This window comes from Microtus pennsylvanicus, chromosome 4 (assembly GCF_037038515.1).
Source record: "Microtus pennsylvanicus isolate mMicPen1 chromosome 4, mMicPen1.hap1, whole genome shotgun sequence".
Lineage (NCBI taxonomy): Eukaryota > Metazoa > Chordata > Mammalia > Rodentia > Cricetidae > Microtus > Microtus pennsylvanicus.
In genome coordinates, this window is record NC_134582.1 from 37,397,709 (window position 1) to 37,469,797 (window position 72,089).

Sequence of the window (72,089 nt, forward strand, 5' to 3'; positions counted from 1 at the left end):
TGTGAAACATCTCAGTGAAGTTTGCTTTGTATAATGGAAAGCCCTTAAAATTTTATTTTCACCCAGATGCTGTCTTTAAAAGTTTGTCCTTAGTTTATGCTAATGAAACCTCATTGGCTTTTACTCTACCATCTAGTATGCTTTGGTCCAAAGGCCTATTTAGGCACACTAATGTGAATTATTTTAAAAAAGGCCAAGATTAGAAACAAAAGTAGACTTAAAATACTTTTTGAAGGGCTAAACTTTAAAGAAATATATTGGGCATGTGGCGTGGAGTGCAGACATTGTCTGCACTCTTCCCTCCTGCTAAAGATACACTCTCCTGATCCGAGGAAGCTTACAGGGTCTAGCGTGTGCAGCTGCCTAACTGGGTAGGAACAGCTCAGTCATCCCCTCCCCCATAAGACGTGAATCCTCTTCATCTTATTATGTGTAGATTGAGGGTTCCCCATCACAGGGTAGATAGAGTCCCTTGCTGTTCTCAGTTCTATACTGCTGTAGTCATTTAACTCCTGGGTTGGTGAAGAGGCTGCCACTGTCGTAAGGACTGAAGGTAGATGCGGAATTTGCCGCAGAAGACAGTCTTCTTCCAAGCAGGAATTTAAAAGTAGGATGCATTTCAAAACCGAATAGAGATGTCGCTCTGCAGCTCCGTGCTCCCTTGATCAAAGAGTTAGGACACAACTTTTAATCTAATATCGACAGATGAAATTAGCCATCGGGAAAGCAGTGGTGTTAATTACCTAGTAAAATAACCTCAGACAGCGGCAGGCTACCTTGTTTTGTGGGTGCGTAGGAAGCGGATTATATGCGCTCATCTAGACTCTTGCCGGTGCATTCGAGGTGTGGCTGCCAGGCATTTCTGGATACTGTTCTTGGGTCTTTAGATGTGAAAGCGCAGGGTGGTTGTGAGCTGGGTTAGGGCGGGGGCTTTGCCGCAGTCTCTCGACTTCAGTCTTTGGCTAGCATCCAGGGATGGAATCCCTGCTCCTTAGGCTGTCCCCGTGACACTGGGCTCCTTCGTTGCGTGCAGCACCAAGCCCTGGTTGAGTCGAAAACGGAACATATTTTAAGTGTTCAGTGACCAGGGAATGTGACGTCACGAAACAACAAATCTAACGGAGAGTAGGTTAAAGAGCAGCAGCGACGGAGACTAAGGCACCCACCAGGGAACTTTCCCTAGCCTGCCGGGCTAGGGGTGGAGGCAGGAGTGGGCGGGGTCTCGCGCTGGCCTCGGGGAGGGACTCACTTGCCTTGATCCCCACTGTTCAGTGCGTCGGAGCGTCGGAATCTGTGCGTTTTCGCGCGCGTTTTGCGAAAGTCCACAGAACAAGCAAAAAGAACAGAAGCGCCGCAGAGCCAGGGCGCACCCCTTGCGTCCCAGGGCCCCTCTCCTACCTGGCGTCCCAAAGAAAGCAGGAGAGGGGGCGGCTGCGAGCGTCAACCCCGCCCCTCCCTCCCTGACCACGCCTCAACTAGCCCCGCCTCCTTTGTGCGGGTGCGCCGTTGCCCGGGCGACAGCCCCGCCCCTCCCGGCCCCGCCCCATGCCACCGCCCCAGTCTCCGCCTGGCGGCAGGTCCAGCTGCAGTCCGCGCGAGCAGCCGCCGCAGCCGGCAGCGGGCCGAGATTCGCGGCTCCCGGGGCCCTCGCAGGGAGCAACCGCGCTCTCCGTTGCCCGTGCTTTCGCCTGCGCCGGCCCGTCCCTCGCCGCTGGCCGGATCTGGCTGACCAGCTTGCCCTCCGGTCGGACCTCAGACTCCCGGGCCGTCGCGGGGACCCGCCCACTAGACCCCGCTGGGGCCCTCTGTGCCTTGTCGCGGTTCCGCGGTTGATGACACCTGGCGGAGGGCTGCAATGGAGGGGGATGCCTCAGACTCTCAGGTGCGCGACGGCAATGCGGTGTTCCGCTTCTTCTCCGCTGTCTCTCCGGGCCGGTCCCACCGTCCCGCGCCTCTTTCTGTCCTTGAGCGGGTTGGCCTTGGGGTCCCACGGGCGGGAGAGAAGCACGGGTCCGGGTATGGCGCACCTGGCCACTCGGTGGACTCCCTAAGGAGGGCTCTTCCATGGGGTTCAGTCTGCAGAAGTAGTCGCTTTGGGGCGCCTTGTGCGCTAGAGAGGAGGGCGCGTGCACCCTGCACGCCGCCCTTTGTTTGGAGCCCCGAGGGGCGCTCGAGTTCCTCCTGGACCCCGGCGGTGCCTGCCGCCGGTTGGGAGCGGAGTCCTCAGCTCGCTGGGCGGGGCCGGGGCCCCTGCGGCTGTGCGCTCCAAGCCTTTTCTTCGCCGAGGTCGGGTAGGCTCGACTCCTGAAGTTTCCTCTGCTTGAGGGAGCTATCACATCACATTGCTCCTGGTTTTAGCGCAAAGGACGTTAAAAAAAAAACACTGATTTTTCTTTTAAGAAAGAATTACTTTATATCCAGTGAAATCAAATAATTTAGGCGCAAAAAATGGAAATGATTTCTAGATAACCCTCTAGGAGGTGGAGTTTACTGATGGTATTGTTTATATGTAAAGCGGAACAAGAATCGATTTTGAGCAGTCAGGACAGTTTTTTTTCTTTGAATTAGTGTAATATTGGGTGAAGTGAGAATATCCAGTAATCCTTGGTGTGCGTTGTGGGTGTGGCCGTCTTGTTTCCAGGTTCGTTAAAATCGTAGCATGCTGTGGGCGGTTTTTAAACAGTTGCGGTACCTCAGGGGACACTGCGTTAAAGATCTGCTGGCAGTGATGAAGCCAGTTTGTGGCGCGACTTGAGAGGGTTTGTTAAAGCCCTTTGTGTCACCAGCGGGGGTGGGGGTAGGGGATAGGTAAGCATACGCTTTTATTTCATTACAACGAGTGAATTAAATTTTACTTTTTGAGTACTTTTTAACCCAGCGCTCGGGAGGCAGAGCCAGGTGGGCCTCTGAGTCTGAGGACAGTCAGTGCTACTCGGGGGAAATCGTCATGTAAAACCCAAACCAACCAACCAACCAACCAAAACTTTCAGTATATTTCTAATGGATGAAATGATTGAGATTTTTAAAATGTATAAGATTGAGATTTTTAGAATGTTGGCTTGTCATTAAAATCTCAGGATGCCAAAAGTAATTTATATGTAAAATGGTGAAATGATGAATTCTTGTAGGTTTGAAGGAAGGAAGCTCTTGGAATAGTCTTTTAGTCCCCTCTATCCTTTTAATATTCACGATATGTTTTTATGATAACTGCATTGATATGGAGCATAGAGCCTGAAACATTTTGGCAGTATTACAGTAAAGCACCTGAAAAATGGTTAAATTTAATGTAGAAATTCTCTGTTACCCAGCTTGTAAATAGAATTCAGTTAGGATTTCCTGAACACACTGGCTTAGTCTGGGTGTTTATTTTTGTCAGCTCTTGCTATTTGGCTATCTTGGAGTTAATGCATTAAGGAAGGATGGTTAGTGTCATAATAAAATTTTTCTTAATAAAAATGATCACGTTTAGAATTTTGCTGGAGTCCTAAATCAGACACTTGTTCCTGGTGATTTGGACATTTGTGGTTTTTGATAGGGTATGGTTCTCTAATATTTTTATATTAACCTTTTCTCTTGTGTTTCTCTTTCCTTTGGCTTGTATCATCAGTTCTTAATCCCATGCCTTGTATATTAAAGGGAGTCTGGTGGTATAGGATGTCGCAGTTGTGGTGGTTTGAATAGCTATGGCCTCCATAGAATCACATGTTTGAATGTTTGGCCCATAGGGAGTGGCACACTATTAGGAGGTGTGGCCTTCCTGGAGGAAGTATGTCACCTTGGACGCAGGCTCTGAGGTTTCATATATGCTCAAGCCACACCCAGTGTCACAGTTCACTTCCTGTTACCTTCAGATCAAGATGCAGACCTTTCAGCTCCTTCTCCAGCACTATGTCTGTCTGCACACTGTCATAGAGATAATGGACTAAACCTCTGAAGTTGTAAGCCGGGCCCAGTTAAACATTTTCCTTTACAGGAGTTGCTGTGGTCGTGGTCATCACGTCTCTGCCCACAGCAGTAGAAACCCTAACTAACACAGAAGTCAGGGAAGTTCAGATTTTAAGGTCTGTCTCTTAATTCTTGTTTGGAAAAGCAAACACATGTACTCACACAAGATGGATGAGCCTGCTGACACGTTTACGCACTAAGAGTTTTTGACTCTGGCTTTTGGTTTTCATCTTTAGGTGACTATTAAGAATATCGAAAGGGAGCTTATTTGCCCAGCATGCAAGGAGCTGTTTACACACCCGCTGATTCTCCCCTGCCAGCACAGCGTCTGTCATAAGTGTGTGAAGGAGCTCTTACTGTCTCTCGATGATTCCTTCAATGATGTGGCCTCAGACAACTCCAACCAGAGCAGCCCGCGGCTTCGGCTCACCTCCCCTAGCATGGATAAAATTGACAAGATTAGCAGACCAGGTATGTGGGAAAGCCTGGCTGACGTGCCCTCGGTGGGGCAGGGAGAGCTCATAGATAGAGGTTCAGTTATAACTGTGGAAGGGAAATTATTGTTGCTGGTTTTCCTACCAAGTGAACCCCCCATTTAAAATATCAAAATGGACTTTCATTTTTTTGATAGGCACTTAAGATGGATATTGAATACTAAGTGTGGTAAACTGCTTATTAACTGTGCCTGCCTTTATTTTAGGTGATATTCTAACTCTGTGATGCCCTTGATAATGGTAGAATAATGAATGATTGGACTACTAGGGAAGCATCTATCAAGTTAATGTACAATAAATACTGCAGAATGGTATTAAGAATGGGACTACAGAATGGTTACTTCTAAAAGCTTTTTTATTTTTTGAGATTTTACTCATTTTGTTTTATGTGTGTGTTTCAATGTATGTCTGTGTACCATGTGTCTGCAGTATCTGCTGAAGCCAGAAGATGGCATCAGATCCCCTTGAGTCTGGAGTTAGAGTTGGTTAGAAACCATCATGCGGGTGCCCGGGAGAGCAGCTGGTGCTCTTTAACTGCCAACCATCTCTCCAGCCGTTAGAGAACATTTAGAGCAGATCAGATTATGTGGTATCATTCTACCTGAGAATCTTGTTTTCTTCAGTCACTTGAAATTATTATTTTTTTTAAGTAAGTGTTTTTGCAGGGCGTGGTGGCACATGCCTCTGTGTCAACCCTTGGGGGGTGAAGGGAGGAGGATCTATGGTTTCAAGGACAGCTGAGGATGCATGAGAACTGCCATCTCCCAAAAATAAGGGTCTTGACTATCCTGAGTACTAGAATCTGCACACATCTAAAGACACACAGCATACATTTTGTGTCAGAGCTCACCATTTACTGGTTTCCTGTCAAGGAAACCAGTTGCCTCTGAACACGATTGCAGGGATGATGTGGATCAAAATTAACTTAAAATTACAGCAGCTGCTGAAATTCTTTTTTAAATTTATTCATTTTTATGAGTATTGGTGTTTTGCCTACACGCATGTCTGTGTAAGGATGCCAAATCCTTTAGAACTGAAGCTGCAGACAGTTGTGAGCTACCATGTGGGTCCTGGGAATTGAGCCCAGGTTCTTAGGAGGAACAGCCAATGCTCTTAACCATTGAGCCATCTCTCCAGCCCCTGAAATCCTTTTAAAATCACTGTTGACCATAGCCTCATGTTAAGCATGGCCTTTATAAAAGGAATGTGTGTGAGCATCCAGAAGTTCCGGGCTTCAGAGCTTCCACTCTAAGCAGTTGGGCTTTGAGATTTCATCTTTAAACCTTTTATCTACTCTCCTCAGCTTCTCCCACTGATAGGACAGGGGTCACTTTTTAATCTTGTGAATTTTTTAGAAAAGCATCTCTTTCTAAGCTTGCAGTTAAAGAGTATCATCTTTTTGTGGCCTGCCTTATGCTATGAAGTCTCTTTGTTCAGTATTTATATCCATGTACCTACTCCATCAGAGTAACTAAGATATATATCACTGCTTCTTAAATATATATGTATCTATTATTTTATATGTATGAGTGTTTGCCTGCCTGTTATGTGTACCTCGTGTGTGTTTTGCTTGCATGTTATATCTGTGCACCATGTGAGTACCTGGTGTCTGAGGAGGTCTAAAAAGAGTGTTTCTCTAGGACTAGAGTTACATATGGTTGTGAACTGCCGTGTGGATGCTGGGAACTGAACCTGGGACTTGTGTAAGAACAATAAGTATTCTTAACTACTGGGCCATGCATTTTTCTTTGAATGCTCTCACTAATTATTAGAAGAAAGTTTACACATTGCATATATAATGCAGTGATGTTGACTGGGCAAACTGAGAGCGTTTGAGGACAGAGAGGGGTATGCTCATCGTGAAGTTAGAACTTTTCGTGATTTCCTCTTTGCTAGAATCTGGCACCCTGAGGGATAGAAAGACAGGGATGAGTTGAAGTCATCCTTATCAGATAAAACTTGGTCTTCTATCAGTAGGTCTTCATTGGCCAGTTGGTAATCCGCTTGTTTGCTGATTGAGGAAAACTTGCTTTCTGTGTATTAATAATAATAAAACACAGACAGCTAGTGGAATATTTTTACTTAAGATTGTGTTCGTATACATTTTTCATGAAGTTCTGTGTCTTAGGTAGTCTTTTAATCTCTGGATTTGATGATTCTCATGTATGGTTCACATGAAATTAGAACTATCGGTGCTTTTAGGAGCTTCCCATGGTTCTCCGTATATGCTTGATGCATATTTGTTGAATGAATATTGAGTGACAGCCTTTTGGTACAGCTTCCCATGGTTCTTCGTATATGCTTGATGCATATTTGTTGAATGGATGTTGAGAGACAGCCTTTTGGTACAGCTTCCCATGGTTCTTCGTATATGCTTGATGCATATTTGTTGAATGGATGTTGAGTGGCATCCTTTTGGTACAGCTTCCCGTGGTTCTCCGTATATGCTTGATGCATATTTGTTGAATGGATGTTGAGTGACAGCCTTTTGGTACAGCTTCCCATGGTTCTCCGTATATGCTTGATGCATATTTGTTGAATGGATGTTGAGTGACAGCCTTTTGGTACAGCTTCCCATGGTTCTCCGTATATGCTTGATGCATATTTGTTGAATGGATGTTGAGTGACAGCCTTTTGGTACTAGTCTCACACAACGCATGCCACCATGACTGAAGTGGAATATGGTTAAACTTATTTTTTTTAGAACAAGAATTCCATTTCACTGTATACCCCACTGTCTAGATTAGACGCAAAATGATTAAAATATGCCCCCTGCCCATTCTGTAAGATTACTGTGCAGCTGAGTCATGCCCCGAGCAGGGAGTTGAAAGTGTTTGCAGACTTTTCTCTGGAGGATAGCTACAGGGGCTAGCAATGTTTAACTTGGAAAAGGATGGCTACAGAAAGTTTCCTAGCTCCATTGCAGGTGACACAGCCCCCTGGAACTTCGGCTTCAGTGGCTCTGACACCTTAGACTGGTTTCCATGGGCAGGCACCCTCCCCATGCCCATAAATAAATCTTAGTGAGGCTTGGAAGGTGAGGCTGTTCCAAATGTGGCAATTTCTAAAGGCTTTGCATGTGAATCAGTGATCATGAATTGAAGGACCGTCTTCTATATGGTCACCAGTTTTAAACAGCCAGGTGTCACTGTATTACAGATAAAATAATATCTTTCATTATGGACAAAAATGATAAGAAACACTTAAAAAGGAAGTCAGAAACCCCGTTGAAAGCAATGGATGTGGAAGGAATATATTTCTAAAAGTTACTTTTTACCATTGATATTTTTTACTGAAGAATTAGACCCTAGGCTCTAGTGCAGTATATTAGACAGCAGGTGTGGAATGCTTAGATAGGACTTTTCTGATTGAGGTGCTGTAGATGGGAACTGCTTATTGGAGTTCAGAGACTTTAGGATAGCACAGGTAGAGATTTAATGCTTTTTATATTTATTACACTTTGACGTGATATCTTGGATATAGTGGGTTAAATAATCGAACTAATTTTACTGGTTTTTAAACTTTTATTGTGGCTACAAGAAAATTTAAAAATACGATGTGCTGCGGCTCATTTACTTCACTGAGATAATATTGTCATTTACAGTTAATGGATTTTTTTTTAATGAAAGGGTGCTTTGAAAGAGTGAGGTTTCCGTGTGTATGTCAGTTACGTATTCAAGTGTGTGAACAGAAAAGCTGTCTTGTGTATTTCTGATCATATGTGTGTAATTTCCTCTCTAATTTGTATTTTCAGGTTATCAGAAATACTGAATTTTTAAGTTTTTTATTTTAGCAGAAAGTCAAAAGATAACTTGAATTTACTTTGTTTTTCTAACAGTTGCCAGACATGAGGTTGTTTAAAAACACAAGTCTGTAGGACAAAGTGTATGTCTCTCTGGTGGTGTATGTCTCCCAGCAGTGGTGGAGCTGAATTCCATGCGATGGATCGACTGTTTTATATTGCTGGCTTTGTAAACACCCCGTGTGTCAGGAAAAACACATGTTTACTGTTGATCCAGTAATTGTACTCTGTGCAGGACATAGTCAGTTCTTTATCTTTTGTTGACAAGATGTGACTATTCTCTTTGGAATGGAATTCTAAATCCAGCTTTCTGTTCATTGTCCACAGCATCACAACGGAGATCTTTGGGGTGGAGAGGTAGAAAAAGCGCTTTCTTGCTTTTGTGGCCGCAGGCAGTGTGGTGTTAGATTTAAAGTCTCTTATGTATCTAGAGTTTATCTAACACCAGTGGTCAAGTCTTCAAAATTATGTAGAAAGTAAACAAATTGTACCGACATGACTTAAGGTCAACAGGATAAAATTTCTGATGTTTTTAAGGGATGTGTGTCAAAATGATTCCTGTACACAACACAATTTTGTTTTTTAGTATGTGGTACTGAGAAATCTTTTTACATTCAATTAGACTATAATATAATTTAACATGCTACATTGGTAAGGTTAACTAAATATTTAAAAACTTTTAAAAAAGTTTTCTAAAAGTTGTCAATTTTTGTATTATCACTCTCTGCATGTTTTATGCATATAAGTATCTTTTCTTTGTTGTGTTTTAACCTGTGTCCCACCAGAGTTTTAACATGGAGGTCTTACCCATTCATGGGTCATGCACACGGCTTTTTAGGGTTTTGGAATATATGATGCTGTGGGAAACATTCCAGGCTCCCCACTCCTCCCTTTTCCTTTTCACTCCAGTTGACCTTTAAAGTAAAACGGACTACTTTTTGCTCAAATTCTGGTAATATTCTTTGGTTAGAGAAATGTTATCCCTTTTCTGTTCCCTTCACTTCCTGGGAAGTCCAACAGCATCTCACCAATTGGGCAGGAGCAAGAACTGGAAGTTGTTACAGCCAGAATATGGGAGAGGGTACAATTGCAGCAGTTTGCAATGTGGTACGAACTGATTCTCTTGCATTTGTTTTTAAATGTTTAATATTTTAAAAATATTTTAAAATTATTTTTAATATTTAGATTTTTTGCATTTGTTTTTCTTCTTGATAGTTGAGGGAGAAAGCATAGACTGAGATGGCTCTTCTGGTGGATAAACCACTGTGAAAATACTTTATTTTAAAATCGTGCCTTGATGTTTGCTTACTGTGCCTTTGAAGCAAAGATGTGTGAGTTGAGAGTATTTACACAAAGTACGAAAACTGAGTCCACAGTCGTGGGGCTGCTGCTTGGTTGGCATTACTTACTTAGCCTTCCCAATCATCATTTGGTTAGCCCTTCTCTCCCCATATTGCACCATATTGTAGAGAAATACTACGTTAAAAGAACCTTCTCTACGAGAAATATTCAACTCTACACTTTATGTTGTATACATTGTCCACTAGTCTCAAGTACTCTTGAGAATTTGAATTATGGCTGTTGCAACCAAAAAAGTGAAAATGTAATTGCCTTAAATTTAGATTTTACCAGCCATCTGGCCTCATGGCCCTTTAGCTAGCACAGCTATTGAAAGTTGACTTTGATATATCTTCCTTTTAGTTTGGTGTTGGACTTTTTTCCCCCATGGGGTTTACTTTCTAGGATATCCTTAGAGCTGTCAGCTTTCTTTGTTTCTCTGAATATAATATTTTATGAAAATAATGGTAAAAGCATATGTCAGATGAAATGAAAGTTAGCATTCATAAGATTTGAGAGCCTCATGAGATCAGATTAGAAAAACAGCCAAGATACCTATTTGAATAAGTTCCCTGAAAATTATTCAGGCCTTAAATTCCACATTTTATATCGTCTTAGAGGGCCAGTGTGATGTTTCATTAAAAACTTTTATTTTCACCATTAAAATTAAGATAAGAGGAATGCAGAAAAGGAAAGTGAATATTTTTTTGTCATTTCTAAACATGAAAACAACCAAAATCTGGGTATCACCAACATACATATTAAAATATGATTTATTTTTCATGATTAATTTTGTTTCATATCACTACTTAATTGGTCACAACCTTCACAAGACCTATAATAAGTCATTGCTTTTCACATAGACTATTGAGATTGGTTATTCCTTCACTTAAATGTCCATCTAGTTAAATTACATGTGAATTTCCATTTTTTTAAGCTTGACCACTGCACCATTTGACTTTCGGAATTGTTTGGCTTGGTTTTGATGTTTCCATTGGCATGTGTGTTTTGTTTTGTTTTGTTGTAACTAGCCTTGCACTTATTTCGTTACATGCCTGCTGTGGTGTGAAGCATCCTGGGCTGTACTGCATGCTTTAAAAATTACTACAGAAATATACCAAGTAGGATTTTCAAGTTTGTGGGGCGTTTCCTTTTGTATAATTTATGTTTAAAAATGTTAAGGCTAAAATGTCATTCATTAAATGGAATATTAAACATTCTGTGCATGCTTCTTACATTAGGTGCTTTTGGGATCCAGTGACACTTTGCATGCCATAAAGTCATTATTATAAATAATACTTTGGGCAATCTGTGAAGTTTCACCTATTGTGGTGTCATACCAGGCATCTTTTAAGATATTCTTTTTAGACGACTGTTATTTCAAGGGCAATATTAATGTAGCTACTTAAAGATCTTTGTCAAATAGAATATACTGACTTTACCCATAGATTTTTGGTATTGGATGTGATAGTATGAAGGAAGGCTGGAGATTAAGAAGTTCCTTTGTGTATTTTGTGGGCAGCTGAGATTCATACTCTAAGAAAGTTTTAAGTAAGTATTTGTCCACTTGTATTAAAAGCAGACATCTTTGCATTTCTCCGGACCAGCAGGTAAGGTCTGCTATACTTCGGTTTCTTGACTTAGTAAGATCAGGATAACCACACTGAACAAAAAATTCTATTTTATATATTACAAAATCATATGTAATGCATCTTGGTACTGAATTAAAAAATCTTAATGATTCTTTGTTTCAGGTCCCATGGTTGGTCCCTCTTAGAGTTACTAAATTCCAGGCCTCTGAATGAGTTCTTCACTCTTCTTTAGATCACATTCAGCTACCTTCTGCTCTCTCCCCCTGAGCTTTCCCAGCTGAAACAGTGCTACGGTGGGAAACGTTCTGTTGTGATGATTCCTAAAACGTGTGATCCCCTTTCCTTTGAGTGTGTGATGGAAGTACAGCCTAACCAGAAGTGCACAAGTGTGTGCATGTAGACAGGTTAGCAGTTTCAACAGTCACTGGGATGACAGTGAGCATGCTGAGTCATGCGCTCTGGTTAAGCCCCTGCTCTTCCATTTCTCCCCAGTCAGCTAAGATGGTATTCACTCAATGACTTTGGGTCTGATGTATAAAATTAACTAGAGGTCTTAATTATATAAAATACTCTATAAAATAAAAATATTTTATGAAGTAATGTTGGTAGATGTTTTGTCTTCATGTTTGTGTTTAGCTTAATGCAGGTTTGTATGCAATTTATTATAGGTTATTTTTCTTTTCTCTATGATAACTTTTAATAATTTGAACTTGTCTTTTATATACAAAGTTAGCTTATTTGTTTACAAAAGCATTTTCAGAATGCAGATGGAGCCACGTGGAATATTTGTTATTGTAGACTTTCTAGACCATAACTCTACATTTTAATATCACGTATGATGTAACTGAATGAAGCCTTACTAACTACACAGGCTGGAAGCGGAATTCACTTACCCCAAGATCAACTATGTTTCCCTGTCCTGGCTGTGAGCATGATGTAGATCTTGGAGAGCGGGGAGTCAGTGGCCTGTTTCGCAATTTCACTTTGGAGACCATTGTCGAGCGATACCGGCAGGCCGCTAGGGCAGCCACGGCCATTATGTGTGACCTTTGTAAACCGCCGCCCCAGGAATCCACGAAGAGCTGCATGGACTGCAGCGCAAGCTACTGCAATGAATGCTTCAAAATTTATCACCCTTGGGGTACGGTAAAAGCCCAGCATGAGTACGTGGGCCCCACCACTAATTTCAGACCCAAGGTAAGTTAGGGTACAAAACATCATGGGAGAAGAGGCCGGAGTCTAGCTGCAGAAAGATTTGATTGGATAACATGATTGAGATGTGTTTTGTTAGCGGAAACTTTACTGTCAGGGAAGAATAATTACAGCGTGAGACATCAAGCTTACATACTCTGTTAGGTGGCCCTCACATTTCTCAAGTATTCTGGGTGGTCTGCTTAATAAAGCTCACAAGAACTATGATCTTGTGAATGATTAGTAAAAGGATTAGTGCACCACCACCTCTCATCATGGATGCTTTTAAACTTGTTGTTGCTCCCCCTCCCCAAGACACGGTTTCTCTGTGTAGCCTTGGCTGTTCTGTAGATTTGGGTTCTCTGTGTAGCCTTGGCTGTTCTGTAGATTTGGGTTCTCTGTGTAGCCTTGGCTGTTCTGTAGATTTGGGTGCCCTTAAACTCAGAGATCTGCCTGCCTCTACCTTCCAAGTGTTGGGATTAAAGGTGAGTGCCACCACCACCGCATAAAGCTGTTCTTCTTTATAATTTAGTAACTGGTATGAATATGGAAATATAATAGTATTCTTAATCATGAAACCTTAAATGTGTAATAATTTTATATGTAAATCTCTAAAATTATTTTGAAGCTGGAGAGATGCCTAAGTGGTTAAGATTTCCTACTGTTAGCAAAGGACCCAAGTTTGGTTTCCACCACCCACAGGGGACTGACTGCTCACAGCCAGCTGCAGTCTCAGTTCCTAGGGATCCATTCTCTCTCCTGTCCCCCTAATGTGAACACTAATGTTCACATGCCCAACACAGACATGCAAATAGCTTAAAATAAGATATAAAATCTTTAAAAAAATCATTACAAAATATTCACCAAATAATTCTTACATCACACAGATCTGAAAGATTAAAAGAAAGCTCCCATGGTTTTGACAATTAGGAACCTGCACATTCTGAGACATTTAAGTTTTTTCCACTTTTGTCTCCTCTGAAGCTGTATGGTCATAGGACTTTGTATATTGGTCATTTTTTCCCTAATGTGTTAGATCAGTTAAAGCTGCCCAGCATCCAGTTTCTTGAAATCATGAACAGCTATTTGGGTTCATCAACATACTTTCTAAGTACTTGCTTCTGAATGGAAACAACATTTTATGAACAATTTAAGTGTATCCATGATGCTAGTTCATAGACTAAGTACAAGTGCAACTGTTTCCTCAGGAGATGCTGCTGGGCATTGAGTGTGGGGCTTGTGGAGCTGGCCTGCTGGGTGCTTACATCACAAAGCCCTCCCAGCCCTCTTAGCAACAGGCTTGTGTGCTGAGTCAGGCCATAGATTCTCTCAGGTTCTCTGATGCCTTGTAGAGATGCTCAGTGAGACGTGTTTAATGAGTGTGCTGGGAGTCCCTCTCTAGCTGGTCTAAGCGTTCTCTCTACTCGAGTCCTGTGGGAAGCAATGGTCTTCCCACCATGGTTGGAGAAATAACATCTGTGTATTAATGGTCTGAACCTTCAGATTTAAAAATGGTAATTCTAGAGTTTTCATGTGACATAATTTTACTTTTTATACGTTTATTCACCTATATGGCTTTTTATTTATTTTATATAGCAAATATTTATGTTGGGGGAACCTATGTGACTTGAAACCTAAATCTTTAACTGCCATGTGTTTTTTTTTTTTTGCCATGTGTTTTTATTCAATAGATTTTAATGTGCCCAGAACATGAGACCGAGAGGATAAACATGTACTGTGAACTGTGCAGAAGGCCAGTCTGCCACCTCTGTAAGTTGGGTGGGAATCATTCCAATCACCGGGTGACCACCATGAGCAGTGCTTACAAAACCTTAAAGGTATGACTTACTATTTTAGAAGTGGGTTTACATTTTTTCATTTTATTTAATGTTTATCTTGTTTCCCTTTTATTTTAATTGTTCCCTTTAACAGTATGTGTGTAGATTATCCTGTATATATAGCCGCATACATAAATTGTGTCATATGTCTGTATAATGGACAGGTTTGGCCATTATATCTTTTCTTTTTCTGCTCCTTTGCTTGCCTGGTGTCTTAGTTAGGGTTTCTATTGCTGTGGTAGAACACGATGGCCAAAAACAACCTGAGGAGGAAAGGGTTTCTTTCATCTTATACTTCCAAATAGACAGCCTATCCCTGAAGGAGTCAGGAACTCAAGAGGAGAGGAAGCTGGAGCAGGAGCTGGAGCAGAGGCCATGGAGGAGTGCTGCTTACTGGCTTGTCCAGCCTGTTTTCTTAGCAGCCAGGACCACCTGCCCAAGAGTGGCCTCACCCACAGTGTGCTGGGCCCTCCCCCATCAATCATTGATCAAGAAAGTGCCCCACAGGCGTCCCCACAGTCCAAGCTGGGGGTGTATTCCTCTTCCTAGATGAATTCTTGTTTGTGCCAAGTTGACGGAAAACTAGCCAGCTGGAAGTTTTTGGTTGGTTACCAGGTATTTTTAGTTATGCCCTATTTTCAGCTTTGCCTGGCTGGGCAGGGAAGCATTTGGTTTTCGGTCAATCGGCCTGACTTTGGAGGCAAACCCTTTGATGATTCTCCTCCCTTCTCAAGAAGCTCTTGATTTCAGGGTTGGAGGTCTGGATTGTGGGGAGTACATTACTCCCATTTTGTGTGAACTTTAATCTTTTCTGGAACTTCTCTTGACCTCAGGCATTGGGTGACTTGTGTTTAGTCTTGTATACCTCTCTGCATGTTTTCCCCTTTCTGCTTGTCTTTGTGGCTTTAGGCTTTAGAAACCCCGACTCTCTTAACTCCCAGCTTCATCACTTAGGCTCATGGGAGATGCTGGGGTCCATTTGAGTTCTCTGCCTCCAGTCCTAGAGACTGCAGACAGCAGGCTAGGATAGTCAAGCTCCTCTTGTTTCCCATCGTCTGGGAAATGCCCCTTTGGGATCTGATACATAAAGAGAGATTCCAGATGTTGCGTTTGGTTCTTTCAAGTGGGAAGTCAAATCTATTTTTGTCATTTCATCACACCTCTGTCAGCTTCACATAGCACAATTTATAATTTACCACATTTGTAAAAGTTTTCATTTCTAATTGGTTTAATTTCATGTAATCAGTTCCAGTTTTTATTTCTTGTACTGTCTTTGATGTTAGAGTAAAGCTACTGTGTTGGAAAAACTATCCATAAATTCATCTTTCTCCTCTGCTCTCTGAACCCACAACAATCAACACAGAAGACATTTTGTTTGTTGGTTGGTTTTTGTTTGTTTGAGACAGTGTCTTGCCGTGTAAACCAGACTGGCCTCAAATTTGCCGTGATACTCCTGCCTCTACTTCCCAAGTGGTCATTTACAGAATGTATTACCATGTCTAGGTAGAAGGCTTCAGTGACCTCACATGACATCAGCAAGCAAGCAACAGATTCTATAGCAGCAGTTGCTAGCTGGGAGTCCTGTAATTCAGTTTAGTTCTGACAAGTACCTGGATGTACTGTAGGTCCTATAGGTGAAGGGCCAGTCCCCAGGTCTGCCCATGCCTTTGCCCCACTGTATATCTGTATATGCTAGCTGCAAACTCCATGGCAGGTTTTTTTTTTTGTCTTTGATCACATGGCTGTAAAAAGAAGTTTAGTTCACCTTTCTTAGGTCTAATTATTTTGTTTGAGAGGATCACAGTACTCAGGAAAACACAAACAGCAATTTATCATGCAGGATATTGCACCAGGTGCTGATAAAGACATGCACAGGATGAGGGATGTTAGAAGGGCGTGAGCTGCCACTCCCTCAGGTTGGGCGCTCTGAGAACCTCCAGTGGCGCTGCCATATGGAAGTTCTAAACCCTCTCCTCTGAGTTTTTATGGAGGTCTCATTGATAGACACCGTTGATTGTCATTGACAGTTGCTGATCCTCCACTTTGGGACTTCTTGTCCCTGGAGGTTGGGAGGTAGGACTGAATCTTAATTTTCTAATCATGCCTCAGTGTTCTTGGTAAGCAGCTCTCATCCTGAAGCCAGCTGCCTCCTGCCTCATTAGCTTGTTAAAAAAAAAAACTTTCATTTTAGAAACAAAAGGCTTTTGCAGAGGTTTGTCAGGAAACTGGATGAAGAACATACACATAGTAACATAGCTATCTTTTACATTGTATATTAATTTCTTTCTTACATATTTAAAACTTAAAAAAATACATACACTTTGCAATTTACTTTCCAATTTAGGAACTAATTGTGTAGATTTGTCCTTTGCTAAAAGTAACCAATCTTCTCTATACTTGGTTTTAGATTTAAGCTGAAGGAGGCCGGCTACACAGTTCAGAGACACAGTATCATTTCTTATTTTGGTCAGTTAGGCAACAGCTAGAGAGGTGAGCATCATAGAAGGGCAGCCTTGCATTTGTCTTGGGTCTACTGTTTGCTGAATCTGCTGAGGCGAACACCAGGTTTCCTATCTGTGTATTAGTGTGTGTCAGGTTGTTTGTGAAGGTGTGTTCCGAATTCTGGAAACAGCTTGCACTTTTGGAGAGACTGGCTTAACCAGTTAATACCTTGATCTGAGAATGATCCTCTCTTAGCAGTTTTGTTAGCTGAGGCTGGGATATTTTCCCCCTGTGACTTGCTTGGCTTCTGTTAATATTGACATAGACATGAGCTCAAAGTGGAGCCCTTTTCCCCCACAGCTGCCTGCCCTTAGTCTTCCAGAGGAGGGGACCTGGGAGAGCCTGCAGGGATTCATATTCACCATTTTGACCCACTAGGCTTTTTGGTTCTAGTGTGTCCTGAAAAGGCACACGTTCACTGCCTGTCTCCTGGTCTCGCCACATCTCAGTCACCAAGCCTTCTCATTGTTGGGAAGTCAAAGCCCTTCTAGAACCTTCTTAGCTTCTTACCTCATTGTACGGTTTTCTCACTAAGCTTTTGATGTGGCTTAGTCTTACTTTAGCTTGCTCACTCTACAACCACAGCTATAGAAGTTTGGGAGCATGTCACCGAAGGATGTTTCCTGAGGAGTTTTTGATAGTTTCTCATGAATTATTATTTTCATAGATTTTAAAGGATATCTTGTTTGACAACTTGTTAATGGTGGGAGCTCAGAGAAGTAGAAAATGCAAACATCCCTGTAAATAGCCCCCACTGCTGAGGGAAGTACTTGGGGTAGCAATTGTATTTTAGGGAGAGGGAGGTACAGCTCACGCCTTTTTTGGGGGTAGTTTGTGGTGAACATTGTCACAGTCGCTGAAGGAGTTAGTGCTTGTCATTATTGTAAGTGCTGGTAGTGTAGTGTAGTAATAAGAGCGGCGGTGGGGCTGCGTCCCCAACACCCCAGCCGCCTGCCCGGCTAGCTTTACCCGAAATAATTACACGGACACTGTATTCATTTAAACACTGCTTGGCTCATTTCTACCTAGCATCTTCTAGGCTAACTCTCCCACCTAGACTAGCCCATTTCTTATCATCTGTATAGCACTGGTCTTACCGGGAAGATTCTAGCCCAAGTCCATCCTGGGTCGGAGCTTTATAGCGTGCGTCTTCCCTGGAGCAGGTAGCATGGCGTCTCTCTCTGAGGTGTCTGCTCCTGAGAGGGGAGCTGTCGAGTCTGACCTCACTTCCTCTTCCTCCCGGCATTCTGTTCTGTTTACTCCACCTACCTATGTCCTAACCAATAACATGGCTGAGGCAGTTCCTTTATTAGCCAATGACCTTCCTCCATCATTTCCCCTTTTTCGGTTTAAACAAAAAAAGAAAAGGCTTTAACTTTAACATAGCAAAATTACATATAACGAAACAGTTATCAAGTAAAAGTTACAATAATCTTTATCATAACTAAGGAAAACTATAACTATAACTAACATTCTTAACTCCATCAAAGACTCCAGAAAGATACAATACTACCTAAGCAAACAAGAAAAAAGCAACTTTTAAAACTCTAGAAATGACAGAGACATCTTGCTGCCTGGACAGTCACCCAAAGTTCCTCTGTACCGATGGGGCATCCATCTTCAGCCTTCAAGCCCATGGTATCCAGCAGACATTTCCATAAAGCAGGAAAATTCAAAGTCAGTTCAGTCACTATCTGTTGTGTCCTGCAGAATGTCTCGCAGACTCTTTCATGAATCAGGAACCCCGAAAGATCATCTCACCTTAGGCAAGTTCAGTAGTCCTCTCTCTGTGGGTTCTCTGTGTCCAGTTTATGCAATAGTCCAGGCAAGAACAGTTTCTTGCCCAAATGGCTATCAAACTCCATAAAGATCCTCTTCGATGCCCGTCTTCTTCCTGAAGTAGATTGGTGCTGCCAGGAGCAGAGTGTCTCATTGTCATGAAAAATCCTGTTATTAAAACATTAAATGTCCTATTCTGTAATCTTTGAAAGACATGAAGAATGTCTATCTAAGATATATCTATGCACATCTAGAAAATCTTAACTAACATGACTACAGACTTGACTAGAAATGTGCATATACATATAACAAAATTGACCTTAAATTTAAATCACTTAAACAAAATCCATATCAATGAAAATTATTCATATCTATATCACATCCCCCTTTTAATGTTAAAGAACATTTATAAACCATATTTGGGAACATGGGCGCAGTTTTTTCTCTCCAAACTGCTTCCTGCTGAATGGGGGCGTCGTTAATTAGGTCTTTCATGGTATAACCTGTGTGCCAGGGTCATCTCAGTTGGCAGTTGAGCGAAGCAATTTTCTGAAGATGTTCACAGTAACCCTTCAGGAGGGCGTGGTCCATCATACCAAATCGGGATAAATGCAATCTACAAGGTCTGATCCTCTGTGAAAACAAAAGAAGAATCTCTTTTCCAAAGTATCATATCCTTAGATCCAAATTCTGAAATCATACCCTCATGATATCCATTCTGGTTCCACTTGGCAGCCCATATAATGAAATGTCTCTCTGTACTTAGCTCCTTCACAGTCAAAAATTTTAAAGAAAACACAATGTACATAATCCAGACTCTCTGTGAATTTTCCATTTTTACATGGCTTGTTTTTCTTTATTTCTTTTAATCTATAACTATCTGTACTCTGTCTCTTTAAAGACTTTACCTTTTTTTTTAAACCATTAATTTTATTCTCTATGTTCTTTTTCTTCTCTCTCCCAAGCCTACGTACATTCATGCAACAGTGTGACTCATTTAGTGGTCTGAATCTGTCCTATTGTGAATCTGCAATGTTTTACTATCCAGGAGCACTTTTGATTTGCACCTTTAAATCACTAGGCGCTTAGGAATCTAAGCTGTGACATTCCTAAGTTAACTTTTTGCTTTTTGAGCATATATCTTTGAACTCTCAGAGATCTGCCTGTCTCTGCCTCCCAGGCATTGGGATTAAAGGTGTTTGCTACTACACCTTGAACTCACAGAGATCTGTTTGTCTCTGCCTTCTAGGCACTGGGATTAAGGGCGTGTGCTACCACACCTTGAAGTTACAGAGGTTTACTTTAAGAATTTTAACTTTTAGTCTGCATATATTTTTAACACACTTTAAACCATTCAGAAATTTTCTCTGTCTTTGAATCTCTTTTTACTGTATATCTCTCTTTTTCTGACCACAAGAGCCTTTAATTTACCAAGCAATATCAGTAGGACTAAAGCCGTGGCTTTGCGGGCTAGATGTAGCCCATTCCTTAGCTTTCCAGCCTCATGGCGGATATACAGGCTGCAGCCATATTTATAGCCACACCTCTATGGCGTTTCAAGGTCCCTGCCAGCCAGTGAGCTACAACAGACAACACTCAAGTCCTCTCTCAGTAGCCGGCCCTCCTGTCTCAAACAGTCAGAGTTTGCCCTGGCAGGATGGCCCAGAAAGCTGGCATTTTTAAACGGCACAGCTTTTTTCCTGCTACGGCTTAAAACCGAAAAGCATGCGTTCAGCTTTTCATCAACACCGTTTAAGTGTTTCGTGGCAGGACCTCTTAATGAGCTGCAGGCTTTGCAGCTGAAGCTGAGTCAGGAAGCCTCTCTTAGATGAGGCGCTTGCTTGCCTCTAGCAAGCAAAGTAGACCCGAGAAATTGCCACAAGAAGCATGCTTTACTCTATTTTCCTAGCTTTCTCAGGCTTTCTGTGGACTCAGGTAGCCACACGTCTGGGCGTCATTTGTAGTAATAAGAGCGGCGGCGGGGCTGCGTCCCCAACAACCCAGCCGCCTGCCCGGCTAGCTTTACCCGAAATAATTACACGGACACTGTATTCATTTAAACACTGCTTGGCTCATTTCTACCTAGCATCTTCTAGGCTAACTCTCCCACCTGGACTAGCCCATTTCTTATCATCTGTATAGCACTGGTCTTACCGGGAAGATTCTAGCCTAAGTCCATCCTGGGTCGGAGCTTCATAGCGTGCGTCTTCCCTGGAGCAGGTAGCATGGCGTCTCTCTCTGAGGTGTCTGCTCCTGAGAGGAGAGCTGTCGAGTCTGACCTCACTTCCTCTTCCTCCCGGCATTCTGTTCTGTTTACTCCACCTACCTATGTCCTAACCAATAACATGGCCGAGGCAGTTCCTTTATTAGCCAATGACCTTCCTCCATCAGTGTAGGTCTTTTCCAACATGGTGGTATTTTTGGTCTGATTATAAAATGCCCTCAACAGGCTCAAGTATTTGAACATTTATTCCCCTGTTTGGAAGGTTGTGGAACCTTTAGGAGATGATGAAGCTGAGCTAGAGGAAGTGTGGGGCCTTATAGTTACAGCCCATGTGGATTTTGGCAGAGCTTTTTATTTCATGTCCATCAACACAGTGAACACGACTGTGTCTGGCTCCCGCTGCCACAGCTTCTGAATTCCCTGGCTGCCCTGGCCACTGTGCCCTTACTGGCCTCATGAACTTGTGTCCTCTCAAATTGAACCAAAATAAATCTTCCTTCCCTTAAGTGTTGTCTTTTCATTATATTATCACATCAAGGAGAAAATAACTTAAGACAGTACCTTGAATGTGTATCATTGTGGATTTTTTTTTCAAGTAGTACACTTGCATAGAAGGTATCACATATTTGTTCTTCCCAAGATTTTATTCTGAACATCTCTAGGGTTGAAGCAAAGCTGATATCACCTGTCAACTGTACATTCTGAGCTCAGGGCCATGCTAGTTAAACATTATTCTCCTAGCTTGCTTGCATGAAACATACTTTGGCAGCGCTGATGAATGACTTTTCTGTTGTTTTGGTTGCTGGGGTTTCTTTGGTACCTTCTATTGGGAATGTGATATATAAAGGAAAATGGTTCTCAAAGCTTGGTTTGGTATTTGCCTGTCACAGCTATAGAGGTCAGCCTTGTCCTACTTCAAGGGGTCTGCTTTGCTGTGTGGCTTTTCTTGGGGAGATGTAAATAAACATCTCCTTGCCCCATATCTAGCTGAGTTCAACTTGGCGAATTAATGAGCTCATTGTGGCTACTTCTAGAAACACAGGTGGTTCACAGGCAGCTGCATCACTGAAAAGCCCACCGCAGCTGTATCCCGAGCCCCTTGTTGGGGTTGCAGGTGACTTGGTTGGTGGGTGAGTTATGACTTAATGTAACTTTGGGAAGTATGACCTGGTTAATCTTGTAAGTTTCAGAAACCTTCTGAGACTTGTGAGATTGGTCTATTTCATGAATACACACAGAAAAATACTCTCTTTAAAGCAGAGGGGAACTTGGGAAGAAAAAAAAAATCACTCTTAAGGGTTGGGCTTTTTTTTTTTTCTTTTCTTTATTTTCTTTTTGTTTATTTTTTTTAGTTGTTGAAAAAATATTTCCGCCTCCTCCCCATTTCCCATTTCCCTCCCCCTCCTCCCACACATTGCCCCCTCCTCCCACTCCCCACCCCACCCCCCCACTCCATTCCCCCACCCTTTCGAGAATGAAGAGCAGTCCAGATTCCCTGCCCTGCGGGAAGTCCAAGGTCCTCCCACTTCTATCCAGGTCCAGGAGGGTGAGCATCCAAACAGGCTAGGCTCCCACAAAGCCAGTTCATGTATTAGGATCGAAACCTAGTGCCATTGTCCTTGGCTTCTCATCAGCCTTCATTGTCCGCCATGTTCAGAAAGTTCGGTTTCATCCTATTCTTATTCAGTCCCAGTCCCGCTGGCCTTGGTGAGCTCCCAATAGATCAGTTCCACTGTCACAGTGGGTGGGTGCACCCCTCGTGGTCATGACTTCCTTGTTCATGTTCTCCCTCCTTCTGCTCCTCATTTGGATCTTAAGAGCTCAGTCTGGTGCCCTTATTTGGGTCTCTGTCTCTATCTTGATCCATCCCCAGATGAAGGTTCTAAGGTGATATGCAAGATATTCATCAGTATGGCTATAGGATAGGGTCATTTCACAATATAGAAACAGAAAAGTCATTGCCAAATTCCTTCTATGAAGCTACAGTTACCCTGATACCAAGGGTTGGGCTTTTAAAGCCTCTGAAGAGTTTACCTCCTGACTTTTGGGTTAATCAGTTTGAAGACAGATAGGATTGGTCAGCAGCTATGGTGTGACATGTCCTGATCTGGTCTTGTACTCATTGAGCATGCCCATCAGTGAGTGGTAGGAAGCAAAGCTGCTAGACTTTTGTCTCAAGTCAGCAGGTTGAGGAAGAAATGAGGTGGCCATCTTGGAGATTTGCCACCTTTAATACCTAGCCATGGTCCTTCTCCCTGTCTGTCTACCCACGAGGAAGTCTGTCTAACTCCTAGACTCTCCTCTCACCTCTCAGATGTCACCCTAACTGCTGTTAGGGATTTGGGGGCAACAACTGCTTCCAGGTGCTTTGCACTGACCAAGGGTGGACAGTGGGATGGGATGGATAGCAGTCAGTGTGCCAGAGGAGAGTCTATTTAAGGGGCCATGATACGACTGAATAGATTGTGATGCTCCAGTACCTAAGATAGCCATTTGGTAATGGTGTGTATCTTTGGAATTTGTCGTATGAGTTAGATCTGTAATGTATAAAAAAGGAAACTGTTAGGAATCCTGTAATTCCTACTGAGAGCACAGTTAGAAAAATAGTGGGACAGTTTTGGCCTTAGAGGAAGAGAACAGGCAAGAAACCCAAAGAATCCTTGACAGGCTCTGTTATAAGTGTCAGTGAGATTGGTGAGTTCTTGTCACTAGTGTCTACCATAGATGTTCACCGGGGAAGGAAGTCATTTGTCTGCACATCACTGTTTTGGAGCTACAGAATTTTGGAATCTTTGAGAAGCTGGCTTCTGATGAGTTTCTAGAGCTCTCGAGGTCTGATTTATTTAAAACTTGTTGCCCTGCTATGTGAATTCTTTGTAGGCTGAAGCCTTGATTCTCTCATTTACCTCTACTACTAATACCTGGTGTCGGCAGCTAGTGCTCATGGTTTGTGAGCAAACATTCTGACATTACAACACCTTCAGTCCTTAAAAACAGACTGCCTGGATCTGGCCAGCCTGAGAAGCCTGGTGCTACTTTGGATAAGAGATAGGACTGGTCAGAGACTTTGAGTGTTAACAATCTTGGGACTGATGTTGCCCTTGGTTCCTATTTCTGAATTCCACCTCTGCTCTTCTCTAGATTAGGTTACTCAGTTATCTTAGCCTCCCTATGTTTAGTTTAAGCTATTTTAGAACACTTATATACATTTTATATAATTCCTTTTTCACTGTAGTTAAGAAAAAACAATGTTGCCTGCTGCTTATGCCTAAATTCCCAGAATTGGCTCATAAGGGGCAGTGCTAGACTTGCCATTTGGCTTGTGGTGTGGTTAAATACCCCTTGCCCCTGGAGAGTGGTTATGTTATTTAATTGTGAGTAGGTTTCTGGTTCAGCCATTGACTCTGCAGTATGTTTCTCAGGAACTCTGGGTTCCTTAGATGGGTAAAATGCTAGGTCAAAACAAAAGATTTTCTGTCTCTTGATAGCATTATTATCTTGTAAGGTCCCATCTTCTTTCTGTTTCTGTCTCTGTCTGTCTGTCTGTGTGTCTGTCTGTGTCTCAAAGATTTAATTGAGCCTAGGTCTTGCTCCTGACCTTCTCACCTCTACCTCCCAAGTGTTAGGATTGCAAGCTTTTGCAACTACATCTGGCTTTTGTTTTTATTGACTGGCTGATCTATTGATGCAGGTGATGGGGATTAAATCCAGGGCCTTGCACATATATGCTGGGCAAGTGCTCTACTCCTGAGCTAGATCCCCACTCCCACTCTAGATCCCCACTCTAGATCCCCACTCCAGAGCTAGATCTCCACTCCTGACTCCTGAGCTAGATCCCCAAATCATTCTGGTTTCTTTTTTTGGGTGTGTGTTCGTCCAGAAATCTTGTTCCTTTCCTGTCAGCCACTTCCTGTTTCTTTAGTGAGTCTTTCCAAGGGGTTTTACCGTATCTGGTTGCTTCTGAGACTGAGATGTATCCTTCAGAGCCAATCACATCTGTTTCTGCACACATCCTCTTTCCCTCTCATGTAGTATATGGTTAAAAAAAAAGAGGAAGATGAAATAGATGGGAGACGGACTTCCTGAATCCTCAGACACCAAGCTGTTGTTCTCTCTTCCTGCCCGCACTTTGCATTTCAGATGTTAAGCAGTAAGCAGGATCCTGGAATGGCCTCATCCTGGACATCTCATCCCCTCTGCCCTGGGAGGTGCTTCCTGGATGTTCTCATTTTTCATTTAGACTCAATCCATTTATCTGTTGTGACTTGATAGTCTATAGTACTCTCAAGGGGGTTAAAAATGTACTTTAGATTCATTGCAGAATGCTTTTTAGAACAAACTAGAAACTTTACCAAACCCTATAATGTAATTTTGATGAGGAATTACAGTGTTCAGAATAGCTAATTTACAAAACAAATTACTTGAAAATAATAGCGAGGCTGGGATGACCTGGGATTATTTTGAACTAGTCCTTGGTGGTTTTCCTGCTGTGTGTGTGTGTGTCTAAATTGTGCAATGTAATGGGAGGCTATAGTATCTGAGCTGTTAACCTTCATTTGCTTAGAAGCCTTATAAGCAAGAATTCTGAGAGTGATAATTAAACAACAAAAATGTACTACTCAGGCATTGGGAATTTTTGACTATCACTTACCCTTTTTTTCCAGCCTTCATTTAATCTTTCATATGACCTTGGGCCTATGCATTTCAGGCTGGTAAATATTTGCCTTGAGTTAATTACTATAGCCAATCTTGCTGTTCTTCAGGAAGGATGGGTACTGTGTAATTTGCAAAATTGCATGAAGTCTTTGTTGATTTGTTTCTGTACTTGCGTTCTATGTGTGTCCACAGGAGAAGCTTTCAAAGGACATTGATTTCCTTATTGGTAAGGAAGGCCAAGTGAAGAGTCAAATTTCTGAACTAAACTTGTTAATGAAAGAAACAGAGGTAAGTTATAAAGTGGCCAGCATAGTTTTTCGTTCACCCATCCAGGCATTTGCTTATTGATCAAATCCCGAATGTGTTCCCTGTGCTGTGGACTGTGTGACCTCACGCCTATGCTTTTCTAGAGCTTGTGGCAGATACAGTTCTAGAATATGTGCCTTAGCCTCCTGTGGGAGCAGTACTCAGGTGTTATTGGGATGTAACTCTAACAAGGGCTCAGAAGTCGGAAGGAAAGAGTAGCTTTCAACAGTGACCTGCATGCCAACAAATAAGCAGCGAGCCTTTGGAAAATTCCTGTCTGCCATAGGCCCAGGCTTACCTAAAACTCCAGGGACTGCTGAAGACACGCTTTGCTTACTTGTGTAAGGATGAGTAGTCATGCTTGCTTTGTTTGTGATGACCGCAAGGTCCATCAACAGAGGAGGACATGGACAGACCCACATGTCCATCAACAGAGGAGGACATGGACAGACCCACATGTCCATCAACAGAGTACAGATGGCAACGGGACTGCACACATAGCATAGGTATATCCTGCCATACGCTGTGGAAGGGGTGATGCCGTAATGACATTTATAGAAAGTATCCAGACTGCTCTGGGGAGATGGTTTAGCGGTGGCTGAGAACATTGGTTGATCTTCTAGAGGACTCAGGTTCAATTCCCAGCACCTACATGGTGGTTCATAACCATCTCCAGTTCCAGCGAACCCAGTGCCCCTTTCTAACCTCCATGTGTACCAGGCATCTGTATGATACACAGACATCTGTGCAGGTGAAATGCTTATATACATTAAATAAGTATTTTTTTTTAAGTAACTGCACAGTGAAACCAGATTATATTTTCAAATTTCGTGAGACTATTCTTGAGGAGGGTGAATGAGTGCTGTAGCAGCTTTGAGGTGGCTTCTGGGATGCTGGTCCTGTTGTTTTGTCTGAGCATCCTGCTGGTCGGATGTGTATTTATAGAGCCCTCACCTTTACACCAATCTGAGCGTTACAGTCTACTTCAGTTTAAAAAATGGGAAGTAAACTGGCATGGTGGCTCACACCTGTAAGCCTAGCACCTGGGAATGAATGAATGAATAAAAACAAACAAATAAGAAGCAGTAGCGTCTTTGAAATACAGTAAGTTTGAGTAGGGTGGGGTATTTGACAGCTCAAGGGTCTTTAATAGGCTTTAATATGCGGAGTGGAGTTTATTTCTTTTTTTGTTTCTTTTCCTCATGATCATTTTAAAATTTATAATTAAATATAAAAGATATAGGCTAGCATAAGATTTACTTCTTGATGTATTTTTCCTAGTGGGAAGTGAAATAGTTAAGAAACAACGGGGGCTGACAATGTATCTTAGTGATAGAGAATGTGCATCTTGTGTACAGGACAAGGGGGGCTGGGTCCTGGTTCTGCATCACCAACACCACAGAAGACATAAGGAAAAAACAGCAGCAACAAAACCCAAATCAGTGCCATGTTTCTCTCCATCTTCAACTGTGGTGATGGGACAGCGTCTGTGCCTACAATTATAGTTGTTATCTGTGCATAGTACTTCTGAGGTCAATGTGGAAAACCATTCTGAGATTCTCCCTGAATCTCACTGTTCTCTTTTCCCTCTAAAAACCGAACTAGAACAAAGTATAATGGTAAATATGAAGCTGTCCTGATGAAACCTATCACTTTGCATGTTACTTAGGAAAAAAGCCTTCAGAAGCAAAGTGGGCCTTTTGAGAAGGGAGTCTGAAGGACATTCCTTGCTAATGTGGTCCAGAGGCTGCTGGACTTCTGAAGTGTCCTCTGCCGTGCCTGTTCCGCACACTGTGCTCACCAGTGCTCACGGAACTCTTTTATTTTTCCAAAATCTTACTGAACTCTGCTTTTATTAAAATTCAAATCATTTGTGCCAGGCAGGGTGATAAAGATTTGTGATCCCAGCACTAGGGAGGGTGAGAAAGGAAGATTGTCCCTGGGGCTGGTGTGTTATAAAGAGATTCTGTTTCAAAAAAAAAAAATTGTTTCAAACAAATCCCCAAATCAACGAATCAACATGTTTAATACACATTATAGGCAGGATTATTCTATAAAAAAGAAAAAATTAAATAATAAGATTGCTTAGAGTGTTTGGCATTATGGTATGTTTTTTATGTAAATAATCCTTATTAATCCACATAAGAACTTGAATCTTTTTTTTTTTTTTTTTGGTTTTTTGAGACAGGGTTTCTCTGTGGTTTTGGAGCCCGTCCTGGAACTAGCTCTTGTAGACCAGGCTGGTCTCGAACTCACAGAGATCCACCTGCCTCTGCCTCCCAAGTGCTGGGATTAAGGGCGTGCGCCACCACCGCCCGACTTGAATCATTTTTGTTATCCTTGAGCTTTCTGTGGGAGAGGGAGAGTGGTAGGCACTGGACCCGGAGCGCATGCCTAGCCTCAGCTTAGCCTATAGCACATGGCTGAGTAAGGATTAGAGCAAATGAATTTTAAATACCTTAGTATGGAATGTCGTTTTTAAAAATATCTGTGGCTGTAATTTAGCTTTATAATAGCTTCCTCATTTAGAAAGATTCCTGAGTTTGGGGTGAGTTACAAACTCTCTAGAATCGTGCTTTTGCAGTATTTGTGGTTAAATCAGTGCAGCTCTGCCCTTTACTTTATCACTGAAAACTGTTTCTCATTTAATTGAATAATTCCTCTGTTACCGGCTTTAAAAGTACAAAGTTCTGAAATTACAAAGCTAATCTAAATGGAACCTGACAGTTGTTCTTGTGTGTTTGATGCCAAACTACTCTTTTGAAGATTTTAGAATCAGACAAAAACTTTTCTTTGCAACATCTGGCCTTGTTTTGTTGAGTTTGATATTACGTAGGACATCATGTGAAGACCTTTGGGTTTATGGATGAGGTAATGCTTGTGTGTTTTGCACTAGTGCAACACAGAGAGATTATGTTTATGGGCAAGATAATTCTTGAATTCTGTACTTGTGTAGCAGAGAGATTGGTTTCAGCACGTGAGGTAACGCTGTGTGTCTCACTCTAGTGCAATGGAGAGAGGGCAAAGGAAGAAGCACTGGCCCATTTTGAAAAGCTCTTTGAAATCCTAGAAGACAGGAAGTCATCTGTTTTGAAAGCCATAGATGCCTCTAAGAAACTAAGACTAGACAAGTTTCACACGCAAGTGGAAGAGTACCAAGGCCTTCTGGAGAACAATGGGCTTGTGGGATATGCTCAGGAAGTCCTGAAGGAGACGGATCAGTCTTGCTTTGTGCAGACAGCGAAGCAGCTCCATCTCAGGTACTAGCTTTGCTCTTTAACTTTTTCTCTTCTCCTCTCCTCTCCTCTCCTCTCCTCTCTCTCTCTCTCTCTCTCTCTCTCTCTCTCTCTCTCTCTCTCTCTCTCTTTCTTTCTTTCTTTTTTGACAGGGTTTCTCTGTAGCTTTGGAGCCTATTCTGGATTTAGCTCTTGTAAACCAGGCTGTCCTCGAACTCACAGAGATCTGCCTGCCTCTGCCTCCCGAGTGTTGGGATTAAAGGCATGCGCCACTGGCTTTTGAAAGCTCCCACCAGGTGATTCCTGGTGTTAACAAGCAGTGTGGGTCTGTTGCACCCTGGATGCTGATTACGGAGTCTGCTTCTTTGGTCTGCTGCATTGCAGGTGTTTAGACTGACTTGCCTTTTTAAAGAATGACTTTCACATGAAATATGTCTGCCCACAGAATCCAGAAAGCTACGGAATCTCTGAAGAGCTTCAGACCCGCAGCCCAAGCTTCGTTTGAAGACTATGTCGTTAACACAACCAAACAGACAGAGGTGCTTGGAGAACTGTCTTTTTTCTCTAGTGGTAAGTGGTAAAGGCCATGCCTCCTTTCTTACTGGCTAGCATACTGCAGAAATGCATTCCCCTCCCCTCATTGACATAAGTTGCTCATGATCATCTATCCTGCAGCCTGGTTTTTATGCCTGTGTTTTTGTACATAAAGCTATACCCTGGTTTTTTTAAACATTGTATACATGGTATCACATTTTTTAAAAAATTTATAAGCTTAAGATATTTTTAGTACATGAAATCTGGCTCAAGATATATTCTGTATTTCCAGCCATATTGAATTAGGACCCATGGTGAGGATCTCATCTTAATTTAGTATCCCTCTGTAGACTGAGTCTCCAAATACAGTCAACCTTCTGAGTGAGACTGCTGTCACAATCAGGGTTATGATTTCAACATATAAACTTTCAGGGAACACCCTGGAACACATATGATATAAAAATAGAAGCCTTCTATTTTTCTATCTTACCGCATTTGTGTTGCTGAAGTTTTTCTTCTTATGAAGTTGAAGCAACACAGGCTAGGTGCTGGAGAGATGCTCAGGGGTTAAGAGCGGGCGCTGCTCTGCTGTGGACCTGAATTTGATTCCCAGCACCCACATGTAGATAGAAGTTTCTGTCTTTTAGTCCCAAATAAACACACATAGGCTGTTTAGCCTATTAGCTCAGGCTTATTATTAACTAGTTCTTACAACTTAAATTAACCCATAATTCTTTTTTTTATATTTTAATCAATTTTTTATTCTGAGATAATCTGCATCTCTATTATTTTTATATTAAGTGGGCCGATATAGATAATAATCACATTTACTTTTGGACATGAAAATGTTATTTCTTAAAGAATAGGAAAAAATACAATGTTATATGTTTTAGTTTTGCATGGCAACCATGTCTTCCCTTGGCCATAAGCATTAAGAACCCCAGGCACAATGACACCTCTGTATACTGGTTTAGGAAATAGAAAACACTATCCTGAGTGAGGCAAGCCAGACCCAAAAAGAGGAACATGGGATGTACTCACTCATATTTGGTTTCTAGCCATAAATAAAGGACATTGAGCCTATAATTCACCATCCTAGAGAAGCTAAATAAGAAGGTAAACCCAAAGAAAAACATATAGGCATCCTCCTGAATATTAACCTTCATCAGGCGATGAAAGGAGACAGAGACAGAGACCCACATTGGAGCACTGGACTGAAATCTCAAGGTCCAAATCAGGAGCAGAAGGAGAGAGAGCACGAGCAAGGAACTCAGGACCGCGAGGGGTGCACCCGTAATTCTTGTCTATGTTTAGCTACGTGGCTTTGGAACCTTTTCTCAGTGAGGCATTCTCATCTTGCTTCCTCTGTGTCTGGTTGGTAACTACATCTCTGCCTTTCTGCTTCCCAGAATTCTCCTGCCTAGTCACCCTGCCGCTTCATGCCTGCTCAATCAGCGTTTTATTAAACCAATACAAGTGACAAATCTTTACAGTGTACGAGAGCGTTATCCCACAGCACCCACATGAGGTGACTCACAGCTGCCAGTTGTGCCAGCTCCAGAATCTGATGCCTTCTGACCTCTGAGGGCACCTGCACTTATACCTGGCCCCAAACAAATGATCCTTAAAACCTATTAAAAAATGTTTTTTGAAAAAGAAAATATGTCTTCTTAAAAATTAAAAACTGTGGGTTTCTGTGGCATCGTTCTTCTTAAACTTATATCTGAACCTGGTATTATTTATTACAACCTTTTCCAAGCAGGTGCTATAATTTCAAATGCTGATTTTATTGCCTAGACTGTTGGTTCTGTGTACACCAGTTGTTTCTTAGATATATGTTAGCTTACTTTTGGGTCTTAAGCATTTACCCATGGATCCAAACATTGCCCCTGGAAGGGTAAGGCTGACCATAGGTAATTGTGGGTTATGCTCAGTATACAACAAAGGACCAAGAAAACGGTGGATAGGAGAGAGGGGGGCCCCCATTTCCTGCCTGTGGATGTATTTCATTTTCCCTACATGCCCATTCTTACAGCAACCATGTGGCTGAAGATACTCTGAGACTTGGTCCTGTTGAGCTTTTTAACTTTAAAGTATGGGTTGGACGTCTTTCCAGATCTTATCGTGGCTGTGTAATCTTCAGGTTGTAATCACAGGCTGTGGAATAAATGAAAAGAAGCGGGGCACTTCCTTTATTTCATTTCCTCCTTTGTGGTTGGATGTAAATGGTGTGTGTGTGGCTGTGCATGTTTTTTGTATAAGTATTTTATACAAGCTGAACAAAAAACTAGTGTGTAGAGAGGATGACCTTGAGCTCACTCTCGTACCACACTGGGATTATAGGATGCGCTGTCGTGTCCAGCATACATGTGACTTTAGACCTTACCATATACCAAGCTTGCAAGTTTAGTGTAATGAGAAGGCTATGTGTGTGCACAAGGATTTAGCTGTGACATTGGTCTGCTTTTTGTTTTTTGAGGAACGATAACCTAGTCTAATTTGCAGCTCATTGTGTAGCCCAGGCTGGCCCTGTATTTACAGTTGTCTTCCTAAGTACAGAGATTACTGGGAGCTGCCATGACTGGCTTTAAACATATAAACTTTCAAAAAATATTTTAGCAAAATATTAGAAGCTTATTTCTCCTAAATATATAAATCTTGATTGATCCATTATGGAAAAATTTTGCTGAAATCTAAATGAAATTGGTGCAGGGATTACCTTGAAATTGCCTAAATATTTTTGTTGGTTTTCCCTACTTCAGTTTCTATTTTCTTGGTGTTTTTCGTGTTTGTGTGTGTGTGTGTGTGTGTGTGTGTGTGTGTGTGTATCTGTGTGTGCATCTGTGTGTGTAGACCAAAGGCCAGATGTTAGTGCTGTGTTTCTTCCTCAGTTATCTGTCTTATTCTTTTGAGGCAGGGTCCCTCACTTAACCTGGAGCTCACTAATTTGGCTAGACTAGCAGGCCAGTGAGCTCCAGAGAGCTTGCTTCACGTGCCACCTGGGCCAGCTTCCCTGTGGGTGTTGGATTCCTGAGCTCGGGAACTCAAGCTTGCGTAGCAAGCACTGTCCCAGCTGAACCCCCTGCTGCTTTCTGCTTCATGTCAATAGGAAGAAAAAGTATTTGGTTTTGCAAGTCTACATTAGAAAATTAAAGGAAATTCTCAATAGAATTTGGTTGAAAGTCACAAAACTTAACCTTTTAAGTATTGAAATAGTTTATGTAAATATAAATAAAAATTTCACCTCCAGAGTCACAACTCACTATGGGCAAAATCTTTGTTTTAAAAAAATAGAATTTCCAGTGTTTTAGAATTAATAATGATACCACTTAATGCTGTAATCATGGCTTAATTTTTGTTTACCTTTTCACTTATTTTTCCCATTTCAGTTATAATTACAAGTTTACCTTATTTTATATTTTCTATCTTTCTTATGCATAGTATCATAAATTTAAATTTTTCTTGGATACTATAGAAACTGTCAGTACTTCACTTTTGCTGAGGGAGCTACTATCTTAACATCATGTTCTGTCTTAATCCTTTCAGGCATAGACATTCCTGAGATCAACGAGGAACAGAGCAAAGTGTATAATAACGCCTTGATAGACTGGCACCAACCAGAAAAGGACAAAGCCGACAGCTATGTTCTTGAGTACCGGAAGATTAATAGAGATGAAGAAATGATGTCGTGGAATGAGATAGAAGTGCACGGCACAAGTAAAGTCGTCTCCAACCTTGAAAGCAACAGTCATTATGCGTTCCGAGTGCGAGCTTACAGAGGTTCCATCTGCAGCCCCTGCAGCAGAGAGCTGGTTCTGCACACTCCTCCAGCTCCAGGTACCAGGAGAAGCAGAGCGGGAGAGGCCTGGAAGTGTAAAATGGTGGGGTCTTCATGTAAACCTGTACTGAAACCAGCTTTGTGCTTTGGAAAGACTCTAGACAAGTAGATTTCATCCTTGGCTGAGATTTAGACCTGAATCCTCAGCTATCACCTCAGAGGCTGTATTAGATTTGACTGATATCAGATAGAAAAAAAAAAAAAAGACTTTTAATGATTGGGGCTAAAGTGGCTTAAAATGACTTGAATGCTACTTTAAACAATTAAAATTGTACAACTGCATGAGTTTAGGGGAACATGTCTGTAATCCCAGCACTTAGGAGGCAGAGGCCAGCCTGGTCTGCATAGTGAGTACTTGGCCAACGAAGGGCAAAATCATAAGACCCTGTTTCAAAGCAAAAAACCCAAAACATAAAGCGATAGCATGGTTCTGGGACTTTTTTGGAGGTCAGTAAATGACAGTATCAAAAATACAGGATATTGATAGTTATCTTTAAAATTCATTGGTGTGATTTAATCTAAGTCCCAGTGCGATTCTCTGCACACGAGGGTGAGAGGTATATATTGGAGCATGAGGCAAGCTCTCCCTCCACACAGACAGCTTCCTGGTCCCTGTTACCATGCCTCTCTTTCCAGGTTATGCTGGCATTACTTATTAGAGACTGAAGAGCTTTACTGGCTAGGAGGGGCATACAGGTTAGGAGTCTACTGCGGAGTCTCCATAGGTGATGGACACTCAGAACTAAAATTGTGCTCACACTCTGTAGAAGGAAAGCTTTTTGCCCTGCCTATCACTGCCTTGGACGTATTCAGTTGCTTTTTAGACCATGGACTCCACCCCTGTTTTAGTGCCTTATCTATCCATATTTTCTGAATTCTGTCTTTCCTTTCTCCTCTTGTCCAATGTAAAGAAGCAGTGTGTGTGTGTGTGTATACTTTCCAGGTTTATTGTGGCCTTTAAACATATTAGAATATAAAAATATATAGGGTTGTCTGAAATTGTTTTTCTTTTTATTCAGTTTTACTAAAATAAATAAGTTGAATGTTCAAGTATTCAGTAGACCTTTTTTTTTTTTTTTTTTTTTTGGTTTTTCAAGGCAGGGTTTCTCTGTGTATCTTTGTTGCCTGTCCTGGAACTCTCTCTCTGTAGACCAGGTTGGCATCCAACTCACAGAGATCACCTGCTTCTGCCTCCCAAGTGCTGGGATTAAAGGAGTGTGCCACCACCACCTGACTTGAGTAGACATTTAATGCTGAATGCTATCTTTAATTTTTCAGTCTCTGAAAGTAGAAGGATGGTTCTGGACAAGGCTGCTATTTTTAGTAGTAGCTGTATAGAGAGGAGAAGAGGGCAGGCTGAGAGTCTTATTTTCCTCTCTAAGAGAAGTTACTTAAATCCTGGGGCTGCTTAGAATTATTGTACAAAGTAGGAGATACTGGAGATGAAAAAGAATCAAGATTAACTATGCCAGGACATTAGCCATATAGAAAGATCTGCCTCTATATAGGGCCTGGCTTTAGCCTGCTGGCAGCCAATTTTTTAATATCATGTAATACAGATAAGATTTACCTTTGTAAGCACATATTTTAGGGATAGAAACTGCATTCATGGCATTGTGCAGCTATCATCATTCACATCTCTAGAAAAAAGTTTAAATCTCACCTGAAAATCTGTCTAAACAGCTTTTCACCCTTCTTGGTACAGACACTGGTAGTCTCTATTCTTTCTGAGGTTTGACTCTGGGCCCTCAGAAGAGCGGAACTGTGCATTGCTTGTCTTGTATTTTGTGTGTTCACATTGTGTGTTTCGTGATCTCCTCTTTGCAGGCTTGCTAGCCTCCTCTGTGCATCTGTCACATTTCTTTACCCATTGTTTTGTTGATGCCATTTTTGTAGTGTCTGCATTGGCTAGCAACAAATGTTATGCATACAATAGTTGAGTTAGCTCTATTCTGCAAATGAGGAATTTAAAGTGTAGATCATTTTTTTGTGTGAAATGTTTGAGCTGGATGCAAACCTCTCCGATCTGGAAACCCACAATTCTCTTCATAAACAGTACCGTTTTACTCATGTCTGCTGTGTTGATTGATAAGGGAAACAGCTTATAAATCCTGAAATTTATAAAATTTGGAATGCTTATAAATATATAACTTCTCTTAGGAGCTTAAACTGACCTCCGTGGGCACTGCACTCATGTGCGCATACCCCCTATAGTTAAAAATAATAAAATGAATATTTTAAAAAGATGAGTGATTAAGTACATTCTATATTGAGTAATTAACATTGCTGATTCCAATGTATGCACTTAAAAATGTTCACAAGCATTTCTGGTTTGGATATTTCTGAAGATCTTCAGGTATAGAGAATATACTGGAACTTAGTGCTGCATTGGAATTTGATTGACACAGCTCTCTGGTAGAGAATGGCATCTTCTTTGCATCCCTTCAGTAGTTAATTTCTATTTGAAAACCTTAAAATTCAGCCTTAAATGTTAGAAATGCTCATAGTTGTTGCTCAGATTACTTAATTTTAACCTCCACTCAGTTTTCAGCTTCCTGTTTGATGAGAAGTGTGGCTATAATAACGAGCACCTCTTGTTGAACCTGAAGAGAGACCGGGTGGAGAGCAGAGCTGGATTTAACGTTCTCCTGGCTGCAGAACGCATCCAAGTGGGCTACTACACAAGTTTAGACTACATCATCGGAGATGTGGGAATAACGAAGGGGAAACACTTCTGGGCCTGCCGTGTGGAACCGTATTCATACCTGGTCAAAGTGGGAGTTGCCTCTAGTGACAAACTACAGGAGTGGCTTCGGTCTCCCCGAGACACGGCTAGTCCAAGGTAGGTTCTTTCCTTGATGGAGAACTTGATAACGACTTTGAAACTAAATATCAGTGTTGCAAAAGATCACCCTGAACACAGACTGGGACTCATTTATTACATTTGGAACACACATTTCTTAGATTCAGGAGATTAGCTCTGTCCTGTGGCTACTTTAGAACAGGAGTCAGGGTGTCTTGTATTCATTCACAGAATAATTAACATTTAATTTTTGCTGCTCTGAGGGAGTTAGTCTGTTTTGATTTCCTCTTGATTTATGGTTCAGCTTCAGAGCTTACAGTTTGAAAGTTTCCTATAGTTCCTAAAGGCGTGTTAAATCTACCCATCCGGTGAGATGCCTTTAACTCCCTTGTTCACCCTACTAGAATTTTCTATGACCTTTCATGTTTCCCAGCAGGAAAAACAATTTCATTATTCATTCTGGATGTGGGAATCACAGTCAGAAAGTATGGTTTTCAAGAGGAGAATGGGCCGTGCTCTTATCTCACGTTCTTTTGAGTGCCTAGTTATTTATTTTAGTCTATTAATTCCATGGGTGAGGGCATAGGTCTTTGTATTTTGTGACATGCCATTGTGTACCATAAATATTTAATTTCAAGTTAAGCCCTTCACCCTCCTCTGATTTTTTTCAGTAGAAATGCATTTTTAGGTTTCCATTTGTGTATAAATTTAGGTCTAACTAGATGGTGCTATAGGGAATTTGGTACTGAGTACCTAGTACAGCTCTAAACGGTACTTTGCAGTCTTCGCTTATGTGAGCTAACAGATCACTTTTGTGCATGTTAACTGTAGAACAACATATGTTATTCTTTTGAGAACATGTTGAGGATCCTGGGAGGCTGTGGCTGGAGATAAGTAAGAGCCTGTGTTTGCTGTGTTGTAGATATGAACAAGACAGTGGCCATGACAGTGGGAGTGAAGATGCCTGCTTCGATTCTTCACAACCGTTTACGTTAGTTACTATAGGCATGAAGAAATTTTTTATACCAAAGTCATCTACTTCTTCTAATGAACCCGAAAATAGAGTTCTTCCCATGCCAACAAGTATAGGGATTTTCCTAGACTGTGATAAAGGTAAAGTGAGCTTCTATGATATGGATCACATGAAATGCCTATATGAGCGCCAGGTAGACTGCTCGCATACAATGTATCCAGCATTTGCCTTAATGGGCAGTGGAGTAATTCAGCTTGAAGAACCCATCACAGCAAAGTACCTGGAATATGAAGAAGACGTGTAGCTCGGACACCCCATGTGGCGAGGATGAAAACCGTGGACGAAGCCATGCTTTGGTGTCAGTCTTCCTAACAATTACATGTCATTCACGTCTTCTGTCACCACACCTGTTTGTAGTGTGCGATTCTTTGTTTTATCTTGTTTTGTTTGATACCCAGGGTCTTGTCAAACTCTGTCCTCCTGTGGTGGGCTCCAGAGTGCTGGGATTATAGGTGGGCACTGCCATACCCAGCTAGTGTGTGAGCCTTAAAACTCAGAAGGCCTTCACAACCTTGCCTCTTCCATGCCGCTGTTCTGCCTTTCATGTTTGTTGACACCAGTCCCAGACAGGTCACTTGACAGCTGGTCCTTCTCTTTGGGCACAAGGACTCTACTTTATTTAAGTCAGCTGATGTTGCTATTATCTACATTCTTTTTGTTTTGGAGTGGGTGGGATACAAAGTATTTATTGTGGCTTTTGTGCATGTTATTTTTCTTTCCTTTCCATCTTTGTATCATGTTCATGTCCAAAGAGAAGATACTCTTAAATGCCTATTGATAGAAATTAGTCCCAAGCCATGAGTCTTCAATTTGTTGTTAATAGGTAAATAAAGTTATAGATAGGTAAAATGACAAAGGCCATAAAATGGTAGTATATTTAAGTAGAAAATTATGTATTTTAAAGTGTGTAACTACTGAGTGTATATTGCCTGGCAAATGCTTTTTCTTTTTCTTATAGACCACAGACTGTATGTATTGGTAAGGACATCTCTGAAGAGTTGTCTGAACTCTAATGCTCCTTATTTGGCGTATGTAGCAAGCATGGTCTCTTAGAGGAAACAGAAGGTTCTTGAACCCATGCAACTTTTCACTGCAATATAATTTTTTTCCAGAAAATTTTATCTTCAAATTTTTTTACTTCAGAAAATACCTGTATTTATAGTAAAGAATTATTTTTCAGAAATACTAGTGAAGATGGACCGATGTGAACGCCTGTCTTGTGAGTTTTGTATTTTTGACACAGATGTTACACATCATGTTTTTCTGGCTTGTGTTTAAAAATTTGAGAAGCTCACTGCCCATCTTAACGACACTAATATGCCAGACATATTACATGTTACTGCTGTCTGGTTGGGTGGCATTGTCTGTGGCTCGTTGTGTGGTCATAAGCATTTATAGTGTGAATCAGTAAAACACAAAATTATTTAGAAATAGTAACTAAAATCAAAAGGATTGTGTATACTCGGTTTGAGGAATTGCACCTTTTCTAAATTGGATGTTGTTTTCTGCAAGACCATCTTCTAGGTACCCAAATGATCTTTTAAGTAGATAGTTTTTATTTGAACTGCCTTTTTTCAAAGGTTAAAATGTCCGGACAATAAGGCTTACACTGATCACTTATGGAGTGCTAATATATTAGTAGAGTAACCGAAATTTTTGGTAGCTGTTTGTCTTATTCTTTTTAACTATGCTTTTTAATGGAAGTTGTCTGATAAGCCGATCCCACTGCATCAGACCCGCCCCTGACACCCCCCACCGCCACTCATGTAGGTAGATCTGAAGAACTTGTGTTTAGTGATTGTCATTCCTCTCCCGTATGCCTAGCACTTTATGACATAGGAAACAAAGGATGCACAGTGTTACCTGTATCGCTGTGCAGTAAAGCTGCTAAAGTCACATGTGTGGTTCAGTGTGACACTCAGTACTCATGTAAGCACACGTCCTGTAGACATTTTAAACTATAAAGCTTTAACAAGAATCGGAAAAGGAAGCTGTTCCAAACACTGTATCACTGTATAGAAATTGCTTGGTGGAATTTCATTTTTAATAAAAAAAATAATAAATGGAAGTCAAGTGTGGTTATTCAAATCTACACTCCAGGAACTTTTACTATGGTTTGTGGATAACTGAGAAAAAAAACAGTTATTTAAAGATGCTTTGTGGCACATGTTATAAGAGCATTTATTTTTGATTACATGTACATGGCTTTGCATGCACACATGAATGTAAGCACCCATGGAGTCGAGAAATACCAGATACCCTGGAGCCTGAGTTCCCGGTGGTTTGAACCATCCGACATGAGCGCTGGGAATCTGACTTGGCCTTTGGAAGAGCAGCACTCCCTCTACCCATGAGCCATGTCTCCAGTCCTCACATGTTAGTTTTAGACAGAATTATTTTGATTATTTAATTATTAATTATTATTTAATTCTTGTGGAAGTTATCAGTAGAAAAGATTAATGTGATGAAGCTAATTTATTTCATTTGTCTGCTTATATTGTCTTAACATTTTTTTTCTCTTCTGTAGTCCGTGGTAGATTGCATTGACCAGGTGAGTGGTCCCTTAATTCACGTGCATCATTTTGGGTTATGATGCTGTTAGTTGTGGTCAGTAGTGGATAAGAGAGTTTTTGCGAATGGGTCTTTTTTTAATTGATGGGATCAGTGGATGGGTGTAGTCAAACTTTTTTCTTGGGACCTTCAGCTTCCCAATAATGACACAGAGGCTTATTAATAATTATGAAAGTGAGGCCAGTACTTTAGGCTGGTTTCTAACAAACTCCTATAACTTAACCCATTTCTACTAATTTATGTGCCGCCACGTGTCTGATGGCTTCTTTCCTCATTTCCTACATGTCAGACTTCCTTCTAGTCTCTTCATGACTCTGCCTTCTTCCCAGCATCCTCTCTGCCCAGAAATCCTGCCTAGCTGTTGGCTGTTTAGTTTTTTATTTTAAACCAAAAAGAGTGACAATTCTTCGCAGTGTATGAAAAGATCATTCCACAACAGGTTAGTAGTGGATCATAGAGTTTTTGCTAATGGGTCTTTTTTTTAGTTAACAGAATCAGTGGACGGGTCCTAATATATATGCATAATTAACAAGATTTTCAGTGGGTCTGGTAGTACAGACCTGTAGTCCTACCTAGCTGCTCTGGTGGGCGAGGCAGGAAACCTCAAGTTTTAGGCTTGTCTTGGTTATACAGACTGAGCTCTTAATTAAGACTGGGCGGCTTAATTGAGACCCTGTTCCAAATTTTAAGATAAAATAAAATGTCTGGGGCTGTAGCTTGGTGGCAGAGAGGCCCCAGGCTTGAGCTGCAGCACCACAGGGGAAAAAAAAGAAGATGATGATGTAATACCTTCTTATGAAGCTATGCAATAATTCATACATTCACTGTTGCTTTCTGAAAATAGCAAGAGTTAGAACTATATCCTTTTGGAATAAAACATTTATCAGCCCAATAATCTGGTTGTACCCTGTGAGCATGTCTTCTGTGGGGATATATTATTTTACTGATGGAGAAAACAGTTGAGAATGAATGTCACAGGAATAATGCTTTAAGACATCACATTGTATCAGGCCAATTTGCATTTATTTAAAAAGAAATTTTATCTGTGTATTTATAAATAGGATTTTTTCACCTAAAAAAGAAACTTAAAGGAATTTGGTTAAGTTTGGTTTACAAATACTTTACAGAAAGTTGCCAACTCTTGCTACATTTGAGACATTGTATCACTAGTTCTAAAGTGAACAAGACAACCTATCTGATGTCTTGTTTTCTTGGATCCTAATATAGATGAGAAAATGCTTCCAGTGTCTACAGTATAATCACAACAGTAATCAAAGGGGGTGTCATGATTTGAAAGGGAGTTAAAACATGAAAGGAGCCAGAGGGACGAGAGGAGGTGGTAGAAATTATGTAAATACAGAAATCATGAATTTCTCAAAAAATAAAAGCATTAAATAAAAATAATTTCTAAAAATAAGAGTTATCCTCAAGATATATCATTCTTACAGATAATGAACATACATTTGCATATGATGGAGCTGTCTAAAGTAACAAACTGCAATTGTTTTAAAGGCTCGAGCTTGACATGACAGCTGTGTTTGCTGTAATCTTCATATTGCCTGTTAATGACTCTGCAATGCATCTCAAACCCTATAGGACAAAAAATTAGTCAGCCAAGCAATGTTGTACTGGCCACTGATGCCCAGACTTTTTTTTAGAGAGAGAGAGAGTGTGTGTGTGTGTGTGTGTGTGTGTGCGCGCATGTGTCAGAGACAGGCTGTGGGTAGTCAGATCGCCAGACTGGCAGCAAGCATCTTTACCCTCTGAGCCATCTATCTGACTCTAGACTATTACTTAACTATTGTTTTTTTTTTGTTTTTTTTTTTAAGAAACTCCAAGCCTCCACTCACCTTTGTCTTCCTCCTACTCAGGAGTATAGAGACCCACTTGCTACCACCTCAGAAACACTTCTGTCCATAAAATTTTAATAAACCACATCTTGTACAGTTTTGGCTCTGCCTGTCTTTGTCTTCTGATTCAACCTTTAGCTGGTTTTCATGCATGAGGACTGAGGTTTTTCCATAAAGCTTGCTCATCTACTCCCCCATTGGAGAGTTGCATTCACAATCAATTTGAGGTTAATTTAGTTTGTCAAATTAAAAAAAAAAAACCTGATCTGTTTTCTGGGAAATCAGAATTGTAGGGTTCTGTTTTATTTCTTTGTTATTGCATAACCGTGGAAAGAGCTCATGTGACGTGAAAGGGAAGGACTTAGGGTAAACGTGGATCATGACCAGTTTGTCTAGTGGCTCACAACACCCACGGACAGCCTGGTTAACTAGATGTATCATGTTCTGCAGAACAGTACTTCCCAGTGGGTCACCTGGAGAGCTTGCTGAAAGCTGACTTTGATGACTCTCAACCTCCTGTCCTTTAAAATAGACAACCGGTACACTTTTTAGATTGCTACCAGAGCTAAAATAGATCCACATAAAGCGTTTAGCATAACGCCTGGAGTGGGCACTCAAACAAACAAGCTTTTGAAAGGGTTCAAACTACCAAATAAATCTTTTTAGCCAATTGTGGAACTATTTTGCTAATAATTCACTCTCGTTCATGGAGAAGGGTCAGAGCCAAGGAAACATAGTAGAAGATCTGAGCTGAGTCCTGTTAAGTTTCAAACCCAGGACAAATGGCTGAGATGCCTACTTAACATATCAAACCTGGTTGCCTGGTTCTCCCAGCATCCCTCAGTTCCTACCTGTTACAGGGTATGGCTGGCATACCGAGCCCTCTACTCTGAACTCCCCAGCCCAGTACCAGGGCTGCCCTTCTCCCAGAGGCTCTTCCCTATATACTTCAGACATTTTGGTTACCTGCCTGCTGTACCTTTGGCCTCCTGGCTGCTGTATCTCCTACCCAGGCGTGGTCCTCGTCAGCAGCCGGGTCTGTGTTGTCAGTGCAGGCATTCAGATCAGCATGGCTCCAACAGCAGCTTGGCCCTTGGACACTAACATGGCCCCAGACCTCAGGCATCCCCATAACCTTAGTTGGTAACAGAAACCTCGGGCATCAACACAGACCCTGGCTATAGTATGGCAACAAACTTAGACATGGCCCTCAGCTTTAGTTCTGGCCTGGATATCACCATGGTATTGGGTCACTCAGATCTGTATGGCTCTGGTTGCAGCACGGCCTTCGGAAACCAACATGGATTCAGGAGGCTGACCTAACCCTGGGGATCCACATGCCCTCGGTGGTGACAGGACATCAACCCAAAACCTGGTTGCTATAGTGCCATGGACCCCGACATGGCCCTTGGCAACAGCCGGGTCCCAGATGACACCATGGCCCTGTGTGGCAGCACAGGCCACCCAGGCCAGTGTAGTTACAGTGGTGGCATAGCCCTTGGACACCAATAAGGCCATAGATGGCTTCTGTGTGACCTTTGGTGGCAACATGGGCCACAGATATTTACATAGATCCTCGTTGTTGTAGGGTCATAGAACCAGACATGGCCCTTGGCAGCAGTTCAGACCTGGACAATACCATAGCCCCAAGTGTCAGCATAGACCAATCATACCAGGCTCTGGGGAAGACTCTTGGATACCTACATGGCAACAGGTGGCAGTCCAGACACTGGGCATTCTGTGTCTTTTGGTGGCAACATGGGCAATGTATAGCCACACAGACCCTTGCTGTGGGACAATGGTCTGTACACTGTCAACTGGATTTTAATAAAAATGCTGATTGGTCAAGCCAGGCAGGAAGTATAGGTGGGGTGACTAGGCAGGAAGTAGAGGTGGAGCAATGAGAACAGGAGAATTCTGGGAAGAGGAAATAGTCTGCAGTTGTCACCCAGAGGACGCAAGATATGACTGCCTCACCAAAAAAGGTACCAAGCCACGTGGCTAACACAGGCAAGAATAATGGGTTAATGTAAGATGTAAGAATTAAAAAAGCCTGAGCTACTAGGCCAGTTAGTTCATGATTAATGTAGACTTCTGTGTGTTTATTTGGGACTAAACGGCTGTGGGACTTGGTGGGACAAATATCAATCAACAAATGGTGCCCAACTTGTGAACAACTGCATCCACAGAAAACCTGAGAGGACTTGGGAAGTAATTCTAGACACAAAACAACAGTGTTAAGCATGGCTTCTTGGTAGCAGCAATTTATCAGGTTTTTTCTCTTTGCTAGAGGCAAGTATATCTCATTTCAGAGAGGCTTCCTGACTCAGCTTTAGCTGTGAAACTTAGCAGCTCTTTTAAGAGGCCCTGCCACCAAACACTTAAATGGTGTTTATGAATAGCTGACAACATGCTTCTTGGTGGTGGCAGGGACCTTGAAATGCCATGGAGCTGTGGCAATAAACATGGCTCTGGCCGGTACCTACCTACACCATGAGGCTAGACTCTCAGAAAGCTAAGGAATGGGTTGGATCCAGCCATCAAAGTTACGGCTTTAATCCTAACCATATTGTTTAGCAAATTAGAGACTCATGTGGTCAGAAAAAAGAGAGCTATACAATAAAGATAGATTCAGATGAAGAAAACCTCTAAATGTTTTATAGTATATTTAAAAATATATATAGGCTTGGGAGAGAAAAAGGATAAAGTCCTTAAAATAAAAAAAGTAAGAAAAGTATTTGGGTGTGGTGGCAGACACTTTTAATCCAACACTTGGGAGGCAGAGTCAGGCAGATCTCTGTGAGATCAAGGAAAGCCTGGTCTACAGAATTAGTTCCAGGAGAGCTGAAGGTACACAGAGAAACTCTGTCTCAAAAAGCCAAAAATTAAAATTAAAAATAAAAGAAATAGAGTTTAAAATAAAGCCATGTAAAGATGGAAAATACACAGAGAATCTGGATACTGTATGTTGTTGTGTTGTCTTTAAATTGTTTGACGGCTGAGGAAGGAGCAAAAGCTGCTAAAAGACATTTGATTATAAATGCTGTTGGATTAATCCAACATATATGTTTGAAAATTCCTTGACTTCAAAATTTAAGTCAAAAGTTATGTTACTTTGGAGAAGAGGTTTTGCTTTTGTTTCCACAGGAAATGAGAGGCTGTGGATTTATTCTGGTGTAAGAAAAATCAGGTTTGATTAAGGTAGATCCTCTGAGAGATCTCCCATAAGAAGAATGGCCCAGATATCTGAGTTCTACATCCAGAACAGATTCAAGACTGCTGCCTGAGATGATCAAGACTCACAGGATACTCCAGTCAGGACTTGATCATAATTCTAAATTTTCTTTAGGTCCCATAAGATTATCAGCGCCCCCAATCAGCAGGAAGTAGCCTAGCAAACTATGCCCACATTCCCCCAAAAATGGATTATGGATGTTTGCCTTTCTTTAGAATGTTGGTTACAAGTTGTTATGGATAATGGTTAGGAGAAAAGCTAACCAAAGGAGATTCAATTCAGAGTTCTTGTTTTCAAAAGAAAAAAAAAGGGGGGGGGGCTGCTGCAGGACAATAGTCTGTACCCTGTCAATTGTATTTTGATAAAATGCTGATTGGCCAGTAGCCAGGCAAGAAGTATAGGTGGGGTGACCATGCAGAAAGTAGAGGCAGAGCAATAAGAACAGGAGAATTCTGGGAAGAGGAAATAGTCTGCAGTTGTCACCCAGATGCAGAGGACACAAGATGTGACTGCCTCACTGAAAGAGGTACCAAGCCACGTGGCTAACACAGGCAAGAATAATGGGTTAATGTAAGATGTAAGAATTAATAAGAGGCTGAGTTACTAGGCCCATCAGTTTATGATTAATGTAGACCTCTGTGTGTTTATTTGGGACTAAACGGCTGTGGGACTTGGTGGGACAGAAACATCAGTCAACAGACCCTGGATGTGGGAGGACCATGTGGAAGGACATGGGCCTTGGTAGCAGCGAGAGCCTGGACTTCATCTTGGCCCCAGGAGGCAAGCAGGCCTCCCACATCAGCCTGCTCCTCATCACCTTCATTTCTTCCCTTCCGCCTCTTTCCACAGCACACGAACCACTCAGCTTCTCTTTATCACCCATTTCTCTACCATGTTTGTTCATCATGATAGTAATCAAATGCTGCAAGGTACTGAGCAGGCCCGTGAGTGTGTGTGTGTGTTTGTGTGTGTATGTGTGGGTGGTTTCCTCGATGGCATTTCTGTCTTTCCAATCTGGATTCCTTGGAAACCAAGACATGAGGCAAACGTTGGCATTTGGTTGATGTTGGCCTGAGGTTAGACATCTGAGGGATCTAACTAGCATTAGCAGAAAGGGTGGCGTTACATTCCCCTAAGTGAAGGTTCTTACATTCCCCGAAGTGAAGCTGGCTCACCAGTTCTTTACCTAGAGACTGGGTTGCTTATAAAAGAAACTATTTAATGATCAAGTCTCATAAACAGATGAGGAAGACTAGAGAGTGTAGATTATTACACCCCCCTCCCCCATATGACATGGGAGGAGAGAAGTTTCAGCCATCTTAGACCGTCTGGGTTGGCTTTGGAAGTTTGAGAGAAAATTGTGGGTAACAACGCCAACACTGTGGATCCCTAACTCTCACATCACCGGAACCTCTTAGGTGGTCTCTGCACATGACCTTGATAAGTACTTGCATGCCATTGATTCCACAGTGTATCTGCATTATTGGCCCCTCTGATCTCCAAGCCTACCGACACAGCCACCTCCTTTCGGGTGTCTTAAGAGTAACTTAAATGAGCTCCTGTCCCAGACTCACTTCCCGATCAGGCAACTCATTTAGAAAGCAGAGCAGTTAAAAATCTCACAAGGAGGACTAGTGGTTGCTGAGGTAACATCAATAGAGGATCTTTCCTGTGTCCTCGGTGGTTCACCAGCAAGTTGTCACACAGGCCACCATCTTGCTTCTGAAAGTCTGATAGTGCATGAAGAGCAATGGGTGAGGTCTCCGATCAATGCCATTTGCATTCTGGCTTGGTGCCAGCTGGGTTCTCATTTGGCATGCTTTGAGATCCACTGTGTACGGGTTCCGCCTCCGCCTCCGCCTCCCAAGTAGTACCTATTAGCACACAAGATTTATACAGTGCCAGAGATAAAGCCAGGGCTTCTCGCTAGGTGAACGCTCTGCTGAGTCATACCCACAGTGCAGCAGTTTCTTTAGAAGCCCAGGGGTTCTTATTTCTCTCACCAGCTGGAATTTATCCCTGGTCTCCTTCTGTAACAAGCATTTCTCTGATCTTGCTCCATTAGGGAAATATTTATTTCCCCTTTTGTTTTCTGAGTCCTGCTAATTCAAAATATGCTTGAAGTTAAAAAAAGTTTTTTTTTCTCCCTGGTAATTTAGCAGGTTATTTTAGTGTGATTCCTTTAGTGTAAGAAATTGAACCCACCTTGTGTGTGTGGAACTACACCCCTTGACTCTTAACTTAGGTGGTGTTATGTGGGTGGTATTTCACATAATACAATAAATAGGTAAAGGAGCAGATTTCTAGTTTCTTTGGTTTCCTTTTACACACTTCCTTTGGAGCATGGGGAGAGAAAGGCACACGAGGGGACTTAGGAAAAATCACATGGTACCTTTTGTCTGTAACACTGGTCCCTGTGTGTTGGGACTAATGAGTCCTGGCCTTCAGCTGGATGTTGGGACTAATGAATCCTGGCCTTCAGCTGCTCTTCCCTCCTAGAACCTTCTAATTAAAGTTACTAGAAGCTGTGCCTAGCTTAGAGGAGCAGAGGATGGGATTTTTACCTATTGGTCATTGACTACAGTGTATTTAAGCCTACATGGTGCTAATAAAGAGGGGCTTTGGTATCAGTGTTTAAAGGTCTGTGTGTCGGTCTGTCTCTGCGTCTGTGTTCTCAACCTTCAGCTCCTTGCCCGAAGCTCGCGAACTGGGGTTTAGTATGTAGAGCGTGTTGGTAGGTGTTGACTATCAGCACCCAGGAGGCAAGCATTTGGGCACAGCTGAGGTTAGCCTCCGAGAGTGTCTGTGAGTGTCTTGGTTACGTTCTTCCTGTGTGAAGGTCAACCCTGGTTGTGGATGGAAGCTCTCCCTGGACGGACCTCCTGGGCTATAGAAACCGGAGGGAGGGGAAAGCTGAGCAGTAGACTCCATGAACTCATTGCTCTCTGGTCTTGACTCTGACACAATGTGCCTGGACCTCTTGATGTCCTGCCACCAGGACTTCCTGGCTATGATGGGATGCGACTTGGAATTGTGAGCCCACCACACCCATTGTCCCTTAAGTTTCCTTTGCCAGGGTTTTGATGGCAGTAACAGGAAAGGAAATGAGACACTGGCCATGGAGCTTTTAACTTGTTCGCCTGGATCCCTTGGTCGTGGCCTTGAACAGAGCTGTGGGTACCACTTCCCCCTTTTCCACTTAGAATATGTGTAACACAGGAAGAAGAACTGCGGAAGGAGGCTCCCACGAGTCCCCTCAGATAGATGCAGCGATTAAATGAGATACACCCCCAAATGCATCTTTCCTGCCAGAGCTCACCTTCGGGGCTTTTGTGGGAGCCATATAAGACACCTCCTTCCTGCCAGAGATTAGATGGACAGAGAAACCGCACCATGAGAGGATGATTCCACCTTTCTGGGCTGAGAAGGTTTGGACTCCGCCTCACTGTGCAGAGCCGGCCGCTGAGTGGCAAATGCGATGCAGAGTCATTCAGCAGCCTCGGTGTCAGCAAGTGACAAATGGGTAACGTCGTTGCCATGACATAGAGCCCAATTCTCGGTCACTCAGAAGACAGGATGCATGCTGGGGACCAGAGAAGGAGCTTAGGTGGAGGTAGAGCCTCTATTCATTCTACGCGGAGACGTCTGACTTTTCATAATAGTATCCAGCTTTTATTACAACTTCATTGGTTAAAGCAACATGTTGGGAATCTTCAGGTCTGGTCTTTGAGCTGGATGGATCTCAGCCATTCCTTCCCAAGGTTAGTTTCCTCTTCTTCAAAACAGGAATGTCACGGTATCTTTGGTTCATGCGCCTTGCCTGGTGAAGCGTGCATGTTTCAGGGTGAGGAGAACAAGATGTAATGGGGCAGGGTATTCTGTAGGTGAACTGAGGACTCCTCTGATTTTTCCAGCTAAGAACATAACGTGCTCTGACTGACCTGGCTTGACCTGATTGCTCTGATAATGTGTCACCTGACCAGGTCTTTGTTCCCCGGTGAAGCTTAGTTAGCCAAGCCCTCTCTTTCTTAGTGATGCCTAATCTTGGTTGGTAACTTGAGGGAGTCTCAATTGAAGAATTGTCTGCATCAGACTGGTGTGTCAGAGGCGCTTTTACTGCTAATTCATGTAGGCGTGGCTGGCCCATTGTGGGTGATACCATCCTTAGGCCACTGGACCTGGGCTGTATATGCAAGGTCTGAGCCCCAACCAGGGCGCAAGCCAGGAAGAAGCCTTCCTCCATGGTCTTTGCTTCTGTTCTGCCTTAAGTTCCGGCTCTAGCTTTTCTCTTCATGGTAGACTGTAACCTGCAAGCCAGGCGAACCCTTTCTTCTCTTCAGTGTCTCTTGTTCCATGGATACTATCGCAACAACGGAAGGCAAATGGGGACGTCCTTCCTCCTGTACTATAGAACCATACTGTGATTCGACATGTACAGAAATGCCGGAGACAGGGCGCCTCGCTTTGAAATTCACGATGCTGAGATAAAATTCGCTCCGCTTTTCGTATTTCCCTTTCCTTTTTCTGTGCTGGGAATTGAGTCTATACCCACTGTGCCCACACAACTGAAACCCGCTTATGAACAGAAAAGTGGAGTTTTTGTCTTTCTGATGACTAGCTGATAGGTGAAAGACAGCAGACTGCTGGGAGGTTCGGACTTCAAAGAAGCATTCACGTGGGAACTCTGGAGCGCTAATGGCCCAGGTAAAAATAAGAACTGAAACTAACGGAGAGCAATCCTTTACGGCTCCTAAACGAATTCTGGATGACATTTGATTTCTTCCTTTTACTTGGGCTAGTCTTCTAATTGTGAAAAATAGGAGAATAAGAAAATAGTTGTCAGTTGGAGAGTAAGATCTGAATGAGGATATTGCCCCCTAGTGCTGAAAAGTGGCGTAGCCGGGAGCGTTCCAAAGTCTAAACAGTACAATGGAGTTTCTAACGTTGGTAGTGGAGACCCTTCTGCCCCGATTGGCTTGTGGGTTCTGAAAAGAACTGGTAATATTATTAATGTGAGATAAACTCATAGCTACAAATAATTATTTTCTCTTTGATTACAGCCCGAGGTTGTGTGAGGTGAGGGGCTGGTAACTTCTTAGTTGCAGCTCTTTCAGTGAAACTCATGGAGGTTTCTCTCAGGGAGTTAGTGGTTGCTTATTTTATCAGTGTGGATCTGCCATGAGGAGGTAGATCCTACTGTCTTTTTCTGGATCCCAATCTTCATATTTAGTGGGAGCTGTGGGGCTGCATTCTGCCACCCAGCTCCCGCCACCGGCTAGCTTATGCCCGATATAACAACACACAAACTGTATTCATTTAAACACTGCTTGACCCATTATATTTAGCCTCTTCTCAGCTAACTCTCGCACCTGGACTAACCCATTTCCAATCGTGTGTAGCGCCCCAAGGTGCCCTTACCGGGAAGATTCTAGCCTACGTCCATCCTGGGTCCGAGCTGAATTGCGTCTGCCCGGGAGAGCGGAGCATGGCGTCTCTGTCTGAGGGGTCTTACCTCACTTCCTCTTCCTCCCAGCATTCTGTTCTGTTTACTCCACCCACCTATGTTCTAAGCTATGAGCCCAAGCAGTTTATTACTTAACCAATGAAATCAACAGATTGATATATGACATTCCCACATCATTCATATACCTTTTAATTTCTCTTATCTTAAGATGTCGCTGGTGTTAAATTCTGTATACAATGTCAGAATAATTGGACTTGGCTTTTAAATTCAGCAAATTTGCGACTCTGCCGTTCATGCCAGGCCAAAGGCTTTTTTAAGGTTTTGTTATCAGGGAGAGAAAGCGTATTCTAATTCTTCTCCGGAGCATTTGCTGGTCCAACCAGGAAACAGAGAGCAGTTGGTTGGAAAGTTCAAGTTCAAGTGTTAACTATTACTAGGAAGCGGTTGGCACCTGGTTATAAAGAGGTAAAGACAATTTTAAGGAACAGCATTTGTAAAGAAAGAGCAAGGAATGAGAGACGTTCAAAGAAGCACACAACAACACACACCTCAATCCTTGTGGGGTCTCTTCACTGAGACTCACACCTCCTGGAGAGTGTGCAGCCCTAGTCCCTCAGAGAGGCAGGAAGTACTGAGAGTCCACACAGTGGAAATTGTGAAGACTGTGGGTTCTGCCTTGGGGGCAGGAAAGCATCCACAGGGAGCTGCTGAGGACTGCAGGCTGCCCACTGTGGTCCACCACGTGGGGTAAGCCTAAGGTTGTGGAGATCTGGGAGAGGAGTGCGAAAGAAGACGCCCCTTCCTTTTCTGGCATCCATCCTACCCACCCTAATAACTAAGTGTATCTTTGTGCCATTAGCAAAAGAATAAACAGAAGTTTTTTTGTGAGTCTAACGAAAGCTGGATTTGGGCCTGAGAGTCAATAAAGACAAGATATAATATATTTCCTACTAATTCTAAATGCTCTATATTAGAAACTCAACCAAGTTGAAGAATCTGTTTAGGTCTCTTGGATATTCTGGTGATGAAAGCCCTCCCCTCTTCTCAGTCTACCAGCTGAGGCACGGGTACCCATAGGTGCTGAGGACAGCAACATGAACCAAACATTCTTGAATTTAATGTCTGATGTTACTAGGCAGGCCCGTAAGATTTTGATTAAAAAAAAAAAAGCAAGCTCACAAGCTAGATACCGAGTGCATTGACCGTGGCGACAAGCATAAAAGCCTGTGTCATGGCCGATTCAAGCCCAGCCCTTGGTCAACTGCTCTTGCTCAGCTACACAAGATCAGAGTGTAAGGGAAGCCGGTTGGGAGGAGTGTGGAGTTACAGATCTATCTCAATGCTTGGTCCCTTTTCTAAGTCCCAACTCACATGTGTGCTTCATGGAATTATCTGGAAGATCTGCTAGCCACGGACCTATAGAGTTGCCATGGAGCATCATCTTTTCCTAGCTGTTTCTCCTTTGCCTTTTAGTCTCTTCTTCAAGCCCCCTCTACTTCTCACTTTCTTACTCCTGGATTTCACACTCAAAGAACTTTATTCCTCATTTCTACTGTTTCCCTTCCTCCTACCGTTTCTTGAACATACGCAACTCTGAGTTATTTCCTTGTTTGGGGGCCTCTCTCTGTGACAGTTATATTGAGGTTGTTTTAGTTAGAGTTACCATTGCTGTGGTGAAGCACCATGAACAAAGTAATTTGGGGAGGAAAGGGTTTGTTTCACCTTATACTTCTGGGTCCATCACTGAGGCGGGTCAGAACAGGAACTCAAGCGGGGCAGGAACCCAGAGGCAGAAGCTGATGGATGGTTGCTGCTTACTGGCTCAATCCTCATGCCTTGCTTAGCCTGTTTTCTTATAGCATCCAAGGCCATCAGCCTAGGGGTAACACCACCCACAGTGAGCTGGGTCCCCCTTAATCATCATTAATTAAGAAAATGCCCTATAGGTTTGTCTACAGTTTGATCTTATGGAGGCAATTCTCAGTGGAGGTTCCCGATTTTCAGATAATTCTAACTTGTGTCAAGCTGACATAAAACAAGCCAGCAAGAAGCCTTTGTTTAATATATATATATTTAAATATATGTACACCCACATATATGTGCATAGTCAATAAAATAAGTTACAACAAATTATATAGACTGATAAATGTTATGTCTAAAATTAGAAAAGTAATATTTTATCAAGTGTCTATCATATAACTTTAACTTTACCTCCCTCTTCTGTGCTGTATGACCTTTGTTATTCTACATGATTAAAATCTATAATATAGTCTACATAGATAATAAAAATGTAAGTTAATCTATCCCCTAGCTGTTGGTGGAGGCTGTTCTTTGGCAGATGCTGTTTGTTCCCGGCTACCCAGACCTGAAATATACTAGACACAGAAACTATACTATTTGCAATACTGCTTGGCCAATATCTTAAGAGTATTTCTAGCTTACTCTTATATCCTAAACCAACTCATCTCCATTAATCTGAATTACCATGAGGTTGTGGCTTACCGGCAAAGTTCCACAGGCTCTGGCGGGGGCGGGGGGTGTCTGTCGTCTGTGGCAGCTACACAGCTTCTCTTTGACACTGCCTGCTCTCTCTCTACATCTCTGTTTGGATTTCCCCACCTAGCTTTACTCTGTTAAGCCATTGGCCAAAAGCAGCTTTATTCATTAACCAATAAAAGCAACACATATACAGAAGGATTTCCCACACCAAATAGCAGAGGTTATCAAAATTTATTTTTAATCATTGGCAATTGACACACATATGATATACAATTTTAAACAAAGATGGCCTTATTTACATAACTGCCTCTAAAAGGGAGAGAATATTGGTCCACTGTATCTCACCTGATTCCCATATAAAGGGAAAACAGGCACGTATTAACAATTGCCTTCACTGATCTGTCAAGCGTATTCTCGACAGGAGACAGCTTCAATTCTGACAGCATGTTGACGATGAACATGAAACTCTTTGCTGAAGATGACAGATTTTGCATAGGCTATTTTCTCACTCCATGTACTTTTTTCCCTTAATTTTTAGTTTTTTTTAATTGGCATGCAAAATAATGGATTTCATGATCCTGCTTCTTTATGTGCTTTGTCCTGGTGTGCTCTTGTTGCAGAGCACGATCGTCAGGAACCAAACAGCCCCCATCCTCATGAGTGTAGCAGTGCCTGCCTACTACTTGGTAAAGATCACCACGGCTGTGCTTGCAGACTCTTGCTCCCTCACAGAGAAGGGTCACTGGCCCCTCAGAGGGGTATCCAGCCATTCCTGCTAGGTAATTTCACACAATTTTGCCCTATCTGTGCCATGCTTTTGAATCTGGGGAGAGGTTAGAGTGCACAGGCTGGGTACAGGTTGCCCAGTGGGGGCTTTTATGGGGTCACCCATGTTGCTGCCGTTGACCCCAGAACTGTGCTTGGTCACTCATTGTTTCCTCAGGGTGAACTCTGGTTTGCCGTTGTGATCTCATGAGGAGGGAGAAAGACTTCAGTGCCACCACCAGGGTGAAGACTCTTCCCACAAGTCTCCCCTACGCCCTCTTGCACCCTCCACCTCTTCCCCTTTCTCACCCAGTACTCACCCTTCTGCTTTCATGTCCCATGTCTTCTATTGCCCTCTGCTTCCTGAGCATTTCTCACGGACCCCTTTCTAGTTCCATGACCCATTTCTATACCCACATATATAAAATGAGAAGGCAGTAGCGGCCTACGTGAGAAAGTACATGGTGTGTGTCTTTCTGAGTCTGGGTCACTGGGACCTACACATATTATGATTTTTTTCTGTTCTTTATGTCTGAATAAATTTCCATTGTAATTAAGTTCCACATTTTCTTTATTCATTATTTGTTGATAGCTATCTAGGCTTAGGGTTCTCTTCAAAGCTTTTTTCCTCCCACGGTGCTGAACACTTAGGGCTTTGCAAGTGCTTTTTCCCCCATCAGGAAGATGTGCATGTCTGTTGTTAAGGTAGAATATAGAAAGAGGTAATTCACCTGTGGTGAATCTGGAAGGCCCACGGTGTGGGGAGTGGAATATGTGGATATGTGGTGGGGTTAATCATTTTCTTTTTCTCCTCCTCCTCCTCCTCCTCCTCCTCCTCCTCCTCCTCCTCCTCCTCCTCCTCCTCCTCCTCTACCTCCTCCTCCTCCTCCTCCTCCTCCTCCTCTTCTTCTTCTTCTTTTCCTTCTTCTCCTTCTCCCTCCTCCTCTTCCTCTCCTTCTCCTTCCCCCTCCTCCTCTTTCTCTCCTTCTTTCTCTTTCTCCTTCTCCTCTTTCCTCCTCCTCTTTTGTAGTATTGAAACAACTTTGTGGGAAGCCTCTTTGAGGGAGATCTGTAAAATGCCCCAAAAGGTCTGAAGGCTGGGGCAGTGACTGGGGGAAATTGTAGTCTGTTTGTGACTGTCCATGCTCAGCCAGCCTCCTCTGGTGGCTTCCTTCGAGGTCAGGGAGTAAAGCCACCTACTCTAGAATTCACGCCCAGTTCTTCCCAGCTGTTCTCATGTCCCTGCGGGGGTGGGAGCCCAGGGAAGTAGCTGCTTTGACACCACAAGAAAGTCTGAAAATGCTAGATGACTCCTTTCGGGGTCCCCACTTCTGTTTCAATTCCTCTTCTTTGAACTTCAAAACACATCCATCCTGAAGAAAATAGCTCTAAATGGATGAAATCTTTCCTTCTATTTGTGTTAGAAACCAAAGGCCTTTGAGGTCTGAACAAGTTAAAGGGTGCGTTTCAGTGGAGGCCCGTTGGAAACCTGTCTGTATGAGGCTTCCTTTGCTCTGAACGAAATGTACATACTTTGTTCTTTTTATTTATCAAAATAGTTATTTCAGATTTTATTTTTCTATTATTTCTAAACTCACCCAAAGCCAAAACAACAAAACCAGGGGGGAGGGGAGAAAGCCAATCCAAAAACAAAACAAAACAAAATAACAACAACAACAACAACAACAACAACAACTGATGCACACTGCTGCCCGGAATCTGCAAAAAGTTGACTTTATTGAGATAGGGCTACCGTTGAATGATTCTCCTGTTTTCTCTATAGCTTGCTGGGATTTTGTTAACTTGTAGGAAAGTCCAAGTCACTGGTCAAAAGTTGTTTTTTATCTCATACTTGCCAAGTCAGCTCAGCTTCATGCAAATGGAGACTGCTCATTCATTTCCTGGCTGCCCAGACCCGAATAATCACACAGAAACTACATTAATTACAACACTGCTTTGTCAATGACTTAGGCATATTCCTACCTAGCTCTTATATCTTAAATTAACCCACTTCTATTAATCTGTGTATCGCCACAAGGCTGTGCCTTACCAGAAAGGTTTTAGCTTCTTTCTCCTTCAGCAGCTCCATGGTGTCTCATCAACTCTGCCTTCTTTCCTCCTCTACCTCTGCTTGCTTTTTCTGCCTTGCTATATTTTGCCAGGCCATAGGCCGAGCAGCTTCTTTATTAACCAATGGTAGTAAGACTTATTCATAGCATACAGAGGGGAATCCCACATCAGCCTCAGTGACACTTTCCATCCCTGGCTTTGCTCAGTGTGGAAACCAAGCCTACAGGAGTGGGAATGAGGTGGAGGAGGTAGAAGGGGTCATCCCGGATTTCTCTCCAATCTTCAGGAGTTGTCCTGCCATTGACACATGCTGACTTCTTGTTAAAAGTAGAGCATTTAAACTTCCTCTTCTGCCAGCACAATTTCAAACATCTACTGAGGACTGACAACCCTTTTCACAGCAGATATGCTGGAGGTGGTTATGAATAAAGATAGCTTGGGATCTGCCTCTGCCTCTGATCTTTAACCCTGGCCACAAATATTGCAAGTGTTTGTTCCAGCTTATAACTTTGTTTTCCTCTTAAGGGTAGAGTTTCCCTTTCAAGTGTGCTAAGTTTCTGTGTGGTGGATTCAGTAGGGTTTTTCCACTTATGATTTTGTCTATGCTAAATTGTTGTCTCCAACCGAAAAGGAACAGTTGCTGTGATGATGGCCCTTTGAGGTCAGTCGCGTGGCCTTGGCATCTGGGAACACATGTCAGACTTGGACTCTTCAGGGGAATGACTTTCGGGGCTGAGTATTTTGACATATATAAGCAAAGCCTTCCCTCCAGCTTCGTGAGGTATGCATTAGTCTGGTTTTTCCAACCTAGAAGCTGCATATTCCTAGCAGGGTCACCTGGGGGGTTCTTAGTCTTCTCTGTGGAAGCAAATGAGCAGCTCTGGGTGCCTGACATTACTGAGGGCTGTGGCATCTTCGTGTTAGCAGATTTTGTGCCTGTTGAGAAGGGAGCCATGCTGTGCACAAAAGTGAACTTAGCAGTGGGTAAATGCCACTCACCTGAGTTGAACCCTCGGCCCTTTCACATTGATCTCTTCCTCTTCAAAACTTTCTTCCTTAGCCTGATTAGGTTTCCATATATTCCCATTTATTTGTTTGAGGTTGTGATCAGAATAGACAAGCAATTGTCTTCTTAGATGTTGCATTGTGTGAGTCCCCCCCTCCAATTCTACATACTTATCCTTTTCATTTGGTGACATGGTAATCAATCAGCTGAACCTAGTAGAGTCTTTTCATCTCAACCCGAGCTAGACCTAAGAGAGCCTTAGTATTTTAGCTCAGGTTCTGTCTAACACAGACTTTAAAGGAGGAGTTGAATGTAAGAAATTGATGTAGGAGGGATTCCAGGTAATGATGGACGGGAGTGGAGAAAAGAGGCAGGGAAGGGAGCATGTCCAGGCTACTGTGATGGGATTCTTCTGCGGGAAGATTGAGCTTGTCTTGGTGAGAATCTCTTGGAGAGTCAGCACAGGTCGCAGCTGAGAATTTTCTATGAATTTTTTTCTTTTCTATTGTCCTAACCAAATATATGACAATAGACAATGGAAGGATTTATTCGGAACCAGAGGCAGATAGCTCATCATGGTGGGAAAGGTGTGGTGGCAGATGTGGCTTGGTCCCTGCTGCTGCCAAGAAAGGGGAAAAAGGAGAATGCTGGTGCTCAGATGCCTGCTCTTCACCCCTGCTTATTCATCCTGAGATGGAGCCTAAGAGATGGTGCCCCTGACATTCTCAGTGGATCTTCCTCCTCAGTCAATCCTCTCTGGAATACCCTCCTCTCTCTCTCTCTCTCTCTCTCTCTCTCTCTCTCTCTATATATATATATATATATATATATATATATATATATATATATATATATATATATATCTAATCTAGAGACGTGCCTTGCCAATTCCCTAAGCTTCTACTAATCCAGTTGACAATCACAATAAACCATCATACGAACCCAGAAAAGGCACTTCACACGAAGCCAAAGCGTTTGTGAGATATTTCTCTTAATACAGAAGATACATTTCCTGGCTTACCTGAAACAATGGACCTTTTCAGGCTAGGATTCTTAGGAAGTTGGTAATGGTATTAGAAACTTCGGAGGTAAGTGCTTCCAAATGAGTACACAATACCATAGTAAGGGACAAGATGGGACAAATGAGTACACAATACCATAGTAAGGGACAAGATGGGACAAATGAGTATCACAATACCATAGTAAGGGACAAGATGGGACAAATGAGTACACAATACCATAGTAAGGGACAAGATGGCTAAGTGGGTAAAAGAGCTTGCTGTGTAAAACTCAGGCTGGACAGCCTGAGTTTGATCCTGACACCATGGTGGAAGGAAAGCACAAAGTCCCAAAAGCTGACCTCTGACCTCCACACATGCGCTATGGCATGTTTCCCCCCCCTTCTCTCTCGGAATAAAATAGAAATGAGAAAAACAATCATAGTAAGGACATCTACCTGTCTTTAATTTGTTTAGGTCACGAGGGATTATATCATATCTAGTATTTTTTTTAGAAAGCACGGTTTTGGTCTCTGGAAGTAGAGGTATGGTGTGGGAGGTTCTTCTGCCCCGATAACGACAGGAGACTTTAGATGACTCTGAAGCTAGCAGAAGAAAGGCAGGGATGGCGTGTGTCCCTCTCACCTCTTCCGTCCAGAGTCTAAATATTCACTATTGCTGGGTAATTGTCTCAGGTGGGAATTTTGCCGGGCTTAAGCAAGAGAAACATGAATCATATAGAAAGGTTCTTGCTTCTGGATGGCAGGAACAAGAGGGCTAGGAAACGCAGGTCACCAGTCTTCTCCCTTCCGTCTTCCTGTCCCTTCACCCTCCTCTCCTCACCACAAACGTTTCTTCTCCTCCTTACCAGAAGGATGGACAGCTTCTCCTTGGCTCAACCCCATGCTGGCAATGGCGGGCTCTCTTGGACTTTGGGCTGGGTTGCTTCAGCCCAAGTATTAGACGGAGTTAGCTGACTGACTGACACGTAGGATGGCTACTAAGTGACCGATGGGTAAGTAGCTTATACAGTGTGGATACGTGGGTCGCCGTCATGATTCATGTCCGTGGTGAGAATGGAGGAAGTGTAAAATTTTAACATGCTACTCAGAGTGGGAAGCAATGGGAGAACAGCTAGTCATTTCCGGAATTTTCTAGTATTTTTCAGTTGGCCAGGAGTCATTAAAATGACGAAAAGGGAAAGCATAAATTAAAGGGGACTCTTTTGTGAAGGGTTGTGTTTTTTTAAATTGACAAACATAGCTTGTATTTACTAGGTAAGTTTTTTTTTAATTTATTTATTTATTAAGGATTTCTGCCTCCTCCCCGCCACTGCCTCCCATTTCCCTCCCCCTCCCCCGATCAAGTCCCCCTCCCTCATCAGCTCTAAGAGCAATCAGGGTTCCCTGACTTGTGGGAAGTCCAAGGACCGCCCACCTCTATCCAGGTTTAGTAAGGTGAGCATCCAAACTGCCTAGGCTCCCCCAAAACCAGTACGTGCAGTAGGATCAAAAACCCACTGCGATTGTTCTTGAGTTCTCAGTAGTCCTCATTGTCCGCTATGTTCAGAGAGTCCGATTTTATCCCATGCTTTTTCAGACCCAAGCCAGCTGGCCTTGGTGAGTTCCCGATAGAACATCTCCATTGTCTCAGTGTGTGGGTGTACCCCTCGTGGTCCTGAGTTCCTTGCTCGTGCTCTCTCTCCTTCTGCTCCTGATTTGGACCTTGAGACTTCTGTCCGGTGCTCCAATGTGGGTCTCTGTCTCTGTCTCCTTTCATCACCTGATGAAGGTTAATATTCAGGAGGATGCCTATGTGTTTGTCTTTCGATTCACCTTCTTATTTAGCTTCTCTAGGATCGCGAATTATAAGCTCAATGCCCTTTATTTATGGCTAGAAACCAAATATGAGTGAGCACATCCGTGTTCCTCTTTTTGGGTCTGGCTTACCTCACTCAGGATAGTGTTTTCTATTTCCATCCATTTGTACGCAAAATTCAAGAAGTCCTTGTTTTTTACTGCTGAGTAATACTCTAATGTGTATATATTCCACACTTTCTTCATCCATTCTTCCATTGAAGGGCATCTAGGTTGTTTCCAGGTTCTGGCTATTACAAACAATGCTGCTATGAACATAGTTGAGCATATACTTTCGTTGTATGATAGGGCCTCTCTTGGGTATATTCCCAAGAGTGGTATTGCTGGGTCCAGGGGTAGGTTTTTAAACTTCTTTAAAATGCTGTTTTAAAGTGTAATGACTTAATGTTATCCATAGACTTTTACAATAGAACTTCAGAATCCAACTGCCCCTCCCTCTCTTCCCTACGTCCAGTCTCCCACCTCTCTCTACACTTATCCTACAATCGGTTACGTCAGCAATGACTGTGAGATTGGTTGCTAAGCTGCTTGAGTTCACAGTTCTGTGAACACCTGGCTGCTGGTGTTCTGGGACAGGCAAAAGGGTTTTTGCACTGAACCTCCTTGCTCACTTTTGTCTGATGCCTGTTTAGGAGCTCTAGTATGATTAGTATCCCAGACTTTTGAGTCCGATCGTCTGGGGCTGAAGAGCCAGCCATGATTGACATGAGACCAACACTTTGCAATACAGGGATCGTTGATGCCGGTCAGCTGGAGCTAAGAAATTACTGGTGATTAAGAAGAGATCAGCAGGGTGGTGGGGCATGGAGGGGGGAGTGCTCAGGGGGACTGTTGGTGGATGGCATTTTGGGCTATAGGGAGGATCCCAGCTTAGGCTCCTAGCAATAGTTGATATTAGCCTGAACTGGCTGTCTCCTGTGACCAAATTGGTGCCTGGTGCAATTGTCATCAGAGAGGCATCATCCAGCAGTTGATGGAGGCAGACGCAGAGACCCACGGTTAAGCATTAGGCTGAGTTCAGGAATCCTGGAGAGGAGGAGGAAGGAAGGAGAAGGAAGGAGTGTAGGAGCCAGAGGCCACACCATGAAGGCTCACAGAACCAACTAATCTGGGCTCATAGGAGTTCATGGAGACTGAGCTGACAGTCAGGGAGCGTGCATGAGGTTGACCTAAGCACTCTGCATATATGTTACACTTGTAAAGCCTGGTCCTCTTATGGGACTCCTAACAGTGGAAATACGGGCTGTTTCCGACTCTTTTACTGGCTTTTGGGACCATTCTCATACTGGGTCACCTTGCCCAGCCTTAATGCATAGGGGAAGTGCGTAGTCTTCCTGCAACTTGATATGCTGTGTTTTGTTGATAACCCTGGGAGACCTGCCCTTTCCTGGATGATGACAGAAGATGAGGGGACTGGAGGATGGGAGGGGGAAATAGGGGAGAGGGACTGGAAAGAAAGGATGTGGGGGGAGCTGTGGCCAAAATGTAAAAAATAAAAAGATGAATTAAAAGAGAAAATAATAGTGAACACGTAGAGCTGTGGATAGTGGCTGTTCAACTCAAAGGAAAACTAGAGACTGGCATCTGCGAGTGAAATCTGGGAAGTGTTTCCTGAGGTTGTACCTCATGCTGGCAGCCTAACTTGGTAATGTTAGAGTCACCCAGCTGGTACTGGTTTTGAAGGCATGAAGGGGTCATGGAAAGCAGCTGAGACTTGGCACTGTGAGAGGCCAGGAGAGGCCCAGTTGCAGCAGAAGACCCCAGCATCTTGGAGATGCCAGGCCCATGGGACAACCACCAATAACAGCAGCAGCAGTGGAGTGGAGCCAGCCAGAGCCTAGAAGACAAGCCATGTGTGCTGCAGAGGGTAGAGCTGGTGAAGGGACTGAAACCCCCGGGGAGCCCAGAAGAGGGTGAGTGCATCCCAGACCACTGGGCATTGAGTTATTTACAGTGTTGGAGTTTGCTTTTGTTTTGTTCGGATGGTGACTGTGCCCCAGTTCTTCCCTCCTGAAGAAAAGCTTAGCTGAATTTTGTCTTCGATAGAAGCCCGCAGCTGAAAGGCTTTGAACATAGAGATTTTGTATTTTTAAAGGGAACAGATATTTTAAAGAGACTGCAGTTTTCATGTGTTTTAATTTGTAAAGACTGGGACTTTTAAGGTGATTTGTGTTTTAAATGTGAGATCTCAGGAATGAATGAGAAAGGAAGGGTTGTGAGTTAATGGTGATGTGTTTGTGTGTCAAGTTGACAAGGGGGCAATTGTTCTGGATATTTTTATGTCAACTTGACACAAGCTATACTCATCCGAGAGGAGGGAACCTCAATTAAGGAAATGCCTCCATAAGATCCAGCTCTGGACAAGCCTGCAGTGCATTTTCTTAATTAGTCACGGGAGGGTGTGAGGACCCTGATGTGGGGTCCCCTCTGTGTGCTGTGAGTATGTTTTGTTGTCATTGGTTAATAAATAAGCTGTTAGTGTTCTTAACTTTGAGCCATCTTTTCAGCTCCAAACCCAGGCTTGTTTTACCCCCAGCTTTACTGTTGTGATTTAACAAAATTTTTTTTTTTACTGAAGTGTCCAATAGATGTCTTGATAGATATTTATCATGATCAGATGATTGTCACACCCACTGTGATGGTTAACATTGATGGTCGATTTGACAGCTAGAATCTCCTAGGAGACCAGCCTCTGGGCATGCCTGAGAGTTGTTATTTAGATAGGTTGATTAGATTGAGGTTGGGTAGCTTGCTCTCAGTGTGGGTGGTACTGTAGTGGGGCCTTCAGGTCTGGACTGCATGAAGAGAAGGACAGCTAAGCACCAGCGTCCATAGGTCTCTGCTTCCTGACTGCGGGTCACAGCTAGTGCTGCTGTAACTTCTCTGCCACGATGGGCTGTACCCTCCAACTCTAAGCCCAAATAGCTGTCTCCCTTAAGCTGTTTATCACAGCAACAAGATATGCAACTAATCCTTCCCGCCCTTCCCTGTAGCTGAAGCTCTTCTGTCAATCTCAGGCATGAAGATTACGACTTTGTTTATACTTCTTAAAGGAGACATAAATGCTGACAGCAGCTTAGGTACAAGAACCTCTTCCTCTGGCTGTCGTCAGCCTTTCTACAGTGAGTGGCCCACCTGGGCTTTGGACCTTATCATTTAGCAGAGGACAGTGGCCTTGTTCAATACTCATTCTTTTACTGTGTCCGTATCCTGGAGTCTTGCTTCTTGCCAGTAGGTGGCAAGAGAGGCCTGGGAAAAACAACACGAATGTGAGGATTAATGAAGTCAGTTTATATTTTGTAGGACTGCCTCCCAGAGTGAAGCAGGGCCTCAAGGAAGTCTTTGATGGAAGCAAAGGTTTTCCATGTATACTTGCCTCAGGCTGGATAGAGGGCCATCTTTGAATTATTGTTTTTTTTTTAAGTTGCAATGTATATTTATCTATGTTTAGCACATAGACACGTTCACATGCCTTCACAACTTACCACAAAGGTTCGTTAGCTCTTCTTGCATGCCAAAGTCTTCAGACACCCTATTTACACCATGGAGGTTTCAGAGCGACCAACATATAACCGTGGAAGAGTTGATTGAACCCAAACAAGAAGCCAGGATTTAGGACAGAGCCAAAGTATTGACAAACAACAAGTAGCTACTGAGGTCAGAAGTAAAAAGATTAAAGTTAGCTCAGGAAGCCAATAAAGGCAGGTGATTGGTTTCAGATATATTGTATCGGCGTAAATAAATGCAATGCAGATATTAAAGAATATTTACCACTTTAATGATAAACTTACAGAACCGAAGTTCCAGCGTAGTACAGGAGGTAGGAAGGAAAAGGGCGGAGCTGCCTTCCCGTGTGCCCATTTATTGGCAGGCATTCGCCCGAGGCAAACCCTGCCCCCTAAAGGGGCTGTCTTAACCCTACAATATTTGGCTGGACTGGGAAGCAAGGAGTGTAACTCTGGTTGTTACGGATACCAGTGGCCCCATAACCAGTTCAGCTTTGGGCCTGCAAGTCTGTTCTTGGCATCTTTGTGTATTGAAGAGCCTATGGGTGTAGATGTTGGAGGCAGATAGATATAGACATGAGTTTCAGCTCCATGAACTCTAAGAACTATGGTTCCCGCACATGACATAACATTTCTGAGCCTTGGATGCTCATCTTCCAAATGTGGCTACCACAGTTAGCACAAGGGTTGTTGTCAAAGTTAAAATATCAGAGTTGCTTAACAAATAATATCTTTTAAGTAACCACTCACGTAATAATGAATAATACAAAGGGAAAAGGCCAAGGAAAGACATCTTACAAATATAATCTTTGGTCACAAGAGAAATAGTCTTCATAGATAAACATTATACTTATGAGGCATCTCCTAACAATGATGGGACAGGTATCTCATAAGTTTAATCTATAGCTATATGTGGGAAAACAGTGCTCAGAGTGTTTTATCTACCCTAGGGGAGGTGAGTGCCATCAACCCACGTACAACATGATACATTTTTGTTTGTGGTGGGCAGAAATTTGCTGAGTCTATCTTAGTGGCATAGCAGGTACATGGTCTAAATTAATGAATGCAAAGGTCCCAAGTGCACAATAGCTTAAAAGTGGAAAGAAAACAGTGGCTTAGCTTGTGTGGTTGTATGTGTGTGTATGTAACCATTCTTTGATAGTTACTATTAATACCCATTTTTTTTTCTATTCTAGTAGTCACAATACGTGTTCTAGCCCAGATACATCTAACTTTATTTAGGAAGAAAATAGAGAAAAACATCAAAATCTTTTCTGGGTATACTTTCAAACAAAACAAGGAAGCCACAGAGAGAGCAGACACAAGGGAAAGAGACAGTACTCCCTTCTTGGCTCTCTTCCCAGACCTTCCATTCAGAGACGCATGGTGTCATCTCTCCTGCCCACACACGAGGATGAGCTGTTGGAAAGTCGGGATGGCTCAGTGAACAGAATTCATTTCGTGTCTTGACCAACCCTTAGGTCATTACATATGGAGATTATGCTTTTAAAAATCTCACCCCTCTAATTCTGTTGTGCTACAAGTTATTAGTGCCCTTCAATGAGGAGCAGACAGTGATGGGCAACTGATCAGTGCACACACTTAGGGGGTCCCCTATTTCCCTCCTCTAAATTTTGTGTTGGAGCTTTGTTGGCAGAACAGGCAGTCACAAGTGAGGCTGAGACAGTGTTTTACCCTCAGTGTGGAGCAGTTATGCCCCACAGAAGGAACCTTCATCACAGACACAAGATGCTCCTAATGCAAGACAAAACATTATGAGCTCTGACTATAGGAACACAGGAAGACCAAAAGCATGCAGGAGAATCCAAGTTTTCCTGAATGGTAGCTTTACTTTTTAAGACAAAGTCTTGTGTACTTCAAGGTGGTCTTTAACTCATTGTGTGGCTGATAATGGCCTTGAACTCCTAATCTTCCTGCTTCGACTCCCAAGTTACCAGGATTACAGGCAAACGTCACCATAACCAGCTCCTGAATAGTAAGTCTTAAAACCATCATATCATTCAATATATGTCAGTGAGGGTTTTTATTTATACAAAGGCCAGCTCTCTCAGTAAAAACACACATTTTTTTACATTGCCTATTTACTTACAAAATGTGACCATATCGAACCACTTCTCTGGAAATGTCACTTCCCATCAGCGTGGAGTTTGAAAAGCAAGCCGGCGATCGCTGATTTGATGTAAGAGAAGGCTGCAGAGGATTTATGAGGGCGACATTTCCTTTGTTCTTTGGATCAAAAACCCAAATGTCAAAATTTTGATAAACTAGAACATTCCTGGCTGGCTGTTCCAACCTCTGACACAGAGTCCCCCGCAGCCTAGAACTACTTGCTTGGTGGCACTGGTGCCAAGTTTTCTTCCCCTGACTACCCTTTCTTCCCCGGGTCACTATGACTGCAGTAGCAAACTGTTTATAAAAACACGTGTCTCATTTTCCGTTTACTTAATGTCGTTGACTGCAAATGGAGCTACTCAGGAAAAATAGCACTGACTTGTGCTTGTCCAGTGTGTTGATTATATTTTGGCATCTTTGAGGCTGTATGATTGATAGGATGTCTAAGATTTAAGACAGGATGTTAAGATTTTTGGGATACAAAAATGAGAGCTTCTTCTTGTAAGGAACGCAATGCCCCAGCAGGGGATCCTCTATTCTCTAAGTCCTTCCTCCCCCATGATTCTGTTTGTAACAGCCTACGGCATCTAATAATAAATATTAATAAATACCCTAGTTACCGAAATGCACTTTGGACAAATTACTATGAAACAAGAGCCTGAAAGTTAGCCAACTCTGGAAGCCCTTGGCTATATAGTCCGCTCAGAAAAGTTTATGATTTTCATGAAAATGTCAACATTACAAGACTCTTTATTCTTCCCAAATATCCTTCAGTTCTAAGGGACTCTGCCTCCTTCCATGGTGGCACATTCCTATAATCCTAGCATCCTAGAAGCTGAGGCAGGAGTGACAGTTGTGAGTTCAAGGCCATAGCAGAGCTACGTAGTGAATTTGATAGCATCCTGGGCTTCATAGTGATACCCTGTCTCAAAAAGAATCTAGAATTTTCACCATAAGCCTTGTCACCCATTTATTAAAAATAATAATTGTTAATCTTATTGTTGAGAATTTGCTTCATGCCAGAAGCTGACTGAGGTGTTTTACATATGCTAGTCAAATGTAGCAATGCTGTGAGGTGGAGGCAGGAAACCTCCATTTCCCTCTAAAGAAGAGCTGGAACCCAGGCCTGTGTGGGAGGCACTCAGGTTATGAAAGGGATAGAACTAGCTTATGAGCCTAGATTTTTTTTCCAAAGAGAGCAAGAAGGTCAATTAAGCATTGCTTGGACATCTGTAATAAGCATCCTCCTTAGCTTCTGGATCTTCTTTCTCTGCAGCCACGGAAAGCTCAGTCTGCCAAATCAGCACAGCGAAACTCACCAAAGCCTGGCGGTGGGAGCTGGATTGCCATAACCTACTGTGCTCTTTCTCAGGAGGCAGTGAGATTTTCTAGCTAATGTTACTTTCCCATGAAAACCGCTGGAAGAAGCAGTGGTACTTAGGTTTGGCTTTGAGTGTTCTCCCTTCTCTGTATACACATGTTTGGTAATTGCTTTCCAGGTATCCTCTGGTTTGGCAATGAGGGTTTACATCTGAGCATCCCTATTGGAAGTCTGTCATGTATTCTTTTCTTGCAGAGAGGGCTGATTCAGTCTCACTTCCCTTGACAGGTTTTATTTGCTCTTCAGAGAGAGGGTCAGAGAAGCCATTCTGAATGCTGGCTGATTCTGAACACTCATGAAATTACTCTTATTTGGATTAAAATGGCTCCTGATTTCAGCCATATTTATCTTGTGATCTTCTGTGTTGGTCAGGGTAGGATTGAAGTTATACAATTTTACTGCCTGGGGAACTAAGGTTTGTGTCCACTCTCTCGTTTCTTCTTCTTCTTCTTCTTCTTCTTCTTCTTCTTCTTCTTCTTCTTCTTCTTCTTCTTCTTCTTCTTCTTCTTCTTCTTCTTCTTCTTCCTCTTCTTCTTCCTCTTCCTCCTCTTCCTCCTCTTCCTCCTCTTCCTCCTCTTCCTCCTCTTCCTCCTCTTCCTCCTCTTCCTCCTCTCCCTCCTCCTCCTCCTCCTCCTCCTCCTCCTCCTCCTCCTCCTCCTCCTCCTCCTCCTCCTCCTTATTCTTCCCAAACTTCCTTCAGTTCTAAGGGACTCTGCCTCCTTTGTGCATAGGAATGGCAAACTGACGGGCAAGAGAGTGTTGTGGGGAGAAAAGCGGTGCGAGAGGAACCTGGTAAATGGAAAGCAGCGCAGCCAAGTGGAATCTTCCCTCTTACAACTTATCATGCCTCCCCTCACGGACCCGGCTGAACTCATTCTGATTTAGAAAGGGACTCGAAACATTCTGAGTGACTCCAACCTTCTAAGAGCTGTAGGAATCCTTTCACCAAACAAACTAACTGATTCTTGGCTCAGGGAGCTCTTCTGGTTTCTGGAAAACTTAGTATGCTAAATGTCATAAAAAAAAAAAAGAGCCAGTCTAACCAGGATTGTTCCTGTACGGGATTGTCTCCAGTATTAGAACTGGGTAAAAGTTCATATTCTAGATACAGAGTGATCACTTTAATTGATTTTTTTGTTGTTGATTATGAAGCCCAATTATCAAATATAGAGACAGATGATGGACATAGTTCATAGCTTTAAAACTTGCATTACAATGCCCCCAGGTATGACAGGAACATAATTATTGGGATAGAATCATAAAGACAATTAATCCTATTTCTTGCCTCAGTGCTTGCTTAGATTTTAAAAAGTTACCAAAGGTCCCTTTTAGTTTCTGCACTGTCATTTCCATCACGACATATGCATCCTTCTGATCCTCCTTTCCCACTCCTATACCGAGTTGCTAAGCCAAGAGAAGCAGAAAGATGTTTTAAAGTAGCAAGGTGCTCCCACTAAGAAGAACCTGAGCCCATGACTGGGCCATAATCTGCATAAATTAAAGACCGAATCACATATTTCGGAGTGAAACTATCTAGTGGGTTGAAGAACATATATAACCTTGTGGTGACTTCTTCTTGTGGTTTGTGTACCTGAGGTACCGGGTGCTTTCTCTCATCTCTGCCTTTTTGGGAAGGTTAGAATAGGCAGGGAACATCCTGCCAATGTTTTCTGTCAGTGACATGTGTAGCATGGGCTCACCATCTAATGATCATCCTGTTGAGAACAGTTCGTGATTTAATCCTCACACCATGGTACTGATTCACCCATGCCCTGCCCCCTGCTTTGGACCAGTGACTCCCAGTCAGTTGGCTGAGACCAAGATCATGGGTATAGTATATCTCATCAGACACCAGGAAGACCAATGTCTCTGAAGAGCCTGGCCTTGTGGGTTTGGTTTCCATCCAGCAATGCAGTTCAAGCAACGTTAGAATAATTTGTACTGAAATTCAAAACATTGCTGGAGCATGAAGACACTTCTGCATAGAAAAGTTGATGGACACTTTAAACATCAGACGCAAGCAGAATTTATGATGACAACTCTAGGTAGCAAACAAGACTTACTGGAACTCCCATCGGCCAAGACTTATATAGTGACTTGCTCTTTCAAAAATCTTATATAAATCGCCTTCCAAGGTGAAGGATGTAACACAGTAAAAGACTGTATTCCTTGATGCTTGGATGAAAATATAAGACAAGCCAAATAAGTAAAAAAAATTCAGTCTGTTTCTAGATATTGGTCATTTCCATCACCAATGGAAAAGACCAGATATTGGTCTTTCAACTTTTGTAATTTTTCTCAATTTTGGTAGCTGACCAAGGACAGCATGCCTCGTGCTTCATGGAATACCAGAACATTGCTGCCTAAAGTGTTAACTTAGGGTTTTCTTCAGCTGAGAGGAAGGAGATAAAGGATAAGACAGGAGATAGAGAATTTTATCAGAATGGATTTTGATTTTGAATAAAGCAAAACATGCAATGGGGTGTGGTGAGACAGACCTGTCGTCCCAGGACTCCAGCCCAGGGGTATGGGAGACTGAGGAAAGAGTTTGAGGCCAGCTTGGTCTATACAGCAAATTCCAGGGCAGTCAGTGAAAGACCCTGTGCGAAACAAGGAAACAACCCCACTCCCTCCATAACCAATTTAGCTTCCATGGGAAAATACAGAAACCATTCTGAAAGGATTTCCCGAGCATTTCCCTCTGCTGCCACTCTCAGAAGGAGGCCATCCTCCGTGGAGATTCTGGGTCCTGGGTGGCATAAATTAGCATGGGAATATATGTTGATTTAAGCTGTTTCCAGTCTTAAAGCTCAGGGAGATCAGGGACAATGTGACTTGATGCCGAGTAACTTGCATGCTAGGTGAGTGGGTTAGGAACCTCGTCTTCTCATGCTGGAAGGAGGTTGCCCATTTGCAGGGTAGAAAGCTCTACTTGGGTGCCGAGTAAGGAAAGAAGTCCGTGCAACCTCTGAGCACAATGAAGCTGCAATTTAGTGTAGAGAGGAAAGCATGGGTGGTAAAAAGCACTCTGGAAGAAAGTGCCAGATCAATGACAGACTAGGTGACCGGATGGTGTTTGTTTAGCGATCTTTGTTAGCTATCAGTGAGTGTAGAATATGGCTGTCAGTAAGGTATGGTTCTTTCATACGCTGAGTCCAGGAGAGGAAGATCTGGTAGGAGGGACAAAGGACCATGGAGTTGGTTAATGGAGAATGTGGGAACCCAGCCACAGGAAACACATTACATAAAATCTGCATATTTAGCCTTTCAGCATAGGTAAAGCTCAGGAAAGTCCATGACACCTACATTAAGGTACACGTATACATCACTTATTATTTTTTAAGACTGTATCTTACTGCTTAGCTTAGACTGGCCATGAGCTTGCTATGTAGCTCAGGCTAGCCTTATCATCCCCCATCCCTGCTCCATAAGAAGTTCAAACTGTTTGCTTCTCATGTGTACTGAACCTTTACAGAGGCTGTTCTCGCTTTGTTCTCGGGGATAAGACAACCATGACAATCATGAGAGGAAGGTTTCATTTACCCTGCTTTACAGATGATGAAATCATGCCGAGTTTAAAGGTCGCAAAATTGGTGGCTTTGGACAGCTCCCTGCTCTCTTATTTTACCTTACCTGCAGGCCAGCCAAGAAAAACAGAGAAGATTCTCCTACGCTCCATCCAGTCAGGGCCTGGGTACCCTCGTAGCTGGCATCAAGATCTTTTTCAATGACGCTCTTGGAGGGCACTTCCTAGTTTCAGCTGCGAAGTTCCTAAGAAAACGCTCTCTAAAAATAGAGCCAGCTCTCCAGTGAAGCTGCTGTTTTACCTTTATTTGAATTCCAAATGCATCTTGTCTATTAGCACGTCAATTAGCCCATTTGCTTCAGGGGAACAGTCTTTATATATGCTGTGCTGGGCATTTTATTAAAAATCATCTTGCTTTTGAAGATAATTGCTAAGTGGTCTGTATTAATTTAGTCACTATTCTTTCAAAGGTCCCCCCCCACTGTTTTATTTTAACATAAAAAACATTATCCTGAAACTACTAAACTTTCATTCAAACTTTTTTGAGATAGGGTTTCTGTGTACTTTGGAGCCTGTCCTGGAACTAGTTCTTGTAGATCAGGCTGGCTTCGAATTCACAGAGATCTGCCTTCCTCTGCCCTCCAAGTGCTGGGATTAATTTTTTTTTTTTAACTTGCCACATTTTTATGCCTTGTGTTAGAGAGGACATTTTGTGAGACAGGCATGTGTTTCCCTGTCTCATCTGATCCTAAAAGACTTTGTGGTACTTGTTAAAAAAACACCCGCCCAGACTTCTGGATTCAGGAAGTGAAGAATAAGGTTCAGGAATGCAGAACAACTATCCCAGAGGATGCTATGCTTAGGCAAATGGGGAGATCCCATGCAGTGGGGGATACGGAGGAAGTATCTCAAAGCTTGGGCCGTCTGCCTAGACTTTCTCATTTTGCTAAAAGTATTGCCAGTTTTTTTTTTTTTTTTAGGTCCATTTAGAAACCTAGCCTGAAATTCCTGCTTTAGGTCAAAAGAATTTGAATAGTCAAAGCTTGTTGTGGAATATTAGTTGAAGATGTGTGACGTTCCTTTATGCTGTGAAGTATTTGTTTAATGATGCAAAGATGTGGTGCATTCTTTTATGTTGCTTTTGTTTAGCTTGGCAAAGCAGTGTTACTTTGCCTGTCTAAAATACCTGATTGGATTCATAAAGAAGGGAACAGCCAATAGCTAGGCAGGAGAGAGAAACAGGTGGGGCTGGTGGGCAGAAAGAATACACAGGAGAAGAAATCTAGGGAAGAGAGCAAGGATCGAGAAAAGGAGAAGAGAAGAACACTAGGGGTCAGCCCCTTAGCCACACAGCCAACCACAGAGTAAGAAGGAAAGATTTATATAATAAAGAAAGGCAAAAGCCCAGAGGCAAAAGGGTAACGGGATAATTTAAGTTAGAAAAGCTGGCTAGAAACAAGCCAAGCTAAGGCCAAGCCTTTATAAGTAAGACCAAGTCTCAGTATATTTATTTGAGAAGTGGAGGTGGGCCCCCAAAAAGTTAAAAAAAAAAAGAAAAAAGAAGAAAGGAAGAAAACCAACTGCAAACATTGGAGTTGGTTTGTGCACAACACATCCAGCTATCCAGCAGTGAGGTCTGCTTGTTTGGTGACATGTTGGATCCCTCCTAGGCTGGGTCCTCTGCTGCCGCTGTTGTGGCTCTCTTGGGCTTCAGGGTCTTCTTTTGCTTCTGACCCTCTGAGTTTACCAGGAGGGCACACTGCTGTCAATAATTGGTCATAACTGAATGACGACCTCCTGGGAACAGCCATGTTTACTTCAGGTGCCTTTGATTCAGACGGCCCTGTCATGAGGGCAAACATCCTTATAGACAGACACCAATTCCCCCTCAGTGGTAGGTACAGTGTCACAACTTCTGCCTTGGCCTTTAAGAAGGCTTCCTTCTGATGGATGTGATAACCAGAAAGTGCTCCTACCTAGTGATCTGTTTTTATTTTCATCAGTCTGGAGCCCGGGTCTACCTGCCCTTCCAGCAGAGAAAGTGTGTGTCCACATGAGAACTGTAAGCTTGACACGAATCTGAGCTGCTTGGGTGAG

The 72,089-nt window shown here is 42.6% G+C and overlaps 1 protein-coding gene across 1 annotated transcript; it reads left to right on the plus strand.

Annotated features, from left to right (window-relative positions):
• The first annotated feature begins 1,585 nt into the window (after positions 1-1,585).
• On the plus strand, positions 1,586-39,179 carry Trim36 (tripartite motif containing 36). The gene is made up of 10 exons (XM_075968718.1): positions 1,586-1,882; positions 4,182-4,416; positions 12,043-12,368; positions 14,054-14,200; positions 25,554-25,649; positions 28,674-28,927; positions 29,349-29,473; positions 32,984-33,274; positions 35,820-36,117; positions 37,001-39,179. Exons 1-10 carry the CDS (start codon positions 1,856-1,858, stop codon positions 37,353-37,355), a joined length of 2,154 nt encoding a protein of 717 aa, XP_075824833.1. The 5' UTR covers positions 1,586-1,855; the 3' UTR covers positions 37,356-39,179.
• Positions 39,180-72,089: the final 32,910 nt, after the last annotated feature.

Bases quoted from the DNA above. Each gene is read 5' to 3' on its own strand.
- Trim36 (XM_075968718.1), top strand. From the start codon at position 1,856: ATGGAGGGGGATGCCTCAGACTCTCAG. The intron at 12,369-14,053 runs GTAAGTTAGGGT...TTTATTCAATAG, and splicing joins CCACTAATTTCAGACCCAAG to ATTTTAATGTGCCCAGAACA. The intron at 25,650-28,673 runs GTAAGTTATAAA...GTCTCACTCTAG, and splicing joins TGTTAATGAAAGAAACAGAG to TGCAATGGAGAGAGGGCAAA.